General features: G+C 49.5%; 4 protein-coding genes across 14 annotated transcripts in view; 3 read left to right on the top strand and 1 right to left on the bottom strand.

Moving 5' to 3' along the window:
- Positions 1 to 18,752, top strand: part of TPM4 (tropomyosin 4) — a 24,381-nt gene extending 5,629 nt beyond the window's left edge. The window contains exons 2-9 of one of the 6 annotated variants that reach the window (XM_066271118.1): positions 1,068 to 1,193; positions 5,833 to 5,966; positions 8,206 to 8,323; positions 9,352 to 9,422; positions 10,331 to 10,406; positions 12,237 to 12,299; positions 12,382 to 12,451; positions 17,453 to 18,752. In XM_066271118.1, coding sequence (XP_066127215.1) covers positions 1,068 to 1,193; positions 5,833 to 5,966; positions 8,206 to 8,323; positions 9,352 to 9,422; positions 10,331 to 10,406; positions 12,237 to 12,299; positions 12,382 to 12,451; positions 17,453 to 17,535 — 741 coding nt within the window. In that variant the 3' untranslated portion in view covers positions 17,536 to 18,752. The other 5 variants (XM_066271123.1, XM_066271110.1, XM_066271130.1 and 2 more) reach the window with 5 other exon arrangements.
- Positions 18,753 to 23,446: 4,694 nt separating this feature from the next.
- On the top strand, positions 23,447 to 43,770 carry RAB8A (RAB8A, member RAS oncogene family). Its single transcript, XM_066271160.1, has 8 exons — positions 23,447 to 23,890; positions 28,594 to 28,654; positions 30,477 to 30,537; positions 34,802 to 34,879; positions 36,362 to 36,451; positions 37,035 to 37,100; positions 38,567 to 38,617; positions 42,410 to 43,770. Exons 1-8 carry the CDS (start codon positions 23,767 to 23,769, stop codon positions 42,500 to 42,502), a joined length of 624 nt encoding a protein of 207 aa, XP_066127257.1. The 5' UTR covers positions 23,447 to 23,766; the 3' UTR covers positions 42,503 to 43,770.
- Positions 43,771 to 46,962: 3,192 nt separating this feature from the next.
- HSH2D (hematopoietic SH2 domain containing) lies at positions 46,963 to 61,559 on the top strand. 5 transcript variants are annotated; one of them, XM_066270870.1, is made up of 7 exons: positions 48,431 to 48,524; positions 51,612 to 51,761; positions 54,244 to 54,333; positions 55,309 to 55,474; positions 56,350 to 56,484; positions 58,179 to 58,424; positions 58,647 to 61,559. In XM_066270870.1, exons 2-7 carry the CDS (start codon positions 51,637 to 51,639, stop codon positions 58,743 to 58,745), a joined length of 861 nt encoding a protein of 286 aa, XP_066126967.1. In that variant the 5' UTR covers positions 48,431 to 48,524; positions 51,612 to 51,636; the 3' UTR covers positions 58,746 to 61,559. The 5 variants fall into 5 exon arrangements, with proteins under 5 accessions (XP_066126953.1, XP_066126967.1, XP_066126943.1 ...); XM_066270860.1 differs by adding an exon at positions 49,304 to 49,426 and having other exon boundaries at positions 48,444 to 48,524; positions 54,244 to 54,295; positions 58,179 to 61,559; XM_066270852.1 differs by adding an exon at positions 49,304 to 49,426 and having other exon boundaries at positions 48,444 to 48,524; positions 58,179 to 61,559.
- On the bottom strand, positions 60,734 to 67,585 carry CIB3 (calcium and integrin binding family member 3). Of its 2 annotated transcripts, XM_066270883.1 has the most exons (6): positions 66,982 to 67,585; positions 66,740 to 66,774; positions 64,989 to 65,100; positions 63,701 to 63,848; positions 62,308 to 62,503; positions 60,734 to 60,755 (listed from the first exon to the last, which is right to left on the bottom strand). In XM_066270883.1, the coding sequence occupies exons 1-6, from the start codon at positions 67,030 to 67,032 to the stop codon at positions 60,734 to 60,736; spliced, it is 564 nt and encodes a 187-aa protein (XP_066126980.1). In that variant the 5' UTR covers positions 67,033 to 67,585. The 2 variants fall into 2 exon arrangements, with proteins under 2 accessions (XP_066126980.1, XP_066126989.1); XM_066270892.1 differs by lacking the exons at positions 64,989 to 65,100; positions 66,740 to 66,774.
- Positions 67,586 to 69,145: the final 1,560 nt, after the last annotated feature.

Raw genomic sequence — 69,145 nt, 5'->3', positions numbered from 1 at the left:
TTCTCCCCTGGATGCAAGTCTAGTGAGGGTCCTTAAAGTTTACGTGCCTGTGGGGAAAGAAGAGGAAAAGGGAAGGGAAAAGCAGGCATATGCTCCCAAGAGGGAGAGCAGTCCAGGTTCTCAGCCCCAAGGGGTTTTAAGAGTAGGGAATTTAGGGGAGATCCCAAGGGAGGATCTCACTAACCAGATGTGTCCTTTTAGGGTCCTGATCTCTACTGATTGATCTACTCTAGAGCAGGGGGCCATTAGTCAATGGAGCAGGTCTGTCAGCCTTGGTACTGCTTGTCTGCTTTTGCTGCTTTTCTGGGCCTGTGGCTGAAACACAGCTGAGGCCTAGATGTATTTAATGTGGGTCAGAACTTCATTATCCTGGGGGCTTAATGCTTAAGGGCTATTCTCTGGACCTCTTCTTCACTCCCATGCTAAGGGGATCTAACCTGCATAACCAGCAACATGCCAGGGAAGGAAAGGTCTGGAGAGGGTTCGAGCCTCATGATCATCAATACGAAAACAGGGGGCCTAAGTCAACAGGGCTGAGGAAATGTTACCTTGGGGGAAAGGTCCTTGTTTCCCCAGTTTTGCCCATTGTTAGGCACCTGGGGCTCTCTGCCCTGGTAACCTTTTGTGTCTGAGCAATTAATCCTCGCTCTGCTCATGTCCATCTAACTGCTTACTTACCACAGTGGTAGGGGTCATCCAGGCCTAGAGTGTGAGATTCCCTCTTTCAGTTAAACCCAGATCAAGGGAGGCTGCACCCTGAAACTGGAATGCAAAACTGAGTGTGTTTCTGGGAAATGAATCAGGACTCACGTTTCCCCAAAGCTGTACTCCATTCCCCAAGAATATTGGGGGACCCTCAAAAAGATAAGCACAGCTGGTCCCAGGACAAGGAAAGGGTGTGAAAATCATATTCACAGGTAGCACTCAGTGGTTTATAGTATTGTTATCCCGTTTTTAAGGTGAGGTAACAGGTCGAGAGACACAAAGGACTCTTGTGAATGTGGGGGAAGCCCTTGCGCTCTGGGGAACATGGCCCCCAGATTGACACGTTTCTCTTCTTTCCCCAGGTGGAGGAAGAGCTGACGCATCTCCAGAAGAAATTGAAGGGGACGGAGGACGAACTGGACAAATACTCAGAGAACCTTAAGGACGCACAAGAGAAGCTGGAGCTGACGGAGAAGAAGGCCTCGGATGTATGTGTGCAGGAATGCGGCCGCCCGAGGCGGGGCCGCGCAGCAGCCTGGGCAGGGAGGGAGAAAAAAGAGGAGGAGAAGGAGGAAGAGGAGGAGGAGGAGAAGGAGGAGAAGGAAGAAGAGAAGGCGGTGCTTCCCCGCGCTTTCTCCAAATAAGTCCAGAAAAGGGGCACTTTCCAACAGCTGCGGCCAGCGGTGCCGACGTCAGGCCCTCCCCCAGCGGCGCTGACGTCAGCTGCCGGGCCGGGTGACCTCATCGCCCCGACAGCGACCAGGCCAAGGGAGGGGAGGGGAGAGCAGGGGAGGGGACGGGCGGGGCGGGGGCGGCACCGGCGCAGGCAAAGGCTCGGGGGCTGGGGCGCGGCTGCTGCAGCTTTCGCCGAAGCCGACTCCTGCCAAGCAGAGCGCCCGCTGCGTGCGCCCCCGCGCCTCCGTGCCATGGCCGGCCTCAACTCCCTGGAGGCGGTGAAACGCAAGATCCAGGCGCTGCAGCAGCAGGCGGACGAGGCGGAGGACCGCGCGCAGGGCTTGCAGCGGGAGCTGGACGGCGAGCGCGAGCGGCGCGAGAAAGTGAGAGCCGCGCGGGGGCCCCCTCCCCGGTCCTGTGCGCCCCCCGGCACGGCATACTCTCCGGTTCAATGCTCCGCGGCTCGCCCCACGCGTCCTCCGATCTTCCCTCCTCCCCGTGCCTCTCGCTTCCCGCGCTCCCGCCAGCCACAGCAGCTACTGTCCGTCCCTCTCCCCCTATTAGCCCGCCTTCGCGCCCTCGGTCCGGCCGCCCGGGATCGTAGACCTGCAAATGCCTCTCACCCCCAGCGGCCCGGTCTGGCTGCTGAGACCCTTTCCTCCGCCGCCCTCCTTCTTTCCCGACCTGAGACTGGGGAGGGAGAGCTACAACGGGGTCGGGATGGGCCGGCCGAGCGGGAAATGGGCGGGCGGGGGAGTGGGGGGTGGGAGGAGGATGGGGCCAAGGGCTTGTGCGATCCTGGAGTGGGGTACCGGCACGGCGCAGCCATCCGACTCCGGCTGGCACCCGGGTCCGAAGATGGGGGCGGGGGGCGCGCCTGCATCTAAGAGCGGGAAGTGAGAGTGGAAACGAGCTCCATTGTCTGGAGTTGGACTGGCCGGCTTGGACTGGGGTGGGGGAAGTTGCGTCGCACTTTCTCGCCTCTTCTGAGGCTTCCCGGCTCCAGCTGAACTTTCCCAGCTGTCCCTAAGGGCGCGGCTGCGACGTGTCTGGCCCCGGCCAGGGGCGGAAGTTCAGTCCCGAGTTGTTGGTCTGTCGCTCCCTAGCTGGTCCCAGCGGGAACCAGGACCGCTGGAGGGACCTCACCTTCCTCCAGGAGACGCTTGTAAAGTTAGTATGGGGCCCCAGACCCTCGATCTTTCTGTATCTTTCTGCTGCGGGTCATGGGGCCTGAGGCAGATAATGGGGCTGAATGAGGAGAAGGCCTTGCTGCCTTCTCTCCATCCCCTGACTGTCCCTCGTAATGGGACAGATGGTAGCAACCCCTGGGGCAGGGTAGAGATCTGGATTTTAATTTTATTTCCTACCACTAGATACTTAATCCCTAGGAGAGAGTCTCCCCATCTGTAAAGTAGTGATGATAGTAATACCGACTTCCAAGGGTAGTTGGGAGGTGTCCAGGAGTAAAACTTACCTGCATGCCTCTGGCACATAGTAGGTGCTCCATTTTTTTTCTCTCTCTTCTCCCTCTATACCCAGAAGAATTCAATCTAATGGAGGAAGGGGGGCAGACAACATAGACTAATTTGCATTCCAGGGGTCTCTGTTCTGTACCAGAACAAGGCACAAAAGAGGTCATCCTGTGGAGCTTCAAAATGGAGGTTGAGCAGAGTCTTATATAATAAATTAGAATTTCCTGGGACAGGACACCTGACTGTGTAAAGACTCAAAGACAAAAAGTTGGGGGAGATGATGGAAGCTGAGGGATCCTGCGAGCTGGAATGTTGGGATTCTCAGGGTGGGGACCCCAGGAGTGCAGATGCCCGGCCAGAGGGAATTGCCATGGGTATTGAGCCCCAGATTGCTTAGGGGTTGGCCTGAGGCTCAGCCTTTAATCCTTTATGGGCTGCTCTGGCCCCCTTGTAAGCCTCCAACAGTAGCTGGTTTGGCCTCTTTCGCACACGGAACCAGTGTAATCCTCCCTCTGATCTCATCCCAAGCCATCTCACTGGAGGACAATTACTTCTGCTTAAAAATGGCTCTCAGCCGCAAGCCAAGACAGGAGTGGGACAGTCCATTTGGGAGGAGAGATGTTTTTGGAAAGTTGCAGACATCTTAAAAGATGCTTTTTAAAGAGCACTTCTCTTGGTCAGGAGGGGGAAAGCCTGAAAAAGGTTCCTAGGCAAAGAAATGAGGCCCAGAGGGGGAAAGAGAAACTCTTTCTCAGTTGCCTGTAGAGAAAGCAAAGAGCTGGCGTGTGGCAGACTTCTGGGGCTGCCTCCAACAGCTGGTTTCATTTAGATTTTTGTGTGATTAATCGACATCTTCCTGTTCCTTGGCCACATGTATCTAGCAAGCCTCTTTTACCTTATAAGGTAAATCCTTTGTAGAGTGTAGAAGCTTTGATTGCAGGAAGGGGTGGAGCCCCAAATGACTTAGCAGTGACTAGCAGTTTTTCAAAAATATATAATATGTATGTGTCCATATAGATTAATGCATCTCAAAACTCTTTTAATTCCAGATAGATGAAAATTTGCCCAAAGTGTGGTTGTCAGGATTCATAATCTCCTACATAAGGAGCTGCTCACTTTTTTTTTTTTTTTTTTTTTTTTGAGATAACTCCTAAATCAAGCACCTCTGTATGATCTTAAAAATCAATTCTTTGACTGCTAATGTGTATAGAATTTCTTGTCGGGGTGATGAAACTGTTCTCGAATTAGTGTGCATAATTTTGTGAATGCCCTTAAAAACCATTGGGGGGAAATTCAGTTCCTTCTCCAGTTATGAAAGGGGTTTTGATTCATGTAATTTAAAAAGAATAAAAGGCAATCATTGGAAGGAGCAGAAGATATTTCTTAAGAGTTCATCTGTGGTTTTTAATGGGTTCTCCAAACTGGTATGTCAGAGAGGAGGCTGCCCTCACTCAGAGACACCTGTGAGAACTACCATCTGTCTGCTGCTAGAACTCTGGAGCAGAGAACAGTTGCCTGGTTCTTTGTGTTTTGCAGGACTCTGGCCTTGTTCTATGACTCCGTATTTTTGCTGTTTAAAGGAGCAGGGAAAGGAGTGGTTTCCCACTCATTTTTACAGCCTACCCCAATTCAGAGATTTTTTTTTTTTTTTTACTATGAAGATGGCCATGTAGCTTTACCTGGGGCTTCACATCTCCCCTTGGTTGAACCCCGTTTGCACCCACTCTTAATATCCCTTCCTGAATGTGGCTGGCCTCAAAGCCCTCACAAAACTTTGAGAGTCAGGGTGCAGGTTCAGCAAGGGAAGAGCCTGGATTGGCGCACAAGAGGCCATTCTTTACCAATTCTGTGATACTGAACAGGGAGGAATAGGATGGGGAGGCTCAGAGCCATGAAGCAACCAGCCTAACGCCATATGGCTACACACTGCGAGCCAACCCTTTGATCCTGGAGTTCTTGCTTTTATGCATCCCCCACTCCATTACACTCCTTGTGGGGGAGAACACCTTGAACAGCCAGTAACACTGCTCAGACATCTCTTCCATGCCTGTAACCAAGATGTCTTTCCTTTCTTCTATATCTTGTCCCGTCATCTCTTGGCCAGTCTTAGTAAAGGATGGTGTTCAGTCTGGGTTGCCTTTTTCCCCCTCAATGTATGGCCAGGGTTTTTGTTTGTTTGTTTTTGTTTTTTCATTTTTCCGAAGCTGGAAATGGGGAGGCAGTCAGACAGACTCCCACATGTGCCCGACTGGGATCCACCCGGCACGCCCACCAGGGGGCAATGCTCCGCCCATCTGGGCCGTTGCTCTGTTGCATCCAGAGCCATTCTAGTGCCTGAGGCAGAGGCCACAGAGCTATCCTCAGCGCCCGGGCCATCTTTGCTCCAATGGAGCCTGGGCTGCGGGAGGGGAAGAGAGAGACAGAGAGGAAGGAGAGGGGGAGGGGTGGAGAAGCAGATGGGCGCTTCTCCTGTGTGCCCTGGCCGGGAATCAAACGCGGGACTCCTGCATGCCAGGCCAACGCTCTACCACTGAGCCAACCGGCCAGGGCTATGGCCAGGTTTTAACTGAGGGCTCCATATTCTTGCATTTATCTTGTCACTGAGGTGACTGGGAGCAGACCTGATCATGTGACAGCATGAGCTGGGTCCCCAGTGACCTTGTTCTCTAGGAATCCAGCACATGGAGAGGCCAGCACTGTCCTCTCCCAGCATATGGTATACTTGTTTTTCTTCAGTGTTTACTCAGCCACCCATCCTGTACTGGGACACACACCTTCATCGTTGAATGGCGGGTGTTGCCTGACATTTTTTGGGAAAAGTCATACTGAAAATTCATATTCTCAGTATGACCAGAGCGTAAATTTCTTACTTCTTCTGATTGGAGGAATCATGTTAGCTGAGGGAAAGTCACTGTGAGTAAAGGGCTTCCGGCTGCTGGCCAGTTACCTACTAACCTGGCTGCACCTCTGACTTTCCCAGGCTGAAGGGGATGTGGCAGCTCTTAATCGACGCATCCAGCTCGTTGAAGAGGAGTTGGACAGGGCTCAAGAACGACTGGCCACGGCCCTGCAGAAGCTGGAGGAAGCAGAAAAGGCTGCCGATGAGAGCGAGAGGTAAGGATGCTTTGAACCCCGTGGCACTGGTAATGGCTTTTTGGAAATGGAGATGTGAATGGATGGCTGACCTCACGGAACTGGGCTGAAAGTGAGTGCAATCTCATGATGTGAACATGTGTCCAGTGCATGACAATGCCTTGAAAATAGATGTGTTTGTCTTTGTAGTAGTGAGGACAAAAACTCCCACCAGGCAGAGGAAGGGGAAAAAGGGCAGATATCACTGCAAGTATTACAGCAATGTGATCAGGTTACAGAGTCTGAAAGCCACTGTCCACATTTTCAAGACATCAATTTCTGAGATGATGTGAGAAGAGGGCAGATAAAAACTTGGAACAAACCATGAATAGATGATTGATAACAATGCTGTTAGGCAGGCTTTGGGCTACTAGATGGCTACAACATGTCAGGCACATGCACAGACTTGCAGCTGGCGGTGCTCCTCACCTCTGGCATGAGCACTGCATTTGGGCTTCCAGCACGGGGCTTCATCTTCTGCAGTATGGCAGTTTCTCGGATTGTGTGATTCACAGAAGGACCCCTCTCCATGGTGTAAATGGGTTCCTTGGGTGGCAATGGTATGCAAGTCTATTGCATGATCCCACCAGGATTCTCTCTTGACCCACTTACTGTGGTTCTCCAGGATGAATTCCTCCAAAGGAGTCATCCCTGACTGTGCTATTGTACCCATAAACTGGAGATAAAAACCAACTGAGAAATCTTGGAATTGACTCTGGGAGTTTCTCAAACAGGAAGTTTCTTCCCATGCAGTGAAACAGCCTGTGCTGAGGGTACAGACCCAGGTCAGGCTCTGCTTCAGCCACTTAGAGGGGAGGCAGCCATGGGAAGTATGAGGGATCCCATCACAAAGTCCTCATGGCTGGGGCAGGGGCTGGGTTAGCTGCTGTCCCATGTGCACACTGTCAGACCAACCTGGCTGATTGTCACACTTTCAAGATGCCCCCAGGGCAAACCCGGAAAGCCTAGGATTGCCCCTCACTTATATCATGTCACCAGAAGCATTTGGTGATACTGTTGTTAGAGACTGATATTTTTTGCTAAAAGGAATCCTATACTCAGGAGCTGAAGAATCTAGGTTCAAGTCCTACTGCCACTTGCTCCGTGACCTAGGTAGGATAAGGTCACTTTGATCATCTCTCCAGGACTGCAGAGGGTTTCCAAGCTTGCTCACTTGATCTTGAAGCCTTGTATAGGTGTGCAGGGTGTTGTGACAGTCAACTGAGAATGGTAGTGGCAGCCCAAATGAAAGTATTTATTGGACAACAGAAGTACATGCACCTCTGCTCTGGGAAGGCACCACACATCATATGTTATCCTGGGTCAGCTTCTTTGGAGATACTGGTTTTACCCAGATCACTCCAAGCAATGCAGGCCAGAGTGAGCTTATTTCATGGTCAACCAGCTGAATTATGGGAGACTTCCAACTGGCCCTCCTCATCCCTCAACCTATTGGTACCTAGCTCTTACCTTGGCTTTCCACTGCAATCCATTAATCATTCTGGTTTTCTGCTCATTCCTATTTTTGAAACCTTCCAGTGGTTTTCTGTCCCCTCAGCATAAAACCTTTAGCATGTCACAAGTGCCTAGTCTATGGTCCAGCCACCCTGACCTCCTGCTGTGTTAGATCATTCCTCTGGGGCTTTCCTGTACAGCTCCCTCACTGGAAAGTAACTCCCCCGCCACCCTCATCACTTGAGGACTTTCTTCTGGAAAGTGGTCTGTGACACATGCACACCACCTCCTCCCCTGCAGTGAAATTCATCGTTCCTATAGCCAAGCTGGCCCAGACCTCTGACCACAGTATAGTAACTGTTGGCTACAAGTACACCCTGTTACTATGTAGTTAGAAGTGATATAGAATGGGAACACTTACTCTGGAGCTCCAGAGCCAGATCATCAGGTTTGGGTCCCAGCTCTGCACTCACTAGCTATATAATCTTGAGCAAGTCAATTAGCCTCTCTGTGCCTTGGTTTCTTCCTCGTGAAAAGGAGACAATGTACCTATTACTTCGTGAGGCAGTTTTGAAGTTTAAGGTACTTAGAGCAGTGCCCAGCATTTAGTAAAGGTGAAAAGTGCCTGTGATTAGCTCCCTAATTTCCTCTTTGAAGCCTGGTTCCTGGCAGATGTCTGAGCAGTGTTCAGATGAGCAGGTGCATGGAGGTGTGTGATGAGGCAGTACTGTGTATGTGGCGGTAATGACAAGGTTGCTCTTTGCAGAGGAATGAAGGTGATAGAAAACCGGGCCATGAAAGATGAGGAGAAGATGGAGATCCAGGAGTTGCAGCTCAAAGAAGCCAAGCACATTGCTGAGGAGGCTGACCGCAAATATGAGGAGGTGAGTGGGGCTGGTAGATGGTGGCTGCAGCAGGAAGTGGGGAGGAAATGGATGTGTGATAGGGAGAACCTGGGTCCGCCCAAAGGAAGCTCTCAGTTAGGTCAGCTGTCCATCTGTGTCCACATCTGTTTTTCCAGAGACACCACTTGGCTGGGAACTGTATCTTTCACAGTGCCAAAAGGTCCTGGGGGATTCTGTGACGCTTGTCTGACTCGGTGGGGAAACCAACTGATCAGACACTTTTTGTCCCGCAGCTGGGTATTTCTACACAGTTTGGCTAAATTTTGGAATTGTCCCTTATCATGGGTCTTCAGACTGTGAAAGCTCAGTCCCCTTTCTGCCTGCCTGTATGGTCTCAGCTCTTCCTTCTCCTCCTATCTGCCTCACTCCTGGGACCCAAGGGAGAAAATTTTGATGGTCTCCAGGACTGAGTTAAAGAAGCAGCAGAGCCTGAGCAGTGGTGGTGCAGTGGATAAAGTGTCAACCCAGAACACTGAAGTTGCCAGTTTGAAACTCCAAGGTCGCTGGGCCCTGAGCACAGGCTTGTCAACATGGGATCACTGGCTTGAGCAGGGGGCATCGTCCACATGATCTCAAAAGCCCCATGTGGCAGTCCTGACCACCTCTGTTCTGCTCTTCTTGAGATCAAAAGGTTGCTGGCATGAAAAGTCCAAGGTCACTTGCTGAGCAACGGGACACTGGCACAGCCCCAGTCAAGACATGTACAAGAAGCTTAATGTACAACTAAAGTGAAAGCAACTACAATTTGATGCTTCTCACTCTCTCTCCTCCCTCTCTTAGAAGTAATCAATGCACAACTAAAGTGATGAAACTACAAGTTGATGCTTCTCACCCTTTCTCTACCTTCCTGTCTCACTCTCTCCTCTCTCCAAAAAAAGAAAAAAAGAAAAGCAGCAGCAGAAGGCCCCATGTTGGCAGATAGTCTGGGCATGGCTTCGCTGTCTGCACTGAGAGCATCCTACTAGATGTGGGGGGTCAGTCTCTGATGATCCTTTCCGTCTCTGCAGGTAGCTCGTAAGTTGGTCATCCTGGAGGGCGAGCTGGAGAGGGCAGAGGAGCGTGCTGAGGTGTCTGAACTGTGAGTGGCAAGAGCAGAACTGAGGGGAGCCCAGCTCAACTTTTCGGTCAGAACTGGAAGGAGCTGGTTGACACCAACCAGGGCCTCTGGTCAAGTGGATGGGTGTCTGGAACTCATTGCTCAGTCCTCCCTCTTTGCCTCAGTAGATGACAAAGAGGAGGCAACTGTTTGATTTTGCTGCCCATGTCTTGACTATTCCTACAAAGGAATTTCAAAGTAGGAGTGAGACAGCTGGTAGCAGAGAAACCCAGAAGTCTTATTCTCCCAGAGAGGGTATCTCAGTGGGCCGTGACTTTTTAACAGAAAGCTGACCTATAGAAAGCATCCCCCCTAGCCCCGCCACGTGTTTAAAGGCTGAAGTCATTATTTGGCCATGCCACATTGCTAGTGGGTGGTGGGATGTTGGTGGTGAGAAGCTTAAACAGAATCCTGAAAGCTCAAAAAAACAACAGAAATTCTTGCCCTTAGGCCCTCCAGCTCCACAGAGCCTCCTGCAGCGCTGAGAGGGGTCTGGTTTCACAAATCCGTTCTGGGCTTGCTTCCTGGAGCGACCAGTGTAAACTCTGGTTGCTGTCTCCCAGCCTCCACTCTCTATCTCATTCTTACACCTTCTGGAGTCAGCCTCATCAATCATAGATTCCACAAGTCCCTGTTGCCTCAGCCTTGGCAGGAGGCCAGGAGCACTCTACAAACCTTCCAAATACTCAGCCTGCCTGCCACGCCTTTGCCTGGCATGAGAGGGCTTTGATGAGTACACAGTACTCCAGCTCAGAAAAAGCCATTGATCTTTTCCTGCATTCCTTGTGGGGACTCCAGGCAGGCAGTGTGGATTCCTCCTGTGGGAAACTGCCTTTAGAATTGCCTGCTGTGAGGGAGGGTGAGACACAAAATCCTTTGTCTTTGTGCAGAAAATGTGGTGACCTGGAAGAAGAACTCAAGAATGTCACTAATAACCTCAAGTCGCTGGAGGCTGCCTCTGAAAAGGTTGGTGTTTGGCTTTAGTTGGAGGGTGATTGGCTGGGCTTGTTTCTTCCCCCAAGGTATGCCAAGGTATCAGGGATCTGAACTGTATTTGCTGACAGCAGCGTTAGTGCCCTGTGGCTGGATCTCCCTCCTCCATGGGGTCTTAGCATCATTTTTTATCTGTACTTCCTACGAGGGTGGAGATGGAATGTGAGATTGATGCCTGGTCAGGGTCAGGCTCCTCCTGGGGAGATCTGAGCAAAATCCTATTAACAGAGAGTCCAATTCTCACCTGAAGCCCTTGGTTCTTCCAGAAATACCTTCTTGAAGATTGAGTAGCAGATATCAGAGGTGGAATTGGGCTTTTTAGGTTGAAACTATACGCAGAGTAGACACAACAGGATAGAATCACATTAGGAGCCACGTCTGGTCTTCCTTGGGTCACCCTGCTGAATTCCCCATTCCTCCTCTCCTCCTTACCCTCCCTCCTACCCTTCAGTAGCATTGAACTTCAGTTTAAGTATATATTACATGTTCTCTTGTCAACTCCAGTTCTTTGAACCTGCTGTCCATTCATCCAAGAGTGAACTTTCTTTTTCTCTTTGCTTGAAACCTCCTATTCATCCTTTGGGCCTCTGTTTAAATAGCACTTCTTCTGGGTAGCCTGCCCTGATTGCTTATCTAGGTTAAGTGTTTCTCGGCTTCATAGCCCCAGTCACATCTTTTCCTATCATGATGGTTGATCTCATTTATCATTATTACTCAACTAATTGCATGCCTTCCTTACTGGATTGTAAACTTAAGGACAGGGTCCAAATCTGACTTATTTAGAGCTATATCATTAGTCCTAGCTTTATGCTTGGCATATATTTAATACTAGGATATTTGATGAATAAATACAGTCCAGGGGTGCATGTCAAGTGCTGTGAGGCCACAGAAATAGATGTTTCATGACAATATGGCCTCTGCTTTTATGGGAGCTCAGTCAAGTTGAGTGGAAAAGATTGACAAGATAACAAGGTGCTTTGAGACTTTAACTGAGGCACCTTGGAAAGCTGGGAAAGGCATCACAAGGAAGTGACCTTTAAAAAGGCTATAGAGCATGATGATGGCCAGAAGCTTAAATTCCAGAGTTGGGTTCTAGTCTTGGCTTGTTCATTTGATAGCTATGTGACCCTAGACAAATTACCTGACTCTTTACTCATCTGTAAAATGGGATTGAGGCTATCTAGCAACATAGCAAGCAGTTGATAAATATTAGCTAAGATTAATCTGAGTTGAGCCTTGAAAGACACATGCTTTCTAGCAGGTGGTAATGAGAAAAGGAACAGTCCACCCTTGGGAACTCTGTCAGAGACTAGTGCTGGGAGACCAGAGAGTACACAAAATCTGTTGAAGCAGACAGCACTTTGGGGAAGTTGGTGGGAAATGGGGTTGGAAATACAGACGTGAAGGGCCTTGAATAGCATATATTTTCATTCAGTCATGGCCTTACCTTCATTACACTTTGTCTCCAGTTATCAGTTCAGTACCATCCCAGAGGGGTTTCCCACAGATTCTCTGAATTTCGCACCCATTTCCTTTGCCTGGAAAGGTGCCTGCCTGTACTTTGCTTTTTAGGCATGTTCAAGCATACACTTCCTGCTCCAAGGAAGCTGGTGTGTTTTTTTTTGTTTTGTTTTTTTTTTGTATTTTTTGTATTTTTCTGAAGTTGGAAATGGGGAGGCAGTCAGACTCCTGCATGCGCCCGACCAGGATCCATCTGGCATGCCCTTCAGGGGGCGAAGCTGGTGTTCTTTTATGCCTTTTTTCTTTCCTTTTCATAGAAACATGTTTTGGTTTCTCCCACAGTATTCTGAAAAGGAGGATAAGTATGAAGAAGAAATTAAACTTCTGTCTGACAAACTGAAAGAGGTGAGTAATCATACCCAGCAAGTCAAGTTTCTATAGGGGCTGGCCTTGAAGCATTCGCAGTAACTGCTGTCTTTTTCCTTAGGCTGAGACCCGTGCTGAATTTGCAGAGAGAACAGTTGCAAAACTGGAAAAGACCATTGATGACCTGGAAGGTATGAAATTACCATCTAATTATGTTTGCTCTGCCTCCCCCTACCTGACATACTCACAGAGAGCTGGGGAAGTCTGTGCAGGGGCTGAGTGGGCTTTGTTCAATTTAGAGATAGTACAGTGCAGAGTGATGTCACATCTGAAGTCTGAAGCACTAGAATTGGATAGTGCAAATCAAATTCAGACTTGCATTGCCATTTTTCAAGAAATAACATCTCTGGTTAATTAGCTCCACATGTGAGTACAAAGACTCAAATATGGCTGATGTAAAAAAAAAAGTTTTTAGAATTTTCTTCCATTTCCTCATTTCTGAGCGATGCCTTGCATTTTTTAGATGCCTTGTATTTTTACGGAAGCTCTCTCCCAGAAAGCTCAGAGCTTATCACTACAAGAAAATGCAAATAAAGAGAATGTAGAGACTAAATAAAGACTCTAGTCTATAAGCCTAGTGCCCACACATCCCAGAATTTCTTGTAGAGTTCCAACTTTTTAAAAAAAAACTTTCCTGTGTTCTTCATGAAATAATTCATGCATTCCAGATCTTGGGGTTCAGATAGAATCTCCCAAGCTGCCTCTCTTACCCAGAATGAGTGCAAAACTCATTCCTCAGACCATGTGTCTGGAGTTTGGTTTGGGAAGTGAGGTTTCCATATAAGGGGAATGCTCCCATTCCAAAGTACGACTTTGCACCAGGTGACATCATTGAAAATCAGAAACAACCCAGGACAGGAGACTGGTGAGAAGCTCTATACATTTCTGGTCACCACTCTTTTAAAGGTTCATTAGGAGTAATCCCCTGTAGAACCTCCAACTACTTAGAAATCACTCTGTCTTGTTTTCTTGTTTGTTTTCCATAGGACACAACTTTCATCTAGTTCATGCTTTGTTTTCTCACTTTTTTCCTTCCTCTCATTGCTCATCTGTGGCACACCATCCCGACCCTCGTGTTCTGTCCCTGTACTTCTTCTGAACTCTCTCCCTGGGAACATCCACCCTCTAGATGAGCTCTACGCTCAGAAGCTCAAGTACAAGGCTATCAGCGAGGAGCTGGACCATGCTCTCAACGACATGACCTCTCTCTGAGAGGCAGCAGGGGTGCGCCCTCTGTTCTAGCCTTACTGAAGCCTGCCTTCTCACTGTGGTGCCTACACTCCTATGGGCTTCTAGAAGCTCCCATTTCCTGTCTCCTGGTTTGATTCTTCAAGCCACCTTCTGCTGTGTCTGTGACTGTGTGACCGAAATAAAGACAGGTGTCCTCATCCTATGCCCTCTTCTTTTCATTTTCTCCACTTGCCGCTTTTGAGCCGTAGTAGCTGTGATGCCCTTGACTGTGGCTACAACAGTAAGTGGGTCATTTAAATGAAGAGCTCAATTCAAAAAGAAAATTATGCCTGTGTGATTCTTTCCTGATGATGTGAAAATAAAAGCCAATTTAGCACGAGCTCTCAGACTTGGAGTTAGCTAACTGTATCTGCATGCCAGTAGCTGTTTTTCCTTAAACAGAACTTGTTTTGAGTGGAGATTCATCCACCCTCTTAAACAGCTCTGTAGTCATCAGAACTTGCAGAAACCAGCAGGCTGTGTCTGAAAAGAGCCTACCCTTGAGTGGGGTTTGCTCTATGGATACAAACAGCAGCAATGGCATTTTGGTCTCTTCACTCCTTATTGCATTTGTTTCTGTGTTATACTCTGAGAATGTTGCCTGGAGTTCCCTGTTTTCTTTTCTTTCTTTTTTCTTTTTTTTTTTCTTTTTTTTCTTTTTTGCGCTACAGAAAGAGAGAGTGATAGGAAGGGCGAGAGATGAGAAGCATAAACTCATGGTTGTGGCATTTTAGTTGTTCATTGATTGCTCCTCATATGTGCCATGACTGGTGGGCTCCAGCCATGCCAGTGACCCCTTGCTCAAACCACCAACCAACCATGGAATCATGTCAATGATCTCACACTCAAGCCGACGACCCTCAGGGTTTCAAACCTGGGACCTCAGTGTCCCAAGTCAATACTCTACCCACTGTGTCACCACCAGTCAGGCTATGTTTTCACTTTTTAATGGAACATTTATCCAGCTCTTGGTTTTGAGAGCGAGCTCACCTCTATACCTTGCCCTTAGGAAACTACCCTACAAGGAATTAAAGAGTATCCCTTTAGCAGGAAAAAGGGAATGGAAGCTGCTGGAATGCCAAAGAAAGGAAGTGAGATGATCCTTTCCCAAGTTCCAAACAAAGTTGCCTGAAATGCTAACATCTACCTCCCCCCATATTTAATTAGAACCAGGAACCCTGCTTTGGTTGAGGAAAATCTCATAAACTTAGCTTGTGGATATTAAAAGGACACGTTTATAGTGACCAAAAACTCATTGATTTTTTTCCAAGAGAATCCAAATTTCAGTCTATCCAGCCCTCCCCTGCACTCTGCCACCACCACCACCTCTGATTGTACTCATAACTCAGACATGTTGATGTCTAAGCCACATCTTCTAGACTGTCCCTCAAACCTGAAAATGACATGAAAATCTCCAGTTAGCATCAATTTTTGGTCCTTATAGTTTGTTATTCTTTATCCTGTTTGATTTTTCTTTTCCTTTTTTTTTTTAATTCCATTGACATGGTTTCAAGTGTCCCACTCATCCCAATTTTTCTTTATATGCATTGCTCCAAAATACATCCCTCCTAAATAACCCACACCCTTCCACCCCCAACATGTACCTGTGTCTAACTGCCACCCACCGGGGACTTCTGTACAAACCTCTCCCTCATACATCACACTGCATCCACCCCGAGGAAGGTTACAGACTGCAGAGATTTGTATTCTCTTTGCTCTATTTGTTCCTGGAATTTTTCCAGACATTTGTAGCCTCCACCCTTTGAAATAGCTGCAGCCCTGCCTCTCCAGTGGAACTTCATTGACAGGGATTGGGGCTATGGAGATCTACTACCTGTTGGCTGTCTCTGGGCCTGTCATGATTCTCAAGGACAATTAACACTTCCAGGGAGTTATTTAATCTCAGACCTAATAACAAAGTAGACTCCAAGAATCTAGTGGCAAGGTGAAGTGAGGTCAGGATTTGTAGTTGGGATATCCAAGTTTAGATTTTAGCTCTACCACATTAGCTGTGTAACCATGAATAAGCTACTTAGCTTTTCTGCAAAATAAAGGTGCTATCTTATTTATTGTGAGGATTAAATGAGATAATGGAGAAATTGGCTCACACAGTAGTAGATATTCAATTACCATGTGTCCTTCCAGGCTGGATAGGCCTGGGTCATTGTTCTGTGTCTGATGAACTCCTCCCAGATCAGAATGGCTTGGTGTTTTAAGTGCCTTGTCAAATGAAAAATTCCATAGTTGCATTTTAAAGACTGCCATCTTGTGCACTTTTTTCTTTCTGAAAATTTCCAAGCTGATCCTATCACATTTTATGAGTCATTTTACTTCCCTTCAGTATTTTAATGAGTCCTGGCCTAGTCCCTTATCAGCCATCACTCGTAGCAAACCAGTTCTCCCTCATGTTCTGTCACGCACAGATCTAAATGGCATCTTACTTTTTTTAAAAATTTGTTTTATCAGCTCAATCACTTAACATGCCTGTAGTCTGGCTTAAATTTCAATCATGTTACGATTACCTCGGTTTAACTACATTGCTATGGACACATAGACACAATAACATAATTATGACTGGAATTTCAATAGCCATTCCCAGAACCTCCAAAAGAAAGATGGGTTACAAGGTTATATTTTCCTCCCAAAAGCTCAAAGACTAATTAGTTGGCATTTAGGGGGCAATTGTATTTTTTTCTTTTCTTTTTTTTTTTTTTTATTGAGAGGCAGAGAAGCAGACAGACAAACTCCCACATGTGCCCCAAGCAAGCCCCCTATGGGGGTGATGCTCTGCCAATCTGGGGCCACTGCTGTGTTGCTCAGGTAACCAAGCTACGTTAGCACCTGACGTAAGGCCATGGTGCCATCCTCAGCACCACAGCCAACTTGCTCGAACCATTCAAGCTATGGTTGCGGGGGAGGAGGGAGATAGAGAATGAGAAGGGAGAGTGGGAGGATGGAGAAGCAGATAGTTGCCTCTCCTATGTGCCCTAACCGGGGATCAAACCTGGGACTTCCACAGGCCAGGCTGACACTCTACCACTGAGCCAACCAGCCAGAGCCATAGGGGGCAAATGTATTAAGTACCCATATATAGGACTAAAATCTTGTGTTTGTGTAGCATTTCATAAATTCTGAAATGTTTCTCATTTCTTTCTCATAATAACCCACATAGCACACAGGGGTATTGTTATCCCCATTTGACAGATGGGGAAGCAGAGCTAGAAAGGTTAAATGGCTTACTTCAGTGGCATAGCTGTAAATTCAGGTACAGTAGTTTGACTTTAGGATTACCAAACATAACAGATTAAAATAGAGGACACCCAGTTAAATTTGAATTTCAGCCTGACCTACGGTGGCACAATGGTAAAGCATCGACCTGGAACACTGAGGTCACTGGTTCGAAACCCCGGGCTTGCCTGGTCAAGGCACATATGGGAGTTGATGCTTTCTGCTTCTCCCCCCCTTCTCTCTCTTTCTGCCTCTCTCTCTCTCTCTCTCTCTCTCTCTCTGTTCCCTCTCTCTAAAATGAATAAATAAAATCTAAAAAAAAAGGACCACAAACCTGTCTTTAAAAAAAAATTGAATTTCAGATATGCAATGACTAATTTTTTGGCATAAGTATATCACTTGCAACATTTGGGATATACTTATACTAAAAAGTTTATCTGTTTATCTGAAATTCAGATTTATCTGAACATCCTATATTTTATCCTGCAATCCCATCTGACTCCCAAGTTTGGTACTTGATATCTATTATTCCATGGTGTCCTATTATAATTAAAATATAAATCTCTGCTATGACTTCTGCTCTAGCAATATGGATTCTAGGAAACCTCCCCCCTCTTCAACTTTAACAAAGATGCTTATTAATTTATTTGTCTTCCACTCTTAATCCTTACCAGAAAAACTTGCCCAGGCCAAAGAAGAGAACGTGGGCTTACATCAGACACTGGATCAGACACTAAATGAACTTAACTGTATATAATCCCAACTGAAGAGTCTTGTTCCAACAGAAGCTCCAGACCTCCATCTTTGTCTCTCTCTTCTCTTGTAAGAAGTTTCTTTTGTCCTTCATCTGTGCAAATTATGACTATGTGACCAAATATTTTATATCAGAGAAGCTTTGAGCACCAGTTAAATCTAATTTCTTACCTTTTTTTTTCCAAATGGCACCAGATTTTTCAACTCTTTATCCTTAAATTGCATTTATTTCTAAACTAGGCAGGGTGTTTCCTATTGAACATTAGTCTCTTAAGACTGAGGGCATTTGGTTTCTGGAATTAGACAACCCCACACTTTAAAAACACAAACTCTAATATGTAGTCCTTGGTCAATTTAAAAGGTTGACAATAGAACCTCTGGGCCACTGTTAGACACACTATAGGAGGCCAGAGACTATCACATTAAAATGGATGGGATTTCCATTCAGAGTGAAAAGGCTGGGGTGGGAGGCTATTGTGCGAAGTCATAAACCACAGATAGATTAACCGAATCATTCTGGCTCTTTTCCACATCTTACCGTTCATAACAAACATCCTCTGAGCAGTCAGCATGAGAATGCTTGAGAAATAGTCGTACCATTTACTCTGATATGAGGCCATTCACCCAGCAGGAATGCATATGGTAGAATTCAGTCCTGTTCGGGAAGCCTCATCAAGATGACTGCTGGCCATCAATAATTGAGCAAGAGTGCTTTTCTATTAAATATTGGGCAGAAGGAACCTCTCTGGCAGCAGAGATAAGTAACTGGCCTAACTTCATCTCTATACTTTAGGGAATGGTAAATTGGAAGATTTACTTATCTGAGACTTTTAATTCCTTCATCAGGACCAAGTTAATAAAAGACCAGGAAACTCCTGATTCAACTGGATGTGGAGTATTTTGTAGACAGCTGCACATTTTGGCTTTGTTATATTTTTTGCTTTCTTGGTTAACATCTCAGCTGAAACATTCCATATTCCCCAGCAGTGTGGGGGGCAACTCAAGTTTACAGTTGACTAAAAACCACCCTGCTTCTAGCTTACCCAACTCCTCTACCCCTCACTCCTATTTATTAGGCATCACACTACCCAGGAGATACACTAGCAAATTGTGCAATTAAATAAAGCCCACACTTTTCATTTAGATTCTTGCAACTGTATCATATGTAATAGTATCACTTTTTCTACATTTTGGTCAAATAAATTTTTACATAAACTACAATCTGTGTGGATTTTAGAATGTGTGGGGACATGTAAGGCATTTTGGCTCAACAAATGTGAATGAGATTGATAATTGTGCCAGGAACATAGCAAATTTTGCTTATGGCTTTATACCATGGCTTCATGATGTAAGGATTAAGATCTCTATTACAGTGAGAGCATTTGCCTCAGTAACTCAAAAGCTCCTGTCCTTTGTTATCCCCAATCCTCCTGAGCCAGGCTCTGACGAATGAGTAGGATTGTAATAGATGAGATAGGAGCAGAAAAGATGGTCCCTGTTGCCTTAGTTAGGAAAGCACAGGCCTGCCTGGGAAGGTTTTCTGTATGTTGTATATATAAAGGGAAGAAATAGGAAAGCTGGAAAGTAGGCTGGATCCACCTTGATGAAAGCCAGAACTTAATTTGGTCAGGAGTGGAGAGCCACTGACATTAGGAAAATCCACTTAACATTCATTTTCAGGAGGACTAAAATGGATATACACTAGCAGCGGGAAGACCAGTTAGATGTTTCGGTTAATCTGGCCTAGTGCTTGCCATGGGATAACAAGGAAGAAGTGATCTGAAGGAAGTAATCTTAAGATTTAGCTGACTGGATGGCAGGGAACTTAAAGTGTCAAGAGATGACTGCAGTACAATCTCCTAAATTGTTTTGGTATTTGCCTCAAGATCTGGTCTTGAACAGGATAGGGAAACAAAAAAAGAAACGAAAACTTTTAAAACATTGATGCAGTATGCAAACAATGTTTTGTTAGCAAGTACAACTGAAAAACTTCCTGCTATTCAATATTTAGCTGACACTCAGTCATTTAGGTTGTAGATGAGAATGTCAATAAACTATGGTCCTCTTCTCTAAATGCCCCACCATTACTAGATTGTAATGGTGGTACTAGATTGTACCCTCTTCCCTCCTTCCTACCCCCTTGGGCTGTAGTCTAATCTAGATATCCTTGTACCTCGGCACTTAACACAAACACAAGTGTGCAATGTTTATATAGCTGACCTGTGTCAGCTCTTGGGAAGTTCCCAGTCTCACAAAGTGTGGGTGGAACACGGGGTGAGGTTAGGACTAGGTTGTGAGGACTTTATCATGCCCACAGACCATGGATGGATATTGGATAAGTGTTTTAGAATTACCACACTGCAAGGTGGAATCTGGATTAGAGAATGATCCGGGAGATCAATGGGAGATGTGATCGGAGGAGTGATGGAAACAGAAGAGCAAGATTCAAGAGATACTTAGAACCTCCTTGCGAACCAGGATGTGCAGGGTGAAAGAAAGGTCTTAGACAATGTAGGTTTCAGCTAGAAGGTAATTCAGGACAAGCTTGTGTGAGTGGAAGATGATGAGGTCACTTGTGGATGTGCTGAATTTGAAAGATCTTTGACAAATTCATAGGCAGATGCTGAAAAAGCTGTTAGGCATAGAGACATGACTGGGAGATGGATTCTCTAAGAGGTGAGAATCACTAGTGTGAAGAGATACTAGAAGCCACGGTGGGGGGGGGGGGGTGATTGAGATTCACCCAGAAAGTACAAACAGATAGGAAGAACCATGAGGTACACAGAAATCTAGGGGACAAGTAGAACCCCCTAAAAACTGCAAGGTAATCTAAGAAGCAGCACCCAGAGAAGAGGAGTAGGTGGCATGTGAAGAAACAGGTAAATAAAATGGGAAAAGTGCCAAGAAAAAGAATTGCCAGAGTAGGTAGTCCATAGCATCAAATATACTGCTCATAAAAATTAGGGGATATTTCAAAATGAATATGAAGCAATAAAGTATCCCCCAGTTTTTGTGAGCAGTGTACCATGAGGATTGAAAGTGGTGTATGGCTCTAGTTGAAGCTTTTCCTAAATCAGATTAACAGAATGGACTAACAGTGCAAGGGAGGAAAGCCTGAGGCCTGTTTTTTGTTTTTTTTTAAAGGGGGGGGACAGAGGGAGGAGATAGATGCTTCACCTTAGTTCATTAATTGCTTTTTGGCCCTGGCCTGTAGGTTCAGTGGTAGAGCATCAGCCCAGCATGCGATGTCCTGGGTTCGATTCCTAGTCAGGGCACATAGGAGAAGCACCCATCTGCTTCTCTACCCCACCCGCTCGGTTCTCCCTCTCTGTCTCTCTCTCCCCCTCGTGCAGCCATGGCTCAATTGGAGCAGGTTGGCCCCTGGTGCTGAGGATGACTCCATGTTCTCCACGTCAGGCACTAAGAAGAGCTCAGTTGCTGAGCAATGGAACAACACCCTAGATGGGCAAAGCATCACCCCATAGTGGGCTTGCCTGGTGGATCCCAGTGGGGGCACATGCAGGAGTCTTGCCTTCCCTCTTATCACTGAATTAAAAAAAAAAAAAGGCCCTGGCCAGTTGGCTCAGTGGTAGAGCGTCGGCCTGGCGTGCAGGAGTCCCGGGTTTGATTCCCGGCCAGGGCACACAGGAGAAGCGCCCATCTGCTTCTCCACCCCTCCCCCTCTCCTTCCTCTCTGTCTCTCTCTTCCCCTCCCGCAGCCGAGGCTCCATTGGAGCAAAGTTGGCCCGGGTGCTGAGGATGGCTCTATGCCTCTGCCTCAGGCGCTAGAATGGCTCTGGTTGCGGCAGAGCAAGGCCCCAGATAGGCAGAGCATCGCCCCCTGGTGGGCATGCCAGGTGGATCCCGGTCGGGTGCATGCGGGAGTCTGTCTGACTGCCTCCCCATTTCCAACTTCGGAAAAATACAAAAACAAAAAACAAAACATTGCTTCTCATTTATGCCTTGTCCAGGGGACTCAAGCCAGCAACCCTGGACTCATATCATGACCCTGCACTCAAGCTGGCGATCTGGGCATTTCGAACCAGGGACCTCAGCATTCTGGGTCAGTGCACTATCCACTGCGCCACCCCCAGTGAGACAGAGGCCAGCTCTTGAAAGATCTAGCCAGGCTGGAGGCTTCTTTGATGTCTCAGAGTAACAAAGCAGGAAACCCTAATGATCAAGACAAGACCTTGGCCCTGGCCGGTTGGCTCAGTGGTAGAGCGTCGGCCTGGCGTGCGGGGGACCCGGGTTTGATTCCCGGCCAGGGCACATAGGAGAAGCGCCCATTTGCTTCTCCACTCCCTCCTCCTTCCTCTCTGTCTCTCTCTTCCCCTCCCGCAGCCAAGACTCCATTGGAGCAAAGATGGCCCCGGGCGCTGGGAATGGCTCCTTGGCCTCTGCCCCAGGCGCTAGAGTGGCTCTGGTGGCGGCAGAGCGACGCCCCCTGGTGGGCAGAGCATCGCCCCTGGTGGGCGTGCCGGGTGGATCCCGGTCGGGCGCATGCGGGAGTCTGTCTGACTGTCTCTCCCCGTTTCCAGCTTCAGAAAAATACCAAAAAAAAAAAAAAAAGAAAGAAAGACAAGACCTTGGCAAAACAAAAAACAAAAACTTTAAAAACCGTGGCCAGATAGCTCCGTTGGTTAGAGGATCATCCGGAAGCATGGAGGTTGCCGGTTAGCTCCCCGGTCAGGGCACATGCAGGCATAGATTGATGTTCTTGTCTCTCATCCTCTAAAAAATCAACTAAAAAAATTGACTGGCCTCTGAGGTTTGTGGGTCTGAATTCAAAACCCAACTTCCCACTTTGGGGCTTGGGAAAGTCACTTGTGCTTTCTGGCCTCAAGTTTTCTCACCATAAAACCTGGTTAAACAGTAATACCTACCTCAGTGGGTTGGGGATTAAACATGTTATGGGGGTTTTTTTGTTGGGGTTTTTTTTTTTTTTTTTTTTTTTTTTTTTTCTGAAGCTGGAAATGGGGAGAGACAGTCAGACAGACTCCCGCATGCGCCCGACCGGGATCCACCCGGCACACCCACCAGGGGCGACGCTCTGCCGCGACCAGAGCCACTCTAGCGCCTGGGGCAGAGGCCAAGGAGCCATCCCCAGCGCCCAGGCCATCTTTGCTCCAATGGAGCCTTGGCTGCGGGAGGGGAAGAGAGAGACAGAGAGGAAGGAGGGGGGGTGGAGAAGCACTTGGGCGCTTCTCCTATGTGCCCTGGCCGGGAATCGAACCCGGGTCCCCCACACGCCAGGCCGACGCTCTACCGCTGAGCCAACCGGCCAGGGCACATGTTATGTTTTTTAATAACTGTTTCCACAATTGGCGGGCACAAAACTAACATTCCTAAATATTACCTGTAATTCTCAGTATCTTAACCCACCAGACCGGGTTGGGGTGGGTGAAGCTCCAGGGTAAAAACTAGAGGCAGAGTGCCTAAACAACCTCTAATTAGGTCCAAGGCCATCCTGAATTGTCAAGCGCGATCAGATGGCGAAGGCCTGCGTATCTTTAAATAAGTCTCCTGTCCAGAACCGAGATTCCGGAGCATGCCCACAGGCAAGGAGGGGAGACGGAGGTGGGGGGAGGTTCTACTTGGACTGTGACAAGCCCACTACATCCCCTTCCTCTTCGGATTCACACGGCCTGACGCGGATGCCTCCACACGACACCTCTAAAGCCGCCACGCCTTCCCACTCTCCCTCCGGCGAGGCGCCTATTGAGCATGCGCGGGCCAAGAAGGCGGGAGCCAGAGATACCACGCACGTGCGCCCTCTGCTGGCGTCTAACGTTTTCCCCGGCGCGCGTGCGCAAGCTCCCCAGACCCCGCCCCAGGGCTGCGAGGACCCGGAGCCGTTGGCGCCGCTTCCAGAGTACCCTTTTCCTCGAGTGGAGAGGCGGGGCCTCGCTGGAGTCGGAGAAAGAAAGCGGGGACACAGATGCCACACCCCTTGGCCTGGTCTTCATTTGAAGCCCCTCGACTCCTCACCGTTGGCCAATCGTAGCCCGTCCTGTTCTGAGCGTCGGCCAATGAGCGGCGCTCTTGGGCCGCTTCCGGCTCCGCGCCCCCTTTTGCCCCTTCCCCAGGTCTCCCCGCGACGGGCGCGGCGCGGGGGCGGGCATCAGCTGCGGCACTCTAGGAGCCAATAAGAAGCAGACTGGGCGTTGATGGACAGGGCCAGCGGCCAGTGGCGAGGCGCTGGTCGCACTTCCCGTCGGGGAGAGAGTGTAATATGGCGAAGACCTACGATTACCTGTTCAAGCTGCTGCTGATCGGGGACTCGGGGGTGGGGAAGACCTGTGTCCTGTTCCGCTTCTCCGAGGACGCCTTCAACTCCACTTTCATCTCCACCATAGGTAGCGGGGCCGGGGGGCGGCCAGAGGCCGGGGCTGTGTGCCCAAGAGAGCCTAGGGCTGAGGGAGCGGTCGGGCCGGACGGATCCAGGGATCTGAGAGGGTTGAGTGGTGCGGAGGAGGGAAGAGAAACCGCCTCTGCCGCTGTTCAGGGGTTCCTGGGCCATGGTGGGGAGAACCAAGTGCCCATTTTACAGATGAGGCGACTAGGGCGCCAATGCTCAGCCGCTCCTCTGGGAATGTATACTCTGGGCTGGGGTCTTGGCTCCTGTCTTCTCGTTGGGTCCTCGCAGCAGCTCTTGAAGCTGTTCTCTTAGGATTCCCGTCTTGCAGAAGTAAAACTGAGGCATGGAGAGTTGGCTGTAGGAAAGGACCCATGACATCTGATCTTATTAAGAATTTACTTTGTGCCAGGAGTTATATGTTGATTATCACACTCTCCAGTCCTCTGTGTTGGGTCTGAGCCTAGTCTCACAGGTGAACAGTTTGAAGCTCAGGGACTCGCCCAAGGTCATAGTCTGTAGGTGGCAAAGGTGAGATTTGAATCCATGTATGTCTGACTTCAAAACTCAAGACTCAGCCATCCCAGGGAGAAAAGACAGGCACAGTTGATCCACCTGGGAACCAGAACTCTAGCCCAGTTCTCTTCTGGAATATTCAGGGGTTAAGCCCCTTGTCTCCCATGGGTAATTTTTTTTTTTTTAGAAGTAATGGTGAGAGGGAGTCCAGAGCCTTTCCTTGCCCTGACTTCTGTCCCACTTGAGGGTCACAGCAATGGCAAATGACAGCTGTCTTCCCCAGGACATGTCATTTCCGAGGAGCTGCTAGGTAAAAGCTTCGGTGAGAAACCAAAATCAGCTGCTGCCACAGACAGCCCTGACTTTCCTATCACTAGGCCCAGGACACTGGCTGTCACTTTGCAGAACAGCATTTCCTGCAAGGCCAGCCCCCATTGTGGTTTAACAGAAATGGCTTGTTGCTTTTCAGTTCTGATAGCCACAAAAGTGGAGCTTACTTCTCCCCATCCCACAAAAGCAGCTATTGCCCACGTGCAGAGTTTTGACTTGGGAGTAACATCTGTCTTGCTCTGTAGTGGGGAAGTAGAAGAACAGTTGCCAAGCCCAGGAGTTGTTTTCGAATGGAGAAAACCTAGGGAACAGTCTCTGTCATGCCCCTTGAACCCAATCAGTTTATCTCCTGAACCCCACAATGAGCTGCTGATTGCCCTTCTCCAGGAGCTGCACTTTGCAAAGTAATTAGGTGTCAAGTAGAAGATAGAGGGGATCATCCTACCTGATTTCCAGCTGTTCACTCTTGAACAATCACTTCACCTTTCTGAGCCCTGTTGCCTCAGTTTAGGAGTGATGCTTTCTTTGTGCCTTGCTTCATGCACTGTATGGTTAAAGATCAGAACTGTACCGTGAATAGGGGGTTGTCTCCAATACCTGAGGCTATCTAGGGGAAGCAGTCCTTCTCAGGGCACAGGTGTTTCTGATTCAGTTTGACCATTCACCCAAGGTCAAACTTTGGGATAACCCTTGTGCCCCCACCAATCAGGAAGTGCTGTTAACACCTGGCAGGCCACTCGCAATTCAGAGCTCAGTTTCCCAGTATCAGATACTTCCTGTTCAGCACAGACACTAGTCGTATCAATTCAGGGGTTGGTTTTTTGTTTGGTTTCTGATTCTTGACCAGGAAATCCAAGCTGGCACTTTAGAACTCTGAGGAGAGGCTGGCCTCCACTTAAAGAGGAAACCATGACTTGGGCAAAGTCATCTAGGAAGGTAGAGGTGGCATTTGAACCTAGGATCTCTCCCTCCTGCTCTGTTTCCATATGATGACACTTGTAGCCTTCCTATTGGTCTGTATCTTTTAGGAAAGTTTAGTATCATCTGACCTGAAAGTTACAGCCTCATTATTCTTAGCCTTGTAAAATTACATTTCCTAGTTCAATTTGGTGTGTTAAGAAAAGCCAGGAGGCGAATAGGGCAGAGTGATGTTGTGGGACTCTGCTGATAGAATGGTGCTTCTTGATTTCTTAGATTCCAGTACATCTGTGATTGGGGCGGGTATAGAAAGGGGTGTTACTTGGCTGCTTAGACCTGAAATGCAACTTAATGCATAACGGGTTCTTCATTGGCACTGAGTACACTTCTGGGTTTTCTTTATAGATCAGGGATTAAGTGGCCGTTCATTTTCTGCCCAGATTACATTTTGCCAAAGCCTGTTCTCATAAGCTCCATCGATTGTGGTGTGAACTTGGCCCTGTGGCTACCAGAATTGGTTCTCCCCAGCCTGGCTCAGCCTCCACCACCTCCTCTGAACCCCATTTGTTTTTTTTTCTTCCTTCCTTTTTTTTTTTTTTTTTAATTCAGTGAGAGGAGGGGAGGCAGAGACAGACTCCTGTATGTGCCCCAACCAGGATCCACCCAGCAAGCCCACTAGGGGACGATGCTCTGCCCATCTGGAGTGTGGAGTGTTGCTCTGTTGCTCAGCAACTGAGCTCTTCCTGGTGCCTGAGGAGCTTTCCTCAGTGCCTTGGGCGAATGTGCTCCAATCAAGCTATGGCTGCAAAGGGTGGGGGTTGAGTGGGGAAGGTGTGGAGAAGCAGATGAGCGATTCTTTGTTCGTTATGCCCTGACTGGGAATTGAACCTGAGACTTCCACACCCTGGGCCGACACTCTACCACTGAGCCAACTGGCCAGGGCCCATTACTTCTTTTCTTAAGGGAGACGGATGGCTTAGGGGGAAGGGCTGTGTAAACCATGAAGCACAATGTAGATCTCATTGCTCTTAATTCTTCCACGAAGCCATCTTTCCCTCACGCCTGCTGCATGCCAGGCATCCGCCTTGGTATGGGGGCTAGAGAGATGACTCAATGAATCAGATGGAAGCAGAACTGTACAAGGCCTATAGTCAAGGTGTGTGTACAGGACTGGACAGTTGGCGTCTAGAAAGTACATATTCAGCCCCTGCCGCGCCGTCACTGGACGTGCAGCCATAAAACTTTGAGCCCCTGCCCTCCTGGAGCTTGGTCTGCCTGATGGGCACAATTCAGGTACAGGCTTATAGTCTATGTGGTCCCAGGACAGAATTAGCATTGCAGTCATGGGTTCTGAGGGCTGAATTCACACCTGAGTCTTACAGCTTCACAAGCAGAGATTTAGAACAAACTCCCAGAGGCAGAGACTGGATTTGGCTTTTACCCCTCACACAGTCCGTTCAAATCAGCAGGTTTTGCTCCTAATGTTCACGAAGCAAATAACCGAACAGACACCGTCAGGGATAAGTGCATAAAGGAGAAAAATCAGATGAGGGAAAGAGAATGAAAATGGTCAAGAAGGTTCCTCAGAGGGGGTGATGTGAACCTGAGTGAATGGAAGGAGTGAAAGCCAGGTGGCTATAGAAGGAAAGACCATTCCCAGAGAAGGAAGAGCAAGCGTAAAAGCCTGAGGCAGAGTGTGCTCGGGATGGTTAGGAAACAGCCACATGGGTGGTGTGGCCAAGGTGTGACTGGAGAGAGGGCAGGAGCTATGGGTACTGAAAGGTGACCCCATTAGACAGGCAATGTTTCCACTTTATTTTGGGGCCGAGGGCACTGGGAAGGTGTTTTGGGGTTTTGTTCCAGTTTTATTGAGAACCATACAACTTACCCATTTAAAGTGTACGATTTGGTGGCTTTTACTCTATTCACAGAGTTGGGCAACCACTGCCACCATCAACTAGAACATTTTCATTATGCCAGAAACTTCAAACCCCTTAGTCACACCACCACCCTATCCCCACCCCTAGGGTCCCATCTCCTCATTTTTCTTACAGCCCCTGGACTTTCTGCCTCTCTGGATTTGCCTTTTCTAAACATTTCATATAAATGGATTCATACAATGTGTGGCATTTTGTGTCTCATTTCTTCAACTCTGCATCATGTTTTTAAGATTTATCTATGCTATAGCATGTGTCAGTGCTTCATTTCTTTTCATGGCTGAGTAATATTCCATTATGTGAATAGACCACATTTTACTTATTTATCTATTCATCCATTGGTAAACCCACTCAAAAGTTTGGAGCAGAGGTTAGCTTGTGATGTGGGTGAGTTTGTGTTTTTGGAGGGCTGGGGTAGCAACAGTGGGAGCCTGGAGAGCAGCCGAGGAGCCTGAGAGGAGGCTGAGAGGTCCTGGGGAAAGGAATGAAAGCCCAGATGGGTAGGAGAGAGGAGGACAGGGGCAGAAAGATTTCTTAGAAGGTGACCTGAAAGTGGTTCTTAAGGGAGAGAAAAGTTTGCCAGGCTGACAGGTGGGCAGAGTGGGGACCACTACAGAGAAGGAACAGTGTCTACTTAGAGGGCCAGTGGTGGGATGGTGGGGAGTGTGGGTCTCTGGCCTACAATGGGCTCTGCTGGGCCTGCTCCTCAAGGTCTCCTTTATGGGAGGGAAGAGAGCACCTGAGCTACTTAGGTTACTCCGCCAGCTCTGCCAGCTGCCAAATTCACTCTGGAGAGGTCCTGATTGCCCTCTGAGCCTCAGCTTTCCCTTCCCTGAGATGAGAAAGTTCTCAAGGTACCTACTGATTTGTGTGAAGAGTCCCAGATCCTGTATGCCCTGCACTAGCCATGGCAGCTCTCACCTGCACAGATTGGAGGCACCCACCTCAGGCACAATGGGGAAATGAACTGACAGTGATGTTACTTTTTCCCCTTTTCTTTCAGGAATTGACTTTAAAATTAGGACTATAGAGCTCGATGGCAAGAGAATTAAACTGCAGATATGGTAAGTCATCATCTTTTTCAGGGCCTTCACCCACAGGACACTTGAAGCAGAAGCCCCTGGTGTCCCCTCCCACTCCTTGTGACCATGGTCTCCATCTCTTTCTGCCCAGCCTAGACTCTTTCTAAAGAAGCCTCTTTAACTATGCTCGGCTGGCTGCTGGAGCCTAGAGTCTTTGTCAGCACCTTCTGGGGACTGAGCTACAAGTCCCTGTTAGCTCAGTGTCTCCATGTGGACACAGCCTGGGTCTGAGCTTTGGAGTGGCCTACTCCTGTTGAACTTGAAGAGAGCCCTCTGGACCTGTTGGTGGTGGAGGCCTCCAGGAGGGCAGGATGCCCCAGCTGGCATTTCCTTCTGAGCTTATCAGCTCACTGAGGAAGGCCTGCATCGCTTCCTCTTTTCACTCCGTGAGCAACCTAAGCCTCACTTTCTAACACGTAGATCTGAAACCCCAGAATCAAAAATAAGCTAAGGCCAGGCTCAATGGTGAGGCTTGTTTCCATTCTGATCACCTAGTGCTGATTTGTGTGCCACATAAAATTGGAGAAGTGTGAGTACCCAGCACTGATGCTGGTCTGCAGCCCACAGCTCTGGGAGCAAGCTGACCTCAGCTGGTCAGATGCAGGGAAGCCCCGTCTTGCCAGCAACATTGCTTGCAGGGAAATATGAGTCCTGTGCAAAAGTCATTTTTTGTAAGGTGACAACATCTCTTCAGTCCAGGAGGGTGCCTTTGGGTGGGAGGGAGTGCTATGAGATGGGCTGTAAAGCTGCCCCCTCCCTCCTACAGCTCAACTCCCCCCCCCCCCCCATCTCAGAGCATGAGCGTCAGCCCAGCTTGCTTCATAGGCCCCTCAACCTCGGTGGTGTTCACCTCTGAATCTGATTTCAGAAACAAAAGTTGGATGAGGCCTAAAGCCTTGCCCATCCTACAAAGCACCTAGTCTGTTAGCTCTGGCAGCCTTGTAAGTTACAAGCCATACTTCTCCACTTCCAATTTGTGCTCCCCAAAAGCCTTGGTGCCCAAGTCCAAAGTGAGACTATACTAGTAAGTAGAGTTTCGCTTTCCTTTCCTCCTATCTTCTTGCTTCTGCTCTTAGCAATCTCAGCGGGGTTACTGACTTTTAAAACTTCTACTTTTAAAACTTCTAGACTAGGCCATGTTTGAATAAAATGATCAACCATGAATGTCACCTGCTGTTGGCATCAGAAAGTTAGTTTAGCCGCACGTAAGGTAAATCTAGGCATACAGAGCCACAGGAGGAGCCCTGGGCTCAAAGAATAAGGACTTAAGTCACCTTTAAGCTAAGCACTGAATACCCTCCATGCCAGGAGCTGGGCTGGGCACAGGCTGGTCTTCCTGGGTATTGCCTCCATACCAATGAGGAAGGACTTTCTCCCTGGCCTCTACCAAGATGGTGTGAAAGTGCTTCCTGAGTCCCCACTGAGGTCACCTGGCTCACCCCTCCAGTGATGTCTGTGTTCCCATGCCACATGACTAACCCCTTCCATGCTGTGGTCCCAGATTTTTGCAAATAATAACATCTGAGTGGGTCTTCTGTGACCCAGGAACTTCTAGGGTAAAGCCCCAGGAAGCAGAGGTGCAAAAGAAAAAGCTCTGCCTTGTCCCCAGCTCGGAAACATCACCAAGTTCTTAACCTGTCTATGCCACAGTTTCCTTCTCTATAAGAATAGGGAGAATAGAGGGCACTGCCCACAGCAGGACAGTGAGTCAGGGTTGACCCATGAGAAAGCCAGGCACCCATCCTTGGTAAATGCCCCTTGTTCCCACTGTGACGTCGCTATTATCCCTTCTCCTTGTCTTTAGGGACACAGCTGGCCAGGAACGGTTTCGGACGATCACAACAGCCTACTATAGGGGCGCAATGGTATGGATTGGTGTTTTGTTTTTGTTATTGTTTTTTTGGTGACAGAGACAGAGAGGGACAGACAGACAAGTAAGAAGCATCAGTTCTTCATTGCGGCTTCTTAGTTCATTGATTGCTTTCTGATATGTGCCTTGACTGGATACTACAGCAGAGTGAGTGACCCCTTGCTCAAGCTGGCGACCTTGGGCTTAAGCCAGCGACCTTTGGGCTCAGGCCAGCGACCATGGGGTCATGTCTGTGATCCCACACTCAGGTCAGCAACCCCATGCTCAAGCCGGTGACCTCGGGGTTTTGAATCTGGGTCCTCTGCGTCCCAGTCCGATACTCTATCCACTGCGTCAGCACCTGGTCAGGCTGGATTGGTATATTCTGTTTTCAAGTCAAAGTGAAAGTTACTGCTTGGATATCAAAACCGGATTGTTTCTGAGGAGCCCCACGCTCTGGGGGCTTGGTCCCAGGTTAGTTCGCGACCCCGGCGGGGGTCGAACGACCAAAACACAGGGATCGCCTAAAGCCATCGGAAATACATATATGTGTGGTGAAAATTAAAAAGGGGGGTGAGGGTAGGTGGAGATGGGCAAATGTACATATATGTATTTCTGATGGCTTTAGGCGACCCCTGTGTTTTGGTCGTTCGACCCCCGCCGGGGTCGCGACCCACAGGTTGAGAACTGCGGGTTTACAGGAAAGACTATGTGCTCCTCCCTTATAAACATATCTCCCTTTCTGGCCTCGGAGACAATGCAGTGTTTAAGGGATCCTAATTCTTTAGGAATGAAGGAGGACACAGGAAGCCGGTTCTTCCAGGTGAGGTCCATGAAATTGGAGACGGCATGCCCCAACACTTAGGAGCGTTCACTCACCCTGTGTCAGTCTCTATGGAATTTGTTACCGAAAACTTGATGATGGTCCAGGAGCTGACTTGCTCTGGGTTGCTGGCCATCACAATTGTTGCCTGGGCCTGAGGCAGGGAGACAGGATCAGAAGACTGGTTGTCGTCTCTCAAATATTTTTACTGAGCACCTTCTGCAGGCTAGGCTTGAACTGGATGCAGGGGGAGACTTGGACCGGGCCAGGGACTTGCCCGTGAGGGCGCTGAGCTTATTGTGCATGTGTGAGGAATGTCCACATGCCCGGGCCAGAGGGAGAGACACAGACCCCCAGGACTGGCTCAGCGCCCTGGTCATCCTCTGAGCTCTGTCTCCTTACTTACAAAGTAGAACAGAATAGGTTTATGTCCCAGGCCACTGGGAGGAAAAATGGCCATCTCCGCATTTCCAGACCCCAGCACACCCACACGGTGTACCCTGTCATTTAACTGCAGAGACACCCCTTCCCTCCAGTGGGCCATAAGCTCTGTGAGGTCAGGGCCTGGTCGTGGTCCCTGCCATATGCCCTGTGCCTGGACTGTGCTGAGTGTACAGTGGGAGCTCAGGAGATGCTGACGCACTGCAGCAGTGAATGGAGGCATTAAGTATTTAGGTGTCCCACACAGCATCTGAAACATAATAGAAACTCAGTCACAAGGATTGCAACCTTAGCTGTCCTCATTAAAATTAATTTACTAATTTCCCCCTCACCTTGCTGTGCTCTGGTGGGGCGGAGACCTCAGGACACCAGGGTCCTGGGGAGCTTTCGCTGTGTGGCCACAGATAGGCCCTGTCCTTCTCTAGGCTGAAATTATGACCCCCGCCCCCTTCACCAAGCCCTTCCCTGTGTCAGGCACTGGGCACAGATCTCAGCCCTAATTCCCTGACTCCCTTGAGTGTAGGTGCCACAATTATCCCCATTACATAGGTAAGGAAGCTGAGGCTCGGCCCCATTGCATGGCTGGCTTAAATTCATGCAGAGAGTACGTGGCTGGGTCAGTCCTAGCAGGTTTTTTCCAGTGCCCCCATCTTTAGCCCACCCCTGACCAGGCTGGACTGAGCCATCAATAAGACATTGTCCAGCCCCAAGATGACTGTAGCTTGTGATCCTTCTAGACCTGCACTAATCCATACAGAAGCCACTAGCCATGTGTGGCTATTTGAATTTAAGTCAGTTAAAATAGGAAATTGAGTTCCATAGTCTGACCACATTTCAGGTATCCTGGAGCCATATGTGGCCAGCAGCAGCCTCACAGGACAGTGCAGACAACATTGCTACCATTGCTGCCCATCATCCTCTCTGTGGTACTAAACCATGGGGTCTCAAAAATGGGAACAGTGGATGTCTGGTGTCCTATCGTCAGCTTACAAACACCTATGAGGAGCAGTGCCCAGACAGGCCAGGAAATGGTCACTGGGAGCACCAAGGGAATGTCAGGGAGGATCAGGAATAGGGTGACACCGTGTTTTCCAGGTACTTCTGCTGTTCCTGATAGAGAGCTCTATCCTCTGCCTCCCCCCTCTCTGACTCCTGTCCACAACCGCCACTATAGGTAACAATCCAGGGCCTTGGAATCTTGACACATGGTGGCAGTGAGAATCCTAGGGGCTAGTCCCTAGATAAAGGGGTAGAAAGGCCTTACTTAGTGTGTTCTTATTTACCTTAGTTTTATAGCTAGACAGACTAATATCAGTTAATCAGTAATATAGCATGTTTATTCCTGGTTACAACCTCACAGCCCTTTGGCATTTTTGCCCCTGATATGGGAAGTGCCGCTACTGAGCAGGGACCTCACTACGCTCAACTCCTAGAGTCTGCCTGCCAGCGTCCTCTGCTCGTGCGGGCCTTGGCCAGGCAGGCAGGCATCAGGTCCACTAAAACCTCTAAGCCAAGGCCTCCCGTCAGCAGTCTCCATTCAGTTCCCTAGGAGACCACTGAGGGAGGGCCCCAGAGGGTAGTTTTGAGAGGTCGTGGCCATGGCAAGGTGTAAGGCCGCTGTGCACATCCTTAAGATCACAGTGGGGATCTGGCCGTGCTGGGGCTTTCTTGCTCTGCCTTCATGGTGTCACACCCTCCCCCCAAGGCTCTCCACCCAGTGCACACAGCTCAGTGTTCTTACTCTGCAAGCTTAGGTGGCCAGCCTCTCAGACAAGGTCTTGACCACACTGGAGGTTGTGGATTCAGGGCTGGGCCCTGGGAGTGGGTTTGGAGGCAAGACAGCCAAGACCGTGTGCCCCAAGTCCAGGTGCTGGGCTGCACTGGGATTGCGATGGCGCGGCAGGCTGATTTGCCATGGGCACCCTCAAGATTGCTGGGGCAGCATGGGAATCAACCAGGGCTGGCCCTGAGCATTGTTTGGTCCTGAGGATGGCCCAGAGAGGTTCCTCCCTGAAGCCAGTGTCTTCAGTTCCTTCACGGTTAGCCCCACCTGGGCTCGATGTTAAAGGTCATTTTTCTCTGTACCTTTGTTTGCCCTCTAACAAACGGGGTATTTGGCCCTCTCAGTGATGGTGAGATCATGGGCTCAGGTGGAAGCAGGCTTACTCTGCAGCTCTTTGGGGACCCATGGACTGAACCCAGACATTCACGCATTGGTTATGGAACCACTTGGCTTTGGTGCTGCCCAGCCTTATGCTTGAAACCCGCCCCCAACTTTGGTGGGATACCTGGGCAAGGCACAGGGATCCTCAGGATCAGGCCACGAGGGTTCAGACCCCAGTTGTGCCCTTTACTGTCTCATGGGATGAGAGACAGACCTAGCCCTGCCACCCCATAGCCTTAGGCTCTCGTCCAGAGTGGGGGTGGGTAGACTACCTGACGGGCCTGTGAAGCTTTAGGGAGGCCCCACTACAGTGCCTGGCACATAGGTGCCTGCTGATGGGCACTGCACCCAGTGGAGGTGGCATTAGCTGAACCCGGGAGGTAACTTGGGCCAGGGCAGGGAGATGAGTGAGGATGTGGAGGAAGCCATGCACAGCAGAGGGTTGGCATGGGGGGAACACAGAGGCACCAGGGCTGTGAAACGCTATGTCAGGTCGGGGGGCTGCAGGACATGAAGCTGAGAGGTCGGCAGAACTTTGGGGACTGCCAGGGCACGTGGGTTGTACTTAACTGCCTACAATGAGGAGCCAGCAAGGTTGTTTGTGAACATGGGTATGGTAGGATCTGGTCTATGGGGTGAAGGGTCAGTGTGGTGGCTGAGGGGCAGGACTGGAGCCTGGGAGACCAGGGAAAGGCTGGTGCTAGAGCCCAGCAGAGGAAGAGCCCTGGGATGGAGAGGAGGGAGTTGTGGGAGGGTGTCATATCAGGTCCCTGATGCTCTTCCCCTCGCTGGGTCTTCCCCTCAGAGCACTTGCAGCTTGTCTAGAATGCATCTCTGTCTCCCTCTGCTCAGGGCATCATGCTGGTCTACGACATTACCAATGAGAAGTCCTTTGACAACATCCGGAACTGGATTCGAAACATTGAGGAAGTAAGGCTTGAGGGCCCCATCCACAGATGGAAACTTCCCACCTGTCCTGTCCTGGGTTCTCACCCTGGAGCCTCCTGGTTTACAGATGAGATCACTGAGGCACAAAGACACCCACAGTGAACTAGTCCAGAGCCCCATAGCTAGGGACGTAGCCGAACAGGGACTGGAACCCAGGCAGTTGGCACTGGAGACCACACTGACCTAGTCTGGTCAATATGGCTCTGAGAGCCCATTACCCATCTGGGCTGTTTGGTTTGGCAATGCCTTGGTTGTAAGAGAGGTGATACTCAAGCTCTCAGTCACTGTGAGCATTTGATGTTTTCTAAAAAAGGAAGATTCTAGAATTAGCATGACCCTTGTCTTTGGAGGGTGTGGTGAGAAGCTATATCAGGTATACTTTGAGCCACAGCAGAGTGGGGTATGAGCTAGTGTGAGCTCCCGTGTTCAGGCCTGCAGAACTCAGACGTCAGCTAACTCAAAGGGAGACCTTGAACCATGACGGGAGGGGAAGGTAGCCAGCCCCAGCTGCCTGTCCCAAAGCTAGTGTCACTTTCCTGCTCCTCCAAAGAGTTTATCTCCAAAGCCTTCTTGGACAAAGGCACTTCAGCTTTCAATTACTCCGCAGGTGGGGCATCAGGTCTGAGGTGTGGCCAGAGGACTTTCCCCTCTTGGACAGCCACAGCAAAAGTTTACTCATTGCTGGCCCAGTGTGTATGAGCAGTTGCATTGGGCCTCCTCCCGTATGGCTTCATTTGCTGTCAGTAGGTTGTGCCTGGCTGAGGAGAAAGAATTGCCCCCACTCGTGGGGGTTCTTTGTGAAAGCTCTTTTTTCTGTTCAGCAGAGAAGAGGACCTTTCAGTTGACCGGAAGTTAGGGACCCTCACAGGGCATTTTAATGAGATCAGTTCTGACCTACAGCAGGAAGGTCCTGTCCAGTGCCTCAGGCCTTCAGGAATCCAGGGTCATGGCACTGAGGAAGGGGGTGGGTGGGACAGAGGTGCCATTTTCAGGTGTGAGGGCAAAGTTAAGGGAATGCCAGGTGATGGCAAAGCACCCATGGCTGCCACCACCCCAGCATGGCTCATTTCCAGAGCCCAAAGAGAGTGGACAGGACAGAAGCATTTGGGGCCCTGGCAAAGGAACCTGGAGGGAAAGAGGGAGGTGAGCAGGGGTACCTCCCATAGACCCCACCAGGATCCCAGGGACAGACACAGGAACCTGGTTGATACAGCCCACATAGAAGCCGTCCTCAGCAGCCTGAAAGCATGCACTTGGCTAGAGAAATAGTCTAAACCCTGAACTTGGCCCTGGCATTGTCTTAGTGACACAGGACAGTCCCCTCAGGTTCTCTGAGCTTCAGCTTGTCATCTGCACAAGGGTATGTCTAGCAGTCCTGACCCTACCACACTGATTTCTGAGGTTAGGCCACAAGTTGGCCCAGTCTAATTGTGCCTCTCACCTCCCCATCTGTCCTCTCCCCAGCACGCCTCTGCGGATGTTGAAAAGATGATACTTGGAAACAAGTGTGATGTGAACGAAAAGAGACAAGTGTCCAAGGAACGGGGAGAGAAGGTGGGCATGGTGGCCTTCTTGCGCCTGGCACTGCTAGGCTCCTTGGAACAGGGCAACTTCAGGATTTTGGGTTTCCCTGCATGGAGCCCAGGTCTTTGGTACCCCACAGGGTTTTCTGATTGCTCACTAAACCCCTTAGAATCTTGACAAGCCTATGGTGACCTACCACCCTAGCTTGTCCAAGGCTGGGAGTCCCAGGATGCAGGACTTTACTGGGCCAAAGGGGATGAGTCGGTTGCCCAGTGGGGCACATGACATGAGAAGAGAGGGGTTTCAGGCTAACGACTGCGAGCACTGAGGGCTTCTAGACTGTGCCGTGCATGTTCCTGCATGGTGTCTCATGGGAACCTGTAGAGACCCCAATGAGCAGAGGATAGAACCATGATTTGAGCAAGGCCCTCTCCACCCTCCTTCCAGGGACAGTCACTGCCTGCTTCCACTGGTGACTCCAGGGAGCAAATCCACAGCCCCAGACCATCCCCTCATCACTGTCCTCCCTCCCCTCAGGGTGCTTCCTGGGTGTCAGGACAGCTGGCATCTGACGTGTGTGCCTGTATATGTCTCCCCCCCTCCCCCCTTACAGCTGGCCCTGGACTATGGAATCAAGTTCATGGAGACCAGTGCAAAGGCCAACATCAACGTGGAAAATGTGAGTCCCAGGCCCACAGCACCAGCCCCTTCAGGCTTAGGGTCAGGTCACATCCTTCAGGATGGCTCTGACGCAGGGTTTGACCACAGGCTATGAGTTGCCCTGTTGGTTATCCATCCAAGAGACACTTTCTGGGCAGGATCATGTTCCAGTCCCCTTAAAAAGCACAGCTGGCCCCAGGGTATTATCCCCTTCCATCTCTCCCCACCCCCCACTTCTTGTGTTCTGATGTCAGCAGGCACATTGTGATGGCTGGGCACCTAGGACATTATCTCACTGGCTCTTAGGGAACCCTGAGAAGCAGACAGGGTCTTGCAGATGGGAAAACTGAGGCTCGGAGTTGCAGGTGGCTGGCCCAGCTTTGGTAGGTGCTCTGGGCCATGCCATCCACACAGACATGTCCCAGTTGTAAGCTCAGATGGAGTAGGGAGCCTTGGCCAAACCATGACTGAGGCCACCCTTTCCTCTCCACAGGCAGTGCCAGCCTTGCAGCTGACATGCCTTCCCATTTGTCTCACTACCCCAGTAATCTGTCCAAAACATCATTTGCGTCACTCCCAACCTCAGCCCCCTACCCCTGGCGTGAGAAGCCCTCCCCAGCAGCTCCCAGCTGTGTGTGCGGCTCATAGACCAGTCCTCACCCACTGCTATCCATCCTGGGCCACCTCTGAGCCTTTGCTTATGGTCCCTTCCCTTGCACCCCCTTTTCCATCAGGGCCTGGCCCAAGTGGCCCTTCTCAAGGCAGCCTCCACCATCCCCACTCAGGTCTACCACTTTGGGTCCCCAGCACCCCATCCCCTCTCCATGACAGAACTTTCCACATCACATGAGTGTTTGCTGAGACTGCCCCTCCTACCAAACCAGGAGCCCCTCAAGTGCAAGTGCAAGGGCTGGGGCTGAGTCATCCCTCTGTGAGGCCTTGGGGGAGAGGGTGGTTTATAAGTGTTTGTCAAAAGAGCAGGTGAGGGAAGAGAAGAGAGGGTTAGGAGGCTGCAACAGAGGCAGCAGCCTGGGCTCAGGCCAGCTCAAGCATTCATTGTTCCTAGAAGACAGCCCTTTCATCCCAGCCCTTCTAAGCCTCTCTCCCAGGCAAGGGCCCAAAATGAAACCTGTTTGGCCAAAGAGCTGCGTATCTTTCTCTGCCCTGCCCCTAACCATCAGAAAAGGGGCAAAGCGGGCAGATAGAGCCTAGGTGTCAAGGATAGGCTCTCCTCCTGGATCCTTTCAGACTGGTCAGTTAACCTCTGGATGTCTTGGGACAAGTGACTTGGTCCCTTCAGGCCTCATTTTCCTCCCTGACCAATCAAGGGAAGGTGGTGGTCTTGGCAGTGGCGTAGGAGATGGGGCTGGACAGGTGAACCCCTGCCCTGCTGTCCCACCATACCATCCCTAGTGGCATCCAGGGACCAGCAAGCCCCCATCTGCTTTCTGCTGCCAAGGCATTGACAACATGCTTATTCCACAGGCGTTTTTCACTCTCGCCAGAGACATCAAAGCAAAAATGGACAAAAAATTGGTGAGTGTGTGTCTTTCCCTATCCCTGAATGGTTCCCCAATTGGAGCCTGCTGTTTTCTGCCTCAGTGGTGTGACTCACAGATCCTGCATTTTGGGGCAGCCGGACCCAGTCAGGCATGGCTAGGAAGGTGGAGGAATAGCAGCTGTGGTCAGGGCATCAGCTCCTGGACATGCTCATCTACTCTGTTCTTTCTCCTTGGCCCAGAGCTGCTCAGCTTCAGTCTGTGTCCAGGCAGAGAAGGCCCTGCCTGCTGAGCGCAATGGCTGGAGGGGACACGTACCTCAATTCTGCTCGGGAGGCAACAGCCCCCAGCATCACTTCCTGAGAGTCTGGCAGGTTGATAGCCATTTTTCCTTCCCACTAGCCGCAGTTCTGCAGGTTGTGATGGCTCTGAGACCTCCAGGAGATCCAACCTAAATCTCTATCACCCTTTCATTTATTGCTGGCTTTTTTGCTCTCTACACAAGCATCTCATAGACCTTAACGCTCCGCAGAGTTAGTGTTTACATGGTTGAGTCTGACAGCTCGTTTGTACTTTGGGTGTGCTTAGCACCCAAAAGCTGTTGTGAGAGTTGCCTGGGAGCCTCATTCCAGTGGCCACTCTATCCCAGGCGCTCTGCATGGCCCATTTAGGTCTCTTCACACGAGCGTACGTATGACACAAAACACCATTCAGGTAGGTCACCCGATTTTTTACAACTGTGATTTTCTTTTCTCTTGAGTGTAATGGCAAAATTTTGGTTCTTAATGGTCCGTCTGACTCACTTTTGCCCACTGGCAGTCACACTGAGCATCACAGTGACACTGCCTGTGCTTCTGGTCCTGGTCTGTTGAGTGCCTCCAGCACATGCCATATCCTGTTAGGGGCACAGATCACGAAGTGCTGATGTGCAGCCATAATCCTTGTGATTTCTCTTTTTTTGTTTGTTTTGTTTGTTTGTTTGTTTGTATTTTCTGAAGTTGGAAACGGGGAGGCAGACAGACTTCCGCATGCGCCCGACCAGGATCCACCCAGCATGCCCACCAGGGGGCGATGCTCTGCCCATCTGGGGCATTGCTCTTTTGCGACCAGAGCCATTCTAGCGCCTGAGGCAGAGGCCATAGAGCCATCCTCAGCGCCCGGGCCAACTTTTTTTTTTTTTCTCCAATGGAGCCTTGGCTGGGGGAGGGGAAGAGAGAGACAGAGGGGGAGGGGTGGAGAAGCAGATGGGCGCTTCTCCTGTGTGCCCTGGCCGGGAATCTAACCTGGGACTCCTACACACCAGGCCGATGCTCTACCACTGAGCCAACCGGCCAGGGCCTCTCTTTTTCTTAATGGAATTGCAAATCACTGACGACTAAATTCCTACCCGTTTCCTGCCATCGTTGTGTTTATATTTAGCATTGTAGTCCTCTACCATTTTTATTATATGTCATACAACATTGTGTAAGTTTGCAGTTTTCAGTGGTAGCTTGATACATTAATATGTTGCAGTGTGGTTACCATGGTAGCATTAGCTGACACCTCTGTCACTTCATATAATTATTACTGCTTTTTTGTGTTGAGAACAATTAAAGTCTAGTCTCTTAGCAACTTGGAAGTTTAAAATGTAGTATTGTTGACTCTAATTACAGTGCTTTTCATTAGATTCCCCAGGACTTTTTTATCTATCAGTTGCAAGTTCATGTTTATCATCACTGATACAGCCAGTTCAGCCCACTCCCGTCTTGTCTTGAAAGTGTCACAGAAAGCTGGGTTCTGCGGGTGTCGACCCCACTCCCAAGACCTCAGGCATCCTCCCCTCAATGTGACGCAGTGCTTCTCACTATGCTGAGCAGACTGCACATGCTGTTCCAGCCTGCCTAGGCCTCGTGCTCTGACTGCTGCCACCCGCTTCACCTTGCCACCTTGCTGTTCCCTGTCACCCCCTGTGCTCCAGCCAGGCATATCTTCTTTGTTCTTGGCACACCCTCTGTTTCTTTGAGCTTTCCTTCCCCTCTACCTGGGGTGCTCCCCCCTCATTAGTTTCCTAAGGCTGCCATGACAAATTCTCATGACAGACTTTACGGCTTACACCACACAACAGTCATTACCTTGATCTCCTGGAGGTCAGGAAACTGAAGTGGGTCTCACTGGGTTCAGATCAAAGTTGTCAGCAAGGCCAAATTCATTTCTGGAGGCTCTGGGAAGGAGCCATGTTCTTGCCTGTCAGCTTCTAGAGGGCACTGCCTCCCTTACCTTAGAGCCACTCCCTTCATCCTCAGAGCCAGCTGCTCCACACCTCCCAACCCTGTGTCCATCTCACCTCTCAGCTGAGAAGTACTCTGCTTTTGAGGATTCACAGGGTTAGATAGGGCTCGCTCGGATGCTGTCCTGTCTCACCTCAGCCACATCTGCAGAGTCCCTGTTGCCACGTCAGGTACCATGTGCACAGGTTCCAGGGATTAGGGTGCAGACAGATGGCTTTGGGGGCTGTTACTGTGCTTACCACACACCTGGACTGTCCCAGGTCTCACTTCCTCATGCCATGCGGTGTCTGACATCACCATCAAAGCATACCTCCACCCCTTGCCCTGCCTTTCCTCTCATTCCTCACCATGGTGGGAAATCACCACCCTTTTGTTTTCTGGCATAATTTCTGTCCTCACAGTGTGAGCTTCCCAAGGCAGGGGCGCTTGTTTGCCACCACATGCCCAGGGCCCACACAAGTGTCTGACACAGCAAAGGCATTCAAGAGTTATTTTTAAGTGAATTCAAGTTTTACCTAAGAGCTGAAAGATGAGAAATAGTCAAAGAAAAGGGGACTGAACCTTTCCAAACAGGGTGATGTGGGAGAAAATAGGATTTACATTACCAGAGTTGGTAGGGACCAGATCACAGAGGCTTCAAATGCTGGGTGACAGATTTGGGCAGCCCTCTGAAAACAGTGGGGGCACTGGTGTGTTTTCAGTAAGGCTTGAATGGACAAGGTCAGGGTTTCTGGTTTATGTCACCCGCAGCAGAGTGGAAAGTGGACCAGGGGGAAGTGGTAAGCCCGAGGCTTAGCACAGAGACACAGACCATCCAGTTGTGAGTGGCATTGGGACCTTAAATTCAGTCCTCCAACCCCCACATTCCAAGGGACAGAGCCTGCTGCCCCTTGGCTGCCTTCACTGGTAGATGTAGAAAGGAGGGCAGGATGGGTGATGAGAGAGAAGGAAGTAGGGGAAAGAGTAAGATGGGTGAATAAATGGAAAGGTTTTGAGGAGATGAATGAAAGGAGGGTGAGTGGGTGAATAAGTAATTGCACAGTGGTTGGAAGGGTTGGTGGGTAGTAGAAAACGTGTATCTGGGTTTGTGAAGGATGAATCGTCAGTTGGAAGTGACAGCTGGATACATATGTGATGGAAAGGGATGGTTGGGTGGGTAGATGGATGGAAGGGAATGCACAGACGTATGGGTGATAGCAAGAAGATGGATGGTGGATGAAAGGAGATGGCTGGATAGAAGGAAGAGAAGAGACAATATGGCTAGTTTGAAAATGAAGAAGGATGGATGGATGTTTGGAAAGGGATGTATAAATTGGTAGTTGGAAGGGGATGGATTCATTGGTGTTTGGTTGAAAGTGATGGGTGGTTGGATAGATGGATGATGGATAGATTTGCAGTTGGATGATTGGGTGGAAGGGGATGAACGGATGCGTGATTGGATGATGGACAGGAGGGGGTGGATAGACTTGCAGATGGATGGTTGCTTGGTTGGCTGGCTAGTTGGTTAAGAGACATAGTGCTGATGCTCCGCCATAACCTCAGAAAACCTCTTATGACTTCAGGAAGGCAACAGCCCCCAGGGAAGCAACCAGGGAGTCAAAATCACACCAGACCAGCAGAAGAAGACCAGCTTTTTCCGATGTGTTCTTCTGTGAGGAACGCCGCCTTACTCTGAGCCTTGCTCAGCGAGCTGACTGTGCCTGTCCTGAGTGAGCCCCTCGCTCAGCTGGGGCCTCCCCTCTCCAATGCCCCTGCCGCGGCCACCGGGCCCAGGGCCACCAGAACACAATTGAGAAATTGTTTATTTTAGTAACTGTCTGATCTTTTCAACTTTGGAGATGGACTAAGTTAAGGATTTGCTATTTTTCCTGCGCTGTCCACCGAACCGGCCCATGCATTGTGTGTACCTGGAGAGAAATGTGCAGACAACTAACCGCCAACAGGGACCAACACGGTGGGCCCCCTCTCTGGGGCGTGACAGAACTAAAATCCCACCGCAAAGCCTATCTACATCTCCCACCACAGAAGCCAGCTCCCCAAAAGCCAGTAGTGGTCCCAGGAGTGCTGAGCTCGCACCCTCAGTGAGGTGACCCACACCAGGCCCAGGAAGTGCCTGCCGACACATCTGATGTCCACTCACACCTTTTCTCTCAGTTTTGGACAAGTGACAAAACCATTTTGTTTCTTTTTTCCCCCTTCCCTCCTTTTGACTCTCAAACCAAAGGGAAGCACAAATTAAGGAAATCCTGTGTAAGCGTTCAGCAGGAAAAGAGGAGTGGAGGGCCTTCCCTGTTCACAGCCAGCCTCGGGCGTGGTCAGCGGGCCCCAGTGGTCCCTGTCTGATCACTGAGGGGACTCCATGCATCCCATGGGTGACCCCAAAAACACAACCACACACCGTTCACCCGCAATCAGGGTGTCCTCACCCACTAAACAACCCCCACTCCTCTTTGTCCTCCCAGTCTCCAAATCGGACATTCTTTCTAGCTGAGATTTTTATTTTTCCAGATCTGTAGTGCCATGAAGTGATTCCATCTTTGATTCTCAGCGGCAGGACCAGGTGACCAGGGACACTTGTGCACCTATGGCTGCATGTCGAGAGCACGAAGTGTCCATGGCGACAGCCTGACCACAGAGCCAGGCTGGTTTTTAACTGCTGTTATTAATTCTGTGTTGACAGCTCTTCCTTCCCATAGATGGTGTGCAGTTGAGACCAGGTCACCAGGTCCAAAGGGTGTCACCAGGAAGCCTTCATATTTTTTTTATTACTCCCACCCCCAAGCTGCTGTCCATCCAAGCCATTGGTGTCATAATTTCCTTTTTGAATTAAAACCAAGGTACCAGCCATAGTTCTGTTCCCTGGAATCTCTTAACATGCTCTGTTTACATCAATAAATACGGTTGAGGACAACAACAAATTAAAGCTCATGTTAAAGTTCATCTGTTTTTATATCCACAGTTGCCTGTAGGTAGACAAATGTGGCCCAGTATTGGGTGGAGGGTTCACATAATGCCTGTTATTTAAAACAGCCCAGGCCGAGGGACCTCAGATCTGGACAGGATCAAAGTAGAGGAAGCATGTAGCAGCAGGCCTTTAGACATGCCAGTAATGTCTACACTGCAGGTCCAGCCCCCCCAACTCCAGTCTGCGTTCTAGACCACCATGTTGACCTGCTTGCTATCCCAATTCAGAATGATATCTGATCAGCACCGTAAATGTAGCACAGCCAAGAGGAGATGATACTGTTGCCATAATATTGACTTGGAAAATTAAACCTCCTACCCTCACCCAGCTCTGCCCCCACCTCACAGGAAAACAGGGTTTACCAGGTCTCACACTAAACCTGCTTGGTCAACATCAGATCCCTCAATGCCACAAGATTCTCTCATCTTGGTCTCTGTTGGCACCTGTGTGCCGCGTTGCACACTCAGCTCTGAGACCTCTTTTTCGCCTTGGGTGCACCCCCGACCCCCATCCCTGAGATCCTGCTTTCCCTGGGTTCTGGCACATGGCTCAGCCACCATTTGCCTCTTCTCCAGACTGGCCCCAGTGGGTTTCTTTTATTCTGTACGGTCCCCAAGACCACTCCAGGTGAGTGCTTCACTGGGACTTGGCATATAGTGAATGTATTGCAGCCACAGGATACACAGGGAAAGGCATGGCATGGGCCACATCCAGAGGAAGCCAGGCGCAAGCTTCCAGGAGGCCTCCAAATGGGGTCACACTTAGTTCCTTCATTGCCAAGCTGCGACAAGTTGTGTGATGTCTGCCATGGTACCCCTTTGGAGACTCGGTACCCAGGGTTTTATTGGGGCTGGTCACACAGGCCCCTCACCTGGTATGTCCCAAATTCCAGCAGCCTAGAAAGAAAGCGGGGGTTTATCATAAACCACATTGTACCAAGTTTAGGCATAGTTGAGCCACTTTTCCTGTAGGCAAGACTTTATTTCAGTCAAGGGAACTTGACCAGCCTCATTCCTGAGTGCCAGCCTGACCAACAGGGCTTTAGACATGGCAGTGACATCTACACTGCAAATCCAGCCCAGACCCCAGCCTGAGCTCTAGACCCCAGTGTTCACCTGCTTGCTTTCTATTCTAATTCAGATATCTGATCAGCATCATAAATGTAACAGCCAAGACAGCTCTTACTTTGGTCTCCATCCTCCATCATGCTTCTCTTCCCACATTGGAGCCATAGCACCCTAGACCTCTGTCCCAGCCTTCCCTTTGTTCTTCAGTCTGTTTTCAAAGTATCCTTAAGAAACAGAAGTTAGCCTGACCAGGCGGTGGCGCAGTGGATAGAGCGTCGGACTGGGACACAGAGGCCCCAGGTTCAAAACCCCAAAGTCACCAGCTTGAGTGCAGGCTCATCTGGTTTGAGCAAGGCTCACCAGCTTGATCCCAAGGTCACTGGCTTGATCAAGGGGTCACTCGGTCTCTTGTAGCCCCCAGTCAAGGCACATATGAGAAAGCAATCAGTGAACAACTAGGGTGCCACAACGAAGAATTGATGCTTCTCATCTCTCCCTTCCTGTCCGTCTGTTCCTATCTGTCCCTCTTTCTGTCTCTTATAAAAAAAAAAAGGAAAAAACTGAAGTTAGACTGACCAGGCGGTGGCACAGTGAATAGAGCGTCAGCCTGGGACACTGAGGACCCAGATTCAAAACCCCAAGATTGCTAGCTTGAGCGCGGGGTCACCAGCTTGAGTGTGGGATTATAGGCATGACCCCATGGTCTCTGGCTTGAAGCCCAAGGTCGCTGGTTTGGCTGAAGCCTCCCCCCCCCCCCCCCGGGTCAAGGCACGTATGAGAAGCAATCAATCAACTACTAAGGTACCACAACTATGAGTTGATGCTTCTCATCTCCCTTCTTGTATGTCCCTCTCTCTCTTTAAAAAAAAAAAAAAAAAAAATTATATAGTGTCACCCCTAGCTCATAGATATAACTCATTCCACCATGGGTCACAAGTTCTAGCATACTGTGACCCTACCTACCTCTTCCTTTCTCTGCCCTCCTCCCCTACTCACCTCACCCCAGCCCCTGTACTCCCTTACTCTCCTTTATCCCATGCCCTGCCCTGGTGCCTTTGCACTGACCACACCCTTGGTCTGGAAGTCCTCCAGGATCTGCAAAGCCCACTTACCATCAAGTCATGCCCATCCAAGACAGCCTCTTCAGAGAGCCCCCATTACCCTCTCTCTTCCCACCTCATCACTGTAACATCCAACCCTTGTCTTCCCCTCAGTGTGGGAGCTACCCGACCCTGATTTCCCCACCCCTGATATCCAAAGTGAAATAAATTGTGGTCACTTAACTCAAGGACTATCCACCCCACATGGGGCCATTAGAAATCCCAATCACCCAGGTCCGATTCCCGGCCAGGGCACACAGGAGAAGCGCCCATCTGCTTCTCCACCCTTCCCCCTCTCCTTCCTCTCTGTCTTTCTCTTCCCCTCCCGCAGCTGAGGCTCCAATGGAGCAAAGATGGCCCGGGCGCTGGGGATGGCTCCTTGACCTCTGCCCCAGGCGCTAGAGTGGCTCTGGTCGCAACAGAGCAATGCCTCAGAGGGGCAGAGCGTCGCCCCCTGGTGGGCAGAGCATCGTGCCCAGTGGATCCAGGTCGGGTGCATGCGGGAGTCTGTCTGACTGTCTCTCCCCATTTCCAGCTTCAGAAAAATAAAATTAAAAAAAAGAAATCCCAATCACCAGCTGAGGCTTCCAGTGAGAAGTCCAAACCTGGAGTTAGAGGGGAAAGGGCTTCAGAGTCCAAACCCCAGATCTCCCAACTGGCCCCCTTCCAGAAGTTCTTCTGGGGACCACCTGTCCATTCACTGGTTCCAGGACTGCTCACTGAGGCACAGGGTGGGGGTGATTCTGTTGTGGCACTCTCTGGGGAGGACGTTAGTTTAGGAGAGACCACATCTGCCAAGCGGGTCTGGGCAGTCAGGGTGGAGCCCTCTGTGGTGGGGCCTCGGGGCTGGACCAGAGGTGGACTGACAAGCCCATGTTTCTAGAAACTGAACTCCATGCAAATGCTACCCCCATGACCAGGCTTTCTAAATGACAAGATTTGCTTGAGCATTTCTGATTCCCTCCCCAACAGCACTGCTCCTCCTCATCGATGCTCAGAGCCAGCCCATTGGGCTATGGAAGTCATGGAGGACCAGAGAGATGGAGTGAGTTGCCCAAGGTTGCCCAGCCTGGGAGGTCTGGAACCCAAGCCTGCATCTCCCCCAGCCAGACACAAAGGCCTCAGATTGTCACAGTGAAGAGCCCTGATATCATTACCCTTTTTTTTTTTTTTTTTTTTTTTTTTTATTTTGAGAGAGGAGAGAGAGAGGAGAGAGAGAGAAAGAAGGGGGGAGGAGCTGGAAGCATCAACTCCCATATGTGCCTTGACCAGGCAAGCCCAGGGTTTCGAATCGGCGACCTCAGTATTTCCAGGTCAATACTTTATCCACTGCGCCACCACAGGTCAGGCCTGATATCATTACTCTTAACTGAGCCCCCTGCTACCTGCCTGAATGTTGTCTCTCCTATCTAAGAAGGGTTATTGTCATGTGACTTCACAGATGAGGAAACTGAGACCCAGGGAGGTTGAGCAGTTCACCCAAGGCCACACAGTGGGTGAGTGAGAAATGGGTTCCTTGTGTCTTCTGCTTGAGGTTGTTGACCCTCAGACTCCAGACAATCCCCCCTCCATAGAGCAGAGAGTGGCAGAGGCACCCAGCCTGAGCCTGAGCCTGAGCCTGCAATGAGACTAAACCAGCTGGGCCAGGGTGATAAAGCCTGCGGGAGGCTCTCAGCTCCACCAGGAGGCTGGGGCCATTTCTGAGGGAAGAGGAGGAGGAAGTGGTTTTGCCCTAATGGGGGTGGCCAGCACACATGTGGCGCTGGCTGATTCATTACACATAGGTTCCCATGATTAGGGCCCACAATGTGTGTAGGGGCCCCCAAAATGTTTTAGTTTTTCAAAATCAGAAAAAAAATACAATAATAATGAATATGTAATAATGATGTCAATGCAGTCATAAAATATAGTGTTAAATGGTTTGGGTATATGTTCTTACAGAAGTCACAATATGGCCCTGTGTGCACAGGGAAGCTCATCCTGTCCAGGCTCCAACCTGCCTCCGGCCCTTTGTGCGGCTTCCTCTACCTAGAGCACTCTCTCTGCAACACCCTCCCAATCAAGTTGACTCCTTCCTGCCCCCAGGTGCCCCTTCCTACAGATTAGGCCCCCTCTGGGAGTCCTTGCAACTCCAGTCCCCACTTCCTGACCTGCTGTTTGCTTTGGAGCAACAGTCATAATTTCTAACTCCTCTTCATTGGTCAGTAGATTGTAGATGCTGGGAGGATGGGTCTTGTGCCTGTCTTGGGTCTCCTCTCTGCCCTGAGGATCTGGCACACAAAAGGTGCTCAAGAAAGACTTGTCCAGGTCTGGGTAGAGCAAGGGTGCCCCTCCACCGGTAGCTCTGCACTTTGTTGGAGTGCAGAGGGCAACTGGGTTTCTCCTGGTCCCGCCCCAGGGCTCACTTGCTTAAGGAAACAGGAACCACCCAGGGGCAGTGACCCCGCCCTGCTGACGTGTAGACTCTGAACCGAAACACAGTCTCTTACAGGCACAGGCGCGTGCACAGCCAGAGTGAGGGCCTCAGCCATCCAGGGTCTGCCAGGTATGTTCCCCGGATGGGGACTCCTCAGTCATTCACATGCCCACCTCTCTGCCTGCCCCATGCTGAGTGAGGCTGGGGCTCCTGAGAGTCTCAGCCCCATCCCAGGCCTCAGGAAGTCAGAGATGGTGCAGGCTGGGCCAGAGGGATGGATGGGGCTGGCGGGAACCAGAGATGCATGAGGAATTTTCCGGAGGCACCAGGAGGTGACCACTGGAAAATAGAGCTAGAGCAGGGGAAATTGCATTCCTAGCAAAGAACAGCATGTGCAAAGGTGTGGAGAGAAAACAGAACTTGATCAGTTTTGGGGGAGAACAAGGTTACTGTTAGGGCTGGAACTGGGGATGAGGAAATGGGGGAGGCCCCAACGCCAGGGTCAGAAACATGAAACTTAGTATGGCTTTGCTCATTGCCAAACCATCTGTTCCTCAGCAGCATCCGGTACCCTCCTCTGTGCCCACCCAGCTCCAGGCCGTGTTGGGGGCCCTGCACCCAGACCCTGGAACCCCTAATATGGGGCGATAGAACCAGCCACAGAGACCCCTGCAGCTCCACAAAGCCTTCCCAGACCGGAGGCAAGAACTGTGGGGAAGGTGGGGGACATAGAAGGGTCCAGATTTTTGTATGGGGGAAGAGGAGGAAAGCTGCATGGAGGAGGGGATATTTTTGCTGTATCTTGAAGTATAAGTAGGAGTTCTTCCAGGTATTAGAAAGAACAAGTCTGTAAACATTACCTCATAGTGGGTCACAAAGGGACTGGTGAATATTTGTTATACATACAGGTGTTTTGTGCTGGTCTCTGCCAATCAATAGCGATGTTGTGACTGAACCATCCCTTGTGATTCTTGTGATGATTTTGAGATGCCCTTCAGCAATAATCATCAGGACACTTTAAGAAAATTAAGGTATATTTATTACTTAAGGACAGGGAACGTATATATAGCATACCTGGGACCTCCCAGTGAAGTCGAAGGGAGAGAGCAAGCGTGCACACAGGCAAGTATCCCAAATGGCCCAGTCATTGAAATCAACCAGGAGTTCTAAAACAAAGTCCCCTCTGTGGGGGAAGGCAGCTTGGCTCTTTAGCCGTGTGGCCTGCAACATTGTTAGAGATTGCTATTGTTGAAACGGGTGCCTCAGCAATCAAAGTTTAAGTCAGACACTCAGCAGTACAGAAAAGGAAAACATACACACACACTCTATCAGGAATTCCACTACACCAGGTAAATATTATCATTACCTCCAAATTGCACTTGAAAATTTAGGCACAGAGGTTAAGTTTAACTTAACCGGACAGTGGCATAGTGGCTAGAGTGTTGCCCTGGGATGCTGAGGACCCAGGTTCGAAACCCCGAGGTCAACGGTTTGAGCACGGGGTTGCTGGCTTGAGCATGGGATCATAGACATGACTCTGTGGTCGCTGGCTTGAAGCTCAAGGTCGCTGGCTTGAGCAAGGGGTCATTGCCTCAGCTGGAGCCCCTGGTCAAGGCACCTATGAGAAAGCAGTCAATGAACAACTAAGGTGCCGCAACTATGAGTTGATGCTTCTCATCTCTCTCCCTTCCGGTATGTCCCTTTCTGACTGTCTGTCTCTCTCTCTCACTAAAAAGAAAAAAGAGAGAGATTAAATTGATTTGCCCAAAATCATTCAACAGCTAATGGGAGAAATGGGGTTTGAACCCAGGATCTGATTCCAGGCTCTTAACCACTTTGTCACCTGCCTTTTAAACATTTCTTAGTAGATTTATTTTCACTTGCCCCAGAATTCCTTTGGGCCGCTGCCTGGAGGATGTGGTTGCTATCTGTCTTCTGGAAGGAGAAAGTAAATATTGACTGGGTTGGTCAACAGGGTCCGTCTCTGTGGAAATGACCTGATAACAGTGACCTTCTGCAGTATTGAAAAATTTGATCTGGCCGGTGGGGGGAGGGGAGCAGTTTGGGGACAGAATTAGGATGAGTATGTGGTGTCAACCCTCTTTTTGGCTTTACACTGACTTCATACTGTTTTGCAAATTGGCACTGTTTTTTTCCTATGTTTTCTAGTTCTGTGTCATTAGCTCACGAAGTCCAGTGGCACCTGAGCTTAAAATTTTTGAGAATGAGTGTGAATTGCCTGACCAGTGGTGGCCCAGTGGAGAGAACATAGACCCAAGTTCAAAACCACGAGGTCATTGGCTTGAGCACAGGCTCGCCAACTTGAGTGCAGGCTCACCAGCTTGAGCACAGGGTTGCTGGCTTGAGAGTGGGATCATAGACATGATCCCAAGGTCACTGGCTTGAAGCCCAAGGGCACTGGCTTGAGCTCAAGGTCACTGCTTGAGTAAGGGGTCACTGGCTCAGCTGGAGCCCCTCAGTCAAGGCACATATGAGAAAGCAATCAGTGAGCAACTAAGGTGCCGCAACTACGAGTTGATGCTTCTCATCTCTCTCCTCCCCCCCTCATGCGTGTATACGCGCATGCTAAAAAAAAAAAAAAGAGTGTGAATTAACCATGCACCTGACCTGTTATAGGAGTGCCATCTGTGGCCACCATGCCTGGCAACATTGGTGGCAGGAAGCAACTGTTTGGGCCACATCTCTGTGGTGTTTAATGCAATTGTGGCAACCCTTTATGGCATCCACTGAGTGTCTACTATTTTATTCATTCATTTATCATTTTGCCATCTCCACATGCCTCCAGAGACATTGGTAGTTACTTAGTATTTAAATAAATTCAGTTCTTAAACTTAAATACATGTATCTATAAAGAGAACTTTCCAACACTTGCAGTAATGAAATAAGAATAAAAGGGGGGGGAAATCCTCAGATCCTCAGATTTTTTTCTTTTTCCTTGTATTCTTAGTATTTTCTTTTATTATTTTATTATATTATTCTTATTATCCTTGGAGGATTCTTGTGAGGAGTCAATAAGTGAATGTACCTAAAGTGCCAGCACATAGTAGGTGTTCATGAAACACAAGCCAGTTTCAAGCTTGTTGCTCTGTTCAGCCTGGAGGACTTCTCCAAATAGAAGGCACCATGAGCTGCAAGAACAGGAGAAAGATGGGAGGTGGACCAGGCTTGACTCTGTCTCTACCTTCCTGCCCCCAGGTAATGCCTTGCCCCTCAGGAGGTCATGACAGAGGCTAGAAAGCTGCCCCCACCGCTGCCCCCACGACTGGACTGGTTTGTGCAGACGCAGATGGACCAGCTGGTCCAAGGAGGAGTCCCTTTGTGGTTCCATGGTGCCATATCCAGACTGTAAGGACACACCCATGCCTTCCCCCATGCTTTTCACCCTCTTTGTCTGCCCCCACCCTGAGCAGGCTTTGACTGTCAAATTCTGGGCTCTTCTCACCTAAGTGTGTTAACAGGATGAGAAGAGCTTTGGAGTTTTGGGCTTGAATCTTGTCTCCTCTGTGCACTTGCTTTGTGCACTTGGGCAAGTTATTTTCCCTCTCTGGACCTTAGCTTTCTCTATCCAAGTGGCCACCAGACCAGAACTGCCAGGGACCTGGCAGAGCCCCCACCTCTGCCCCTCACCAGGCCAGGTATCACCAACCAATGATGGCCGGATGCAGTCTCAAAATCCTCTTAACACGGAGCTCCAAACAGCTGCTCTCAGTCCCTCAGGTGTATAGCTAACATGCCCTTTCTACATCAGACTGAGCTCTGAGGAGATGAACACACTCACCTAGTCACTCCAGGGTCTGGCTCAAAAAAAAAAAATGGAAAAAAGGACACTTATTGCCACCCTGGGCATTCAGGAAATTGAGAGAACATTGCAAAAGCCACAAAGAGGCAGGATTGGACATGGTTTCTGAGTTCTGGGGTGTACCAGTAAAATATAACATGAGCCATACATTGCAATTTTAAATTGTTTAGTAGCTATATTAAAAGCAAAAAGAAACAGGTAGAATTCATTTTAATCACATCATTTATTTAACCCAGTATATCCACGATACTATCATTTCAACAAGTAATTACTACTAAAAAATCATTCATGACACAGTATGTATATTCCTCTATTTGTAGTAAGTATATTTTTATTTGTTTATAATTAAACATTTTTTCAATTATGTATATACAATTGTTATATTAGTTTCAGGTGCACAACATAGTGATTAGACATTTACATGACTTATGAAGTGATTACCCCAGTAAGTCTAGTATATGACACCATATACAGTTATTACAATATTGTTGACTCTATTCCCTATGCTGTATTCTGAGTCTTTAAAATCTGGTGTGTACTGTATGCTAGAAGCATGTCTTGATTCAGACCAGCCACATCGTAAGTGCTCAGTAGCCACAGGTGGTCAGTGGCCTCGGTACTGAACAACAACACAGGCCCAAAGGCTCCTCACAGAAGCTAGTAGCTCCCCACAGCTACTAGATTACTCTCGGCAAACCCCATAAAATAGTAGAAATAATGATAGTAATTGGTAGTAATACAGTTGGCCCTTGAACAGTACAGAGTTTAGGGGCACCAAGTCTAAATTTTTTTATAACTTTTGACTTCTCAAAAACTTAACTACAGCCTGACCTGTGGTGGCGCAGTGGATAAAGCATCGACCTGGAAACGCTGAGGTCGCCGGTTCGGAACCCTGGCTTGCCTGGTCAGGGCACATATGGGAGTTGATGCTTCCAGCTCCTCCCCCTTCTCTCTCTCTCTCTTTATCTCTCTCTCCCCCCCTAAAATGAATAAATAAATAAATAAAAATTAAAAAAAAAAAGAAACTTAAAAAAAAAAACAAAAAAACTTAACTACAGGCCTGACGTGTGGTGGCGCAGTGGATAAAGCATCGACCTGGAAATGCTGAGGTCGCCGGTTCGAAACCCTGGGCTTGCCTGGTCAAGGCACATATGGGAGTTGATGCTTCCAACTCCTCCCCCCTGTCTCTCTCTCCTCTCTCTGTCTCTCTCTCTGTCTCTGTCTCTCTCTCTCTCTCCCTCTCTCTCTCCTCTCTAAAATGAATAAATAAAATTAAAAAAATAAAAAACTTAACTACAGTCATTCTGTGGTATGAGTGAGGACGGGTTCCAGGACCCCAGTGGATCTGCAGATGCTCACGGCCCCTCTATAAAGTGGTGCAGTTCCATGTATATAGTTGGCCTTCCACATCCACAGATTCCTACCTTGGATCAAATAGAGAGCTAATTTGTGTATTTATTTTTTAAAATCCACTTAGAGCTGGCAGTTCAAACCAGTACTCTTCAAGGGACAGCTATACTAATAGTGACTATTTTGAAAGCATATACCAGGTGGAAGTTCTCACATTGCACGCATTTCGTCTGTCCTCACATTGGTGCTAGGAGGGAGCGTTTTCTGTCCCCTTGAAGAAGCTGAGGTCAGAAAGCGTCTGGCCCTTGCCAGGGGTCACACAGTGAATGAACAGCAGACTTGGGTTTTGATCTCAAATGCATCTGGGAACGGTTACTGCTTTATTACCTGTCATACTTGGATCCACCCAAAGGTGCCTTCCTGGGGGATTTCAAGCATTGGGAAGGCAAGCAGGGGCTGTGGGAGGTGGGAGGTCTCCCTGGGGTCAAGGTCATCCGAGCTCTTCCACCACCTCTGGGGGAACATCATATCCCTGAATATCTCAAGGTCTGAAACAACCAAGAAAAACCTTGTTTGAGGTTATCTGTTTAGTCCTGGTATGACTAATCCACGAAGGGTCTGGGCAGTGTGCTGGGAGGCTGGGCCTTAGCCATCTCCCTCCTGTGTGTACCCTTCCAGGGATGCAGAGAACTTGCTGGAGTCACAGCCAGTGGGATCCTTTCTCATCAGGGTCAGTCACAGTCACGTGGGCTACACACTCTCCTACAAGTAAGGCCTGGGCTAGGGGACAGGGCAGGGGCAGGAGGGCTCCAGGCTTCCTTGGAGGGGAAAGGGGGTGCTTCATACCACAGGTTTCAGAGAGCAACCAGTATGAAGTTCTGGACAGATTTGGCTGAAAAATGAGCAGCTGCAGGTCTGGCTGTAACCAGCAGACTTGGGTCCAGTAGTAACAAAGATGATAGGTCTTAGAACAGGGGCTGCTGGGGCCTGAGAGTGGCTACTGCCCTTTCCCTAACCACCCATGTCCCTTCCACCATGTACTTGGCAACACTCCGACTCCACTAAGGAGGATGTGTTGGAAAATCAGGGCAGTCCAGCTACTGGAGGCCTCAGAGCCTGATCTGGCTTCCCAGTTAGAGGAGCACAAACTACTTTTCAAAAGGATTCCAGGCCAAAGGAATAATAAAATAAAATAATCCAATGGCTCCATTACAGAATTATACACAGTGGAAAATCCTTAGGACTTGAGCCACACACTCCAAGGCTTGGTTATCCTATTTATATGCTGTGTGACCTTGGATAGGTTACTCAGCTTTTCTGTGCCTCCTTCAAAGTCCTCATCTCTAACATAGGAATATGTTAAAATTGTTTTGATGTGAGGATTGAAACATAGTTGGCACATAGTAGTCCATTAATAAGTGCGCCTATTCGTTACTGGCACAGTGTGCTAGGCACACAGCCTGACTCAAATTGTCACTATCGTTTCTCCTGCAGTCATTTATTTCATCTTCACAAGAACTGATGTCAGTCTTCACAGCCCCCCTGTTATAGGTGGGGAAACTGAGGCACAGTGCTGTTAGTCACCTACCCAGTGTCACATAGCTGATGAGTGGAGAAGCTTACATAGGAACCTGGGCAGTTGGGTTGCAGCCGTGACGCTGCCACTTCAAGGACGGGTGGGGGAGGGGGGTGCGGACGGGATGAGGGAAGTGGGGTGTCCCAGCCCTGGCAGTGTCTCTGCAGGGCCCAAAACTGCTGCCGCCACTTTATGGTGAAGCTCTTGGATGATGGGAGCTTTGTCATCCCTGGGGAGGAGAGCACCCACGCCTCTCTGGATGCCCTGGTTGCCTTCCACCAGCAGCAGCCGATGCGGCCACATGGGGAGCTGCTGAAGCAGCCCTGCCAGCAGGTGAGGGTTCGACCCAGGTGAGCTGTAGCTCTTCTCCCAGGGGCCAAGCCCTCCACACTCATTTTAATCTCACCAGTTGCCTTCAGTCTCGTGATTTTGTCTTTTCATGGTCCCTGTCCTGCCACAGCCCCATTCCTGCTGGTTCTAGTTTCCCCCAGGCTGATTTTTCAAAAGGTTTCATGTACCAGGTATAACCTTACTGATCTATAAGAATAGCGTATTTTCTTTTCTTTTCTTTTTTTTTCTGAAGCTGGAAACGGGGAGAGACAGTCAGACTCCCGCATGCGCCCGACCGGGATCCACCCGGCACACCCACCAGGGGCGAAGCTCTGCCCACCAAGGGGCGATACTCTGCCCCTCTGGGGCGTCGCTCTGCTGCAACCAGAGCCACTCTAGCGCCTGGGGCAGAGGCCAAGGAGCCATCCCCAGCGCCCGGGCCATCCTTGCTCCAATGGAGCCTTGGCTGCGGGAGGGGAAGAGAGAGACAGAGAGGAAGGAGGAGGGGGTGGAGAAGCAAATGGGCGCTTCTCCTATGTGCCCTGGCCGGGAATTGAACCCCGGTCCTCCGCACGCCAGGCCGACGCTCTACTGCTGAGCCAACCAGCCAGGGCCAAATAGCGTATTTTCTGATAAGCCTCAATGGGTGGGGCTGCAGAGGGGAGACCTCCTTGTAAGGGCTACTGGTGTGTCCTAGACCCACGCAGATTGCTGCGGGCGGGGCCTAGACCCTCAGAAGCTGCTGTCAGAGGGGCAGCTTCATTTCAAGGTTTGTGGGTGGAGCAGCTCCTGAGTCCCAACTACCAGTGTCCAGGGACCCCAGCCCAATCCCTATTCGCCTCCTTGGGGCTCAGCTGCAGGCCCCCTCTGTCCTGCAGGAGGATCCAGCAAACGTGGATTATGAGGACCTGTTCCTTTACTACAACACATTGGCTGAGGATGCTGCCAGCCTCAGCCCTGGCCCCAGGGAACATCAGCACGCTTCCTTCCACCCGGTGGCTGCACCCAACGAGGTATGTGGCAGAAAGCCGGCACCTCCAACCGGGGGGAGGGTCAGGAGCAGGATGGCCAAGAGCTGCCAGTGGCAACTTCCTAGAATGAAGATCAGATCAAGATTAAAATCCAGACTGTGACCTCAGTTCCTCCTGCCCATCACTAGCCCAGCTTCAGCCCCTCTACACCACATCAAGCTAACTGCAGAGCCTTTGCATGTGCTGTGCTGTATGCTATGCCCCAGATTTCCCATGTCTGGCTTCTTCCATCAGTTCAAGTGTCTCCTTCCCATCTCCAGACCTAAAGTACCTCCCCCACCCTGCTTTCCTCATCACATCATCCTGTTTATTTGTAACAGAGCACTCTTGAAATTTGAAAAATCTTGTTTATTGTTGGGTTTTCATGTTTCCTGTCTGCCTCCCCCCTGAGTTATCACCACTTAGGGATGAGGGAGCTGGGGTATTTATCCAAATTCCATCAGCCATTGGCCGAGCACTGTTCCTAGGAGATTTTGATTGTCTGGCACTTCTGGTCTGCCATGTGGACACAGTGGGCACTGGTGGCCAGAGAAGGCCCCCAGGCAGAAGGGCCCCTGGTGCTGGGGACAAAGAGGATCTGGGTGGGCCATCAACAGCATCTGCTACTTGTGAACACTCTTGACCTCAACAATGGTAGATGAGTGGTCAGCAAACTATGGCCTGAGGGCCACCTCCACTTCAGTGCCTGTTTCCGTATGGCCTATAGCTAAGCATGGCGTTTATTTATTTTGCATTTTAGAGAGAGGATGGGAGAGAGAGAGAAGCATCGATTTGTTCCTCTTATTCATGCATTTGTTGGTTGATTCTTGTATGTGCCCTGATCAGGGATTGAACCTTCAACCTGGCATATGGGGATGATGCTCTAACCAATTTAGCTACCTGGCCAGGGCATGTTTATATTTTTGAATGATTAAGAAAAATGAGATTTCATGGCTTGCACCCTGGCTGGCTGGTTCAATGGTAGAGCGTCAGCCCGGTGTGTGGATGTCCCAGGTTCAATTCCCATTCAGGGCACACAAGAGAAGTGTCCATCTGCTTCTCTACCCTTCCCCACCTCTATCTTTCTATCTTTCTCTTTCTCTCTCTCTCTCTCTCTCTTCCCCTCCCATAACCATGGCCTGAATGGTCAAGCAAAGTTGGCCCTGGGTGCTGAGGGTGGCTCCATGGCTTTGCCTCAGATGCTAAAATAGTTCAGTTGCCAAACAACGGAACAGTGGCCCGGATGGGCAGAGCATCACCTGGTAAGGGACATGGTAGGTGGATCCTGGTTGGGGTACATGTGGGAGTCTGTTTCTGCCTCCCTGCCTCTCACTTAATAACATATATATATATTTCAAAGCTCATGAATATTAGATGAAATTCAGATTTTTGTGTCCATAAAGTTTTATTGGAACCCAGACCCACTGTCTCAACAACAGCAGAGCTGAGTAATGAGACAGACTATACAGCCTGCAAAGTGGGAAGTCTTGCTCCCTGGCCTTTTGCAGAAAAGGTTTGCTGACTCCTGAGGGAGCTAGTGAGGTCATTTACCGAAATGGGAAGGATGGGGCATGAGATTAGGTTGGGGGTCCACCCAAGGATGTTTCTCTGCCCCAGTGTATCTGGTGGAACCTAGATCCCAATTTCTGGGGAAGATTTAGAGTTTCAGCCACAGTCTCACCTACTCTCTGTTTCAGGCCTCAGCAACGCAGGTCCTATCCCATCAGCTAAAGGGAAGGAAGCCATCCAAACAAACGGACAGAGTGCCCTCGGAGGAAGCTGCTTCCTTCCACCCTCAGAGAGTCCCTCTTGAGGAGGCCTGCCAGAAACTCTGGAGGAACCTCAAGATACTCCCCCAGACAGGCAAGCAGGTCCAGCAGAAGTTGAAATCCCACCTGGCAGCCAGGAGCTTGTCATCACTCCAGGATTCGGAGCTATCAGAGGTAACTCACAGCTCAAGGGCCAGGGTGCACAGTATGGTCTGGGACGATAACAGCTACACAGACCCCTTTGTGTCCACATCACTTGCAAGCTCCTCACAGCCTCAGGGTCCGAGAGACAGAGATAACTCCTCCAAGGAGGCCTCAAGGTCAGCCAGCTGGAGCGAGGTGAAATCAAGGACCAGGGGATGGCACCAAGCGGTAGCAAGGGCCCTGTCTTCACAGGTGTCCAAACAGGAGCCGAAGGTCCTGGTAGAGCCCCAGGAGGACCGTCTGCCTGAGGAGTACCGCCCACCACCACCCTTTGCCCCTGGCTACTGCTAGGGAAGAGGTTGGCCCTGGCTCTGGGGCCTCTGCTGCCAGAGGCTGCTTACACCTGGACCCCTTGCTTTCTCCCCACCAGCCCTCTGGAACCTGAGAAACAGAATAAACACATTGCTTAGGGCAGGTCCTGCAATTGCCAATGGCGTGACCTGGGTATTTGAATAATAATAATAGTTAATTACAAAAGGGGTTGCAGCACCTACTTGTGTCAACCTTATACCAGACCCTCTGTGTTCATTATTTCTTGTATGCCTCTAAGCAGGCCTATCAGGTAGGCACCTTATGCACCTTTTAGAGATTGACGTTTAGAGAAGAGGAGAAGCATGGTCAAAGTCACCAAGCCACTGGGTGTCGGTGCCATGATTGGAAGTCACGTCATTTGGAGTCCTTTTCCCTACATCCCCGGCACCCAGGCTCAGCTGTCAGTCATGGACACACCTTCTTCCTGGGTCCTCACATGGATCAGATGAGACTTGTGAGAGCTTGGTGCACAGTAAGCACTCCGGACACCAATGTCAGCTTTAGGAGAAGCAAATGTGTCCTTTGCTTTAAAAAGGGAGAGACAGCCCAAGGCCGTGGTTGGGATGGATTTGAGAGGTGGGGATCCTGAGCTACAAGGCTGTGTGACCTTTGTTGAGTCATTATACCTCTCTGGGCCTTATCTGAAAAATGGGGAGAAGCACAGTCCCTGTTGTTGGGGATGACGCAGCAGGATGTGCATAAACCCTGGGGCTTTGGTGTACAGTAGGGGTTTAGGGTGGCAATGGGCTCTCTAGAAATGCTACACAGCCCTGGCCAGTTGGCTCAGCAGTAGAGCGTCGGCCTGGCATGCAGGAGTCCCGGGTTCGATTCCTGGCCAGGGCACACAGGAGAAGCGCCCATCTGCTTCTCCCCCCCTCCCCCCCTCCTTCCTCTCTGTCTCTCTCTTCCCCTCCCGCAGCCGAGGCTCCATTGGAGCAAAGATGGCCCAGGCGCTGGGGATGGCTCTGTGGCCTCTGCCTCAGGAGCTAGAATGGCTCTGGATGCAACAGAGCGACGTCCCAGAGGGGCAGAACATTGCCCCCTGGTGGGCATGCCGGGTGGATCCCGGTTGGGCACATGCGGGAGTCTGTCTGACTGCCTCCCTGTTTCCAGCTTCGGAAAAATGAAAAAAAAAAAAAAGAAATGCTACACAGTGGGGGTATCTGGGAATTTCCCTGAAGCTGCTCTCAATTGCCCCATTCAAAAAAAACACTCTTTGAACTGATTGGGGCCATAGAAGGGCCCCTAGGGTAACTGCTGATAGAGTGGGTGTGGGGGACCCCAAACCCACAAAGTGTATGGGTTGGGGATCTGCAGTGAGCTGGGCCCAAGGTCAAATCTGCCTCTGTAGATGACTTGAGGTATGGTCTTGGGCAAGTCACTCTGTTTCCTCTGGATGAAGTGTGACTGGTCCTTAGCCACCCTGCTGGGATGTCACAGGCATCCAATGTAATGACAGAGGCAGGTGCCTCATACACTGTAAAGTACTGTGCCCATCTCAGTGAATGACATTCCTGCCAGCCCCTCAGTTTGAATAAATAAGCAAGGAGTTTAAACCTTCAGCCCTTTCGAGGAATTCAGGGGATGTGAGCAGTTGCCATAGGATTTGGCCTTGGGGCCTCTGGAGTGGGGACAGCATGCTTCATCTGCACACCCCATTTCTATACACCAAGACCCACGGCAAGGCACTTCAGCCCGCACCATGGAGAGGGATCTAGAAGTCAGACTCTTCCTTGTACAGTCAGGGAGATGGTAGCCCAGAGAGAGTGCAGCCACATCCAGGCTCACACAGGGAAAGCAGAGATGAGAGCCCAATTCTCCTCCCTTCCATCCACCAGGTTTAAGGTAAAAAATGTGTCGTTCCAGCAAATGTGACTCAGTGACGTGTTTATTCCCAGAACCTAGATTCCACAGTGGGGTGAGGGTCAGCCTGCCCCCTCTGGCTCAGCTCCTCTGCCTCTGTGTCCTCAGATGCGGATATGGAAGGTACTGTGTGCAGAGGGGAAAGAAGTCAGTGTCATCAGGCAGAGGGCAGTCCTCCTGCATCTCCCCCTCCCCCCCCCCAGCACTCCTGCTGGGAGTCTGCCAGGCAGACCAGGAGTCATGTGGGAAGATGGATCCCCGCCCTCAAGAAGCCCCTGGCTATGGCCCTCCTGACTGCCTCCCCCCAGGGGTTAAGAGCACATCTCTTTGAGTCAGTTTATATTCCGACTTGCTGTGGGACTCTGAGTGGGTGGCTGGCCCTCAGTTTACTCCCCTTTGAAATGGGGATAATAGCTGTCCCTCCTTCATAAGGTTGTGTTCAGGGCCGAGAGTGGGACACACAGAAGGTGCTTCGTCATCCCAGTGTCATTATCATGTGTCCATCTGCCAGGAGACCAGCCTTGCTTATCTAGGGTAGAGAAAGGAGGCCCTCTGTGCATGTAAGGACACCAGCAATAATAACGGCCACACCAACAACCACAGTATGCAGCTACTGAGCACCTACTCTGTGCTTGGTACTGCTCTAAATTCGTTCCATTACTAACTCAGGGTCAACCACTTTTTTTCTGGAAAGGGCCACATAGTTGATATTTCCAACTTTGCACAGAGTGGTCTGGGACGATAACAGCTGCACAGACCCATTATTAAACTCTGCCTTGTAACGTGAAAGTAGCCATAGGCGTGTACACAAAAGGGCATGACTGTGTACCAGTATAGCTATTGATGGACCTGGAAATTTAAATTTCATATCTTTTATGTGTTGTGGAGTTTTATTATTCTTTGATATTTCCCAACCATTAAAAAATGCAATTTAGCCTGACTGGTGGTGGTGCAGTGGATAAAACGTCACCCCGGAACATTGAGGTTGCCAGTTCAAAGCCCCGACTTCACAAGCTCATCGGCAGGATCACTGGCTTGAGGGAGGGGTCATTCACACAATCCCAACGCTTGCCAGCTTGAGCCTAAAGGTCACTGGCATAAAAAGCCCAAGGTTGCTGGCTTAAGCAAGGGAACACTGGCACAGCCCCAGGCAAGACACGTATGAGAAGCAATCAATGAACTAAAGTGAAAGCAACTACGAGTTGATGCTTCTCACCCTCTCTCCCTTCCTCTCTCTCTCTCCCTTCCTCTCTCTCTCTCTCACTCTTTCTCAATAAAAATAATAATGAAATTTGAAAATTAAAAAATGCAATTTAAAAACCACTCTTAGCTCATTGGAGGTACAAAAAACAGGTGGTGGACTCAGATCTTCCCAGGGCTGCCAAGTATAGTTGTACGGTCTGTTCATTGAAAAATGTTAGGCAAGTGAGGGCTGAAATCCATCATATTCCATCCACCCAAAGACCTGTGACCACCCACAGAAGGTGCCCATGGAGTCTTTCATTATCCCTATTTTAAAGATGTGGGGACTGAGGCCAGGGAGGTTCAGAACGTTTCCCACGGTCATAAATGAATGAAGAAGAAAGGAAGGAACTATGGCAGAGGCAGTCTGTGAACTACCCCCATAAGATCCTTTCCCATATATGGAAATGGGCTGTGTGGCAGCAAGGAGTATCACCTGAGGAAGTCTGGCGCTCGCAGGATCATGTTCTGGAAGTCTTCCAGGGACAGACGCCCATCATGGTCCCCATCGGCCTCATCCAGCACCTTCTCACACACCAGACTCACCTCCTCAGCGCTCAGCTCCCCTCGTGTCAGTTTGGCCACTGTCTGCTCCAGGTCCCACATACAGATGTAGTCATCATTGTTAAAGTCTGTGCAGTAGGATGGATGGGGATGTAGGGTAGGCGGACAGCAGGGGGCAGGCAGGCTGGGCCAGCATGGGCAAATCTTATTGCCATGCTACAGAAGAGGAAACTGAGGTACTGGAGGGGAACAAAGACACACACACCCCCAGAGAAAAGCTGGGTCTTGCTTGGAATTAGGCAGGGACAAGTTCATTCATTCATACATTCAGCGAGTATTATGCCTGACCTGGTGGTGGCCAACAAGTAGAGCGTCTAACTGAAATACTTAGGACCCAGGCTTGAAACCCCAATGACGTTGGCTTAAGCACAGGGTCGCTGGCTTGAACATGGGATTATAAACATAACGCCAAGGTCACTGGCTTTAGCCCAAAAGTCACTGGCTTGAAGCCCAAAGTCGCAGGCTTGAGCAAGGGGTCACAGGCTCAGATGGAGCCCCCCAGTCAAGGCACATATGAGAAAGCAATCAATGAACAACTAAAGTGATGATACAACAACTTGATGCATCTCATCTCTCTCCCTTCCTGTCTATCTGTTCGTATCTGTCTGTCTCTTTCTCTAAAAACAACAACAAAACAAGCATTTATTGAGCACCTACTTTGTGCCAGACACTATGATAAATGTCTTTCGTTCATTCACTTACTCAGCAAGTATTTATTAAGTGCCTACTGTGTGCTAGGCACTGACACATTTTCTTCCATTCATTCATCAACAAGTATTTATTGAGCACCTACTATGTGCCAGGCATGGGAGACAATGAACTAAGCAGACACTGTTGCTGCCCTGGGTCTACTCAGAAAGTCAACAAGAAATGAACAGATCAATGAACAAGAAATTAAGCAGCATTACTCCATACTAGAAAAAGAATGGGGGGTGGAGAATGACTGGAAGGGGCAACTTTTGACCAAGATTTCAAAATAAAGAGCCAGGGGAAAGGTGTTTGGGGCAGAGGATACAGCAGAGGCAAAGGCCTAGAGGCAGAAAGAGTTGGGTGTCTTGGAGGAAGAGCGTGGCCAGTGTGGCTGGAAGGGAGTGAGCAAGGAAATGAGGTCGGGAGGTATGGGTTGGGTGTAAGGGCCAACCTGGGCTTCAAAAGTCTTGGAGAGACACGGGACAGCAGGGCACCCTGGTCCTGGGACTGGTCTTGTTCCCACTCCCCACTGCACAGCACTCCGCCCCACCCCCAATGCTGGGCCCTGCACGCACCATAGATTTTAAAAGCATAGTAGGCTTTTAGGTCACGGGGAGCCATTTCACTCATCACAGAAAACATGTCCAGGAAGTTGTCCAAGGTCATGTGGCCATCCCCATCCTCAGAAAAGACCTGGGCAATCCTCTGACGAAATGGGTTGTCCTGGGGTCAAGAGGCAGGGAAGCCATTCCTGACTAGGGTCTCAGGTTCCACGTGCTTTCATTCTCAGCACCCACCTTTCTGGGAACTTCCAAGTACCTCCCACCAAGACTTCCTCCCTCGCATGGTCCCTGGACAGTCCTTCAGGCACCTCCATTCTCTGCCCCTGTAGTCTGAGCACGGTTCCAGCTCCAGAGGCAGCCACATGACCAGGTGATGACAATGACAGATTTTCATTTACCTGGCAGCTGTGATTGGCTCTGGGATAAGCATGTGACTTAAACTGGCCAACCAGAGGCTCCCCTGGAATGTTTTTTGAAAAACTGGGGAAAAGGGACCTGCTTTTTGTTGGTTGCAGAGCTGCTAGGAGGAAGTCTGGGCGCCAGGGGTTCCCTCCACTACCTCAAGAGAAAGGGCTGATTGAGACTGAAGCTGCTTCCTGGAAGGAGCTAAGAGCTGGGAGGAGATTTCTGTGCCCATCCTAAGAGACCCTGGTTCCAGCTGTACCTGCCGCTAGCCTTGCTCCTCTAGTTTTTGCTCATGTGATCTAGTCTAGTGTTTTTCAACTGCTGGTCCGTGGACCCATCTGTCAGAAACTTTGTGCTGGTCCATGAAAGAGTTAACCACCCTGATGTTGTGTGAAGATTATAGACTCAATGATCTTAATCAAATTTGCTTATGCTCAGGGTGATTTCTGCTTTTGCGATCCTCGAAATACTTGTTTTCACCAGTTCCCAACCTTCCCTCTTGAATGAGGTTTTTGTTTCTTGTGATACAATATTTCTATGCACATTCACTCAAGTCCCCTTCAGAGGCACAAAACACGTGTTCAATATCCAGCTGAGAAGAACCTGCATTTAGCTGCTCTTACTATGAAATGGACTAATGTTCCCTGGGTAATTGCCTTGAATAGGCCTCGTGCTAAGCCCTCTACCTGCATTATCCTCTCATCCTCCCAACTACCCCAGGTTTGAATCCTGTCTCCATCACATCCTGGCTCTATGACTATGAACAAGTGTCTTCACTCCTCTGAACTTGTTTTTGTATCCATAAAATGTGAATAATTGCAACACTCATCTCATAGGAATGCAGAAAGAACATCCCTCCTGTTCTTGCCCTGCATGTCCCCTTGCCCAAGCATACCTTCAGCTCAGGCATGCTGCCGATGAGCTCATACGGCACCTTCACGTCAGGGCAGCTGGTGTAGTCAAGGGGGACAAGCTGCGGGGCCAGGTCCTGATAGCGATAGAAGAGCCTGATGTAAAGATGGAAATGCGGTGAAGGGTTAAAAGATGATGGGAGGGAGGGGACTTGCTCCCTCCATACTGAAAGATGCGGAGTTCCTAAGAGCCATCAACCCTGGGCCCAGTCTTCAGACACATAGGCACCTCTGTCTCCCTGGGGTCACAACCAAGGTAGAGAGAGGGCCCCAGAGTTCAGGGAGACCAGAATGTGGAAAGCAAGCCAGAGGAAGGAGGAAGGACTTCCTGAAGGAAGAGGCACTGGTGCTGGGCTTTGAAGCACGAGTAGGAGCTCACCAGGTAGATGGGGTTGGCAGAAGAGTACTTAAGGCAAGGTGATTTTACAGCAAGTATATAGAGAATCTAAGCCACCCTATGAATTTCTGGACATCATCAAATTATTGGCGAGACCATGCCTCTAAAGACCTGCATCCTCACATTTTTCTTCTTTCCCTCCGTCATGGGAAGCCAGGTTTCCTCAACTGGGAAGAACAGAGACAAAAGCTAATAGTCAAGTTTTTCAAAAGGGTGGCTGAAATGCATTTTGGAAAACACCAAATGCCACACATGCTAGCTAGTTGGGGACAGCAGCTCTCCACTCTGATGACCCCACCTGGTGACGCCACACCTTCACCAGAGCACACTGAGCAGCAGCCTTGGAGAGACCATTCTTGATGAATTAGAGACCCCCAATCTTCTAGGGACTGTCTCCGAAGGGGACAGGAGCCCCGGGGTCATATGATCACTAGGACTTAAGGAGGGAGTATGTGGAATTCAGCAATGACCACCCAGTTCCTTATTTGGGTTCTGTGAGGGAACAGCCTGAGTTTGGGTTTCTGTATGGATTTGAGCAAGTCCCTCTTTCCCTGTGAACCTTGGTTAGTCTGTCTAACAAGTTAGAAGCTTGGGACAGACAAAATTTCAGTTCTCAAACTCCTTGGGAATCGGCCTATCTTCAAAGCCAGGATCAGCCTCCCCAGTTTAAGCCTCAGTTTCCCCATCAGAAATTTGATCATCATGGTCAGGGTGACCCTGCAAACTGTCCTCACCCAGACAATGGGGCTTCATTGTGAAAGGTGTGCCTATCAATAATGGATGTCCCATGCCCACACAATTAGGCCCTTGGCCCTGATCACTCTGCAGCCAAACCCTGGTCAGCTTGGGTTTCACAGCTCCAAGTTCTTGGGTCAGGGCTTTTGGACAATGGCACCTGGGCCGAGCAATGGTGTGGGATAGCCATCTATTCCTGTACAGATCATACCAGACACTTGCAGCAGCCGCAGGATGTGTACCGCTACCCTCATCTTAATGCCAACGCAATAGCTCAGGACTGGCTGTGGCCTCTGCCTCTGCACTCCCAGCCTCTTCACATTGGCCTCAGGGGAGACCTTCTAACTTGCTGATCCGTCTCTCCCCTGTTCACATGCTCTCCAAGGCTCCCTGACACCCTTGGGAAAAAGCCCAAGCTTGTTAGCCTAGAGGTGTGACAATATGACAAGATGTGACTTCTCAGCCTCTCCATCACTGCCTCCATCTACTGACCATTAATTAGCACTCTTCCATGAAGCATTGAGTCCTGTCAAATTGCAAATATCCTCCAGCAATGTATAGAAAGTTGTTTCCAGGTCTTCCTCCCTTCCTCCCCAGACTGACCTCATGATTTCCTTCCTCGTGAAGAAGGTGCAGTCCTGTGGAGAGAGATGTTGGCTTGTCCCAGACCCTTCCTGGGGGGGAGTCTCCTTCCTCTCCCCATCACCCTATGCTCATCTCTGTTGATGCTGCACACAGGAACCCTTGTTGACTGTACACCCAAGATCGAAAGGTCCTTTCCCCATTCATCAGACCAGGAATCTAAGGCAGCCAAACCCACTGAGAACCCCAACCACCACTCCAACCTGATATGCTTCCAGCTGCTCATGAGTGAAGACTGTCTGCTTGTTGCCCATGGTGAAGACCACCTCCAAGAACAGGCTCCAGAAGCCTCCAATCTCCTCACGGCCACGCAGTTGCCAGGCTGCCACACACCAGTGTCTGGGAAAATCTCCCTGCCCTGGCTGTCACCTGCCCACCCGCCCCTTCACCCCCAGCCTGGGTGAGACTCAAGTTACAGCCAAGCTCTTTGGCCAACAGCCTGAGTATGTCCACGGACACCAGGGCAAGGAAAAGAGCTGTGGGAGGGCACAGAGCCTCAGACCACATCTGCCACCGCCAGGGGGATACCTTCCAGAAACAGGCAGGGTGTGGAGAAGCTGCAAACATACCCAGCTCAAATACCAGTTCTCCACTCACTTGCCCTGTGGCCTCAGGCAAGTCACATGACCTCTCTGAGCTTTGTTTTATAAGATAGAAATTATGCCTGACCTGTGGTGGCGCAGTGGATAAAGCGTCGACCTGGAAATGCTGAGGTCACCGGTTCAAAACCCTGGGCTTGCCTGGTTAAGGCACATATGGGAGTTGATGCTTCTAGCTCCTCCCCCCTTCTCTCTCTCTGTTTCTCTCTCTCCCTCTCTCTCTCTCCTCTCTAAAAATGAATAAATAAAAATTTTAAAAAATTACTTTACTGCCTACCATGTGGTACTAAAGTTGTTCTGAAGGTCTAATGGTCATTAATGCAAAAAAAAAAAATGGGACTTAACTGATCAATAGGCATACAGGATGAATAAGCGCTAAGATTTGCTGCACAACATTGTACCTATAGTCAACATTAATGTATTGTGCACTTAAGAAGCTAGATCTCATGTTAAGTGTTCTTACCACAAAAAATAAAATAAAAACATTCAACTATCATATGACCCAGCACTTGCGCTCTTGGGCAGGCCTAGCAAAATGAAAACTTATGTCCACACAAAAATCTGTAATGGCTGTCTTATTCATAATATCCCCAAATGGGGAAACACCCCATGTGTCCTTTCCTCTTAGAACATACCATATTTCCCCATGTATAAGGTGATCCCATGTATAAGATGCACCTTAATCTTGAGGCCCAAAATTAAAAAAAAAAAATGTATTAATGTATATAAAGTTATTGAACTCAAGTTTTGTTCATCATAAAATTCATACAACTTCTCATCACTGTCAAAACTCCCATCCATTAGCTTGTCCTCATCTGTGTCTGATGATGAATCACTGTCTTCAATAATGAGTGCAAAAACAAGTGCAAAAAAAGTGGGAAATGCAAGTTAAAAAATATACAACCACTGTAAAGATGCACCCGTTTTTAGACCCCAAATTTTTGGAGAAAAGGTGTGTGTGTCTTATACATGAGGAAATACGGTAAGTTATCAATGAGGGCAATAACCACAAATAGACAAAAATTGGTTTGGGGTAAGGCCAAAAAGCTTTAGATATTTTGATGGCTTGTGGCCCTCCAAAGTCTACGCTCCCTGACATAATTTTACTCATCAGTATTTAACTTCTCTCATTAAATTAAATTAAAATTAAGTTAAAGTATTCTTTTTTAGGGGGTAATAATGAGGAAAAAAGGTTGAGAAATACTGTCTTGACAGTATTTGCCTGCATTTACAATGGAGGACATCATAGTGTGATGACAAAAGCAAGAATGGAACACTCAGCATAGGCTGATTATAGCTTGCCTTAGTTTCCCTACCTACAAAATCAAGATGGCCTGACTAGGCAGTGGCGCAGTGGATAGAGCGTCGGACTGGGATACGGAGGACCTAGGTTTGAGACCCCGAGGTTGCCAGTTTGAGCACGGGCTGATCTGGCTTGAGCAAAAAGCTCGTCAGCTTGTTACCCAAGGTCGCTGGCTCCAGCATGGGTTACTCGGTCTGCTGAAGGCCCGCGGTCAAGGCACATATGAGAAAGCAATCAATGAACAACTAAGGTGTCACAGCAAAAACTGATGATTGATGCTTCTCATCTCTCTCTATTCCTGTCTGTCTGTCCCTGTCTATCCCTCTCTCTGACTCTCTCTCTGTCCCTGGGAAAAAAAAAGGAACAAAATCAAGATGGTTTATGTAATAGAGCTACTGTGAGAGTAAATGAGATGACCCATATAAACTCATCTAAAGTATTAGCCATTATTGTTATCACCATCCC

This window comes from Saccopteryx bilineata, chromosome 1 (assembly GCF_036850765.1).
Source record: "Saccopteryx bilineata isolate mSacBil1 chromosome 1, mSacBil1_pri_phased_curated, whole genome shotgun sequence".
NCBI classification, from domain to species: domain Eukaryota; kingdom Metazoa; phylum Chordata; class Mammalia; order Chiroptera; family Emballonuridae; genus Saccopteryx; species Saccopteryx bilineata.
This window is presented reverse-complemented; position numbering and strand designations above follow the sequence as displayed.

Coding starts and splice junctions, on each gene's coding strand:
- RAB8A (XM_066271160.1), top strand. CDS start 23,767: ATGGCGAAGACCTACGATTACCTGTTCAAGCTGCTGCTGATCGGGGAC. Junction 28,655..30,476: donor AGAATTAAACTGCAGATATG/GTAAGTCATCAT, acceptor CCTTGTCTTTAG/GGACACAGCTGGCCAGGAAC. Junction 38,618..42,409: donor CAAAAATGGACAAAAAATTG/GTGAGTGTGTGT, acceptor TTATGACTTCAG/GAAGGCAACAGCCCCCAGGG.
- HSH2D (XM_066270856.1), top strand. CDS start 51,637: ATGACAGAGGCTAGAAAGCTGCCCCCACCGCTGCCCCCACGACTGGAC. Junction 54,334..55,308: donor GGCTACACACTCTCCTACAA/GTAAGGCCTGGG, acceptor GTGTCTCTGCAG/GGCCCAAAACTGCTGCCGCC. Junction 56,485..58,178: donor CGGTGGCTGCACCCAACGAG/GTATGTGGCAGA, acceptor TCTCTGTTTCAG/GCCTCAGCAACGCAGGTCCT.
- CIB3 (XM_066270883.1), bottom strand. CDS start 67,032: ATGGGCAACAAGCAGACAGTCTTCACTCATGAGCAGCTGGAAGCATAT. Junction 66,775..66,981: donor AGCAGCTGGAAGCATATCAG/GTTGGAGTGGTG, acceptor CTCTCTCCACAG/GACTGCACCTTCTTCACGAG. Junction 63,849..64,988: donor GCAGCATGCCTGAGCTGAAG/GTATGCTTGGGC, acceptor TCTTGACCCCAG/GACAACCCATTTCGTCAGAG.